Raw genomic sequence first — 72,089 nt, 5'->3', positions numbered from 1 at the left:
TATAATGTACACTGTCATGTAAAAAAATCAGAATGTAGCCTATTCATGTGCCGAAAGCACAAAAACAGGTTGTCTTGAAGATTGTTTTATACGCGTGTGAAACAGATGGTTTTGAAGTTTGATTTTGACACCATAAATTATTCAGAATTTCCTAAAAACAAGTAGAATGTCTACTATAACTACAATATACATCGTCATATAAAAACAATTAAGTTATAATTTCTTTACGTGCTAAAAATAGAAATGTCACTACTAGTGGGGACAAAAGATATGTCCATACTATAGAATTTTCCTCTACATATATAGGAATTTTCTTAGGTGGGGGCATCATTTTTTCCCCTACCATAGGGTCATTTCTATTTTCGGCACTTGGAAAAATTATAGCTTAATTTTTTTGTATGATGACATATATTATAGTTATAATAGATATCCCGTTAATTTTTGAGAAATTATGAATAATTTACACTGCTGAAATCAGAGTTCAAACAGTCAGTTGCACACGTGCCCAATTTTTTTTACACGCGTGGAAAACAAAGAGTTTGAACTCTAATTTCGGCACCGTAAATTTTTTAGAATTTCTTGAAAATTGGCGGGATGCCTACTATAACTATCATATACGTTGTCATACAAAAAAAATTAGACTATAATTTCTCCAAATACCGAAAATAGAAAATTCCCTATGGTAGGGGAAAAAGTGATGCCCCTACCTAAGAAGCTCCCTATATATATAAGAAAATTCTATAGTAGGGACATAGCTTTTGTCCCCACCAATAGGAACGTTTCTCTTTTTAGGACATAAAAAAATTATAACTTAATAAAAATATGGCGGTGTACATTGTAGTTATAGTATTTATCCCACTAGTTTTTAGGAAATTTAGAATAATTTACAATGCCGAAAACAGACTTCAAAACCATTTGTTTCACGAGCGTATAAAACAAGCTTCAAAACAACTCATTTTTGTGTTTTCGGCTCATGAATATGTTATAATATGATTTTTTTTATATGATAGTGTGCAATATAGTTATTTATAACCTCCCACAATATTTTGTGAAATTTTGAAACAGGTTGTTTTGAAGCCTGTTTTATCCGCACGTGAAATAATTTATTTTGAAACATGTTTTGGGCACCGTAAATTATACAGAATTTTCTAAAATACTGGTGGGAGGTCCTTAATAACTACAATATATAGTGTCATATAAAAAAATTAGATTATAATTTTTCAACGTGCCAAAAATAAAAATGTCCCTACTGATGAGGAAAGACATGTCCCCACAATAGAAACTTCCTATATATATAGGAAAATTATACAATAGGGGCATTGTTGAAATTAAATGAGAAAAAATAAGAATACGCAGCATAATAGATCTTTAAAAATTTATGAATATCAACCAAGATCATACATATATAGATATATTAAATGACACATAAATAAATTAGAGATTACCTCTAGTAGCCTATCAAGTGTCCTTGAATTTTTTCTTATAAATCAAAGATCTTCCTATCATTTCTGAAAGCTCACATCTTAGTCTTCCAAGTCAATCCTCTAACACACAAGGACGTGTGTGGGCACGTAGGATTCAAATATTGATTTAGACTCTCTAAATGTACTCAACACCTGAGATCTAAGAGGATTGAGAAGAGAGAGGCTATTAAAATTATAATTTTAGGTTTAGGAAATTCTATCTTTTTTTTTTCTTTGAGAGAGTCTCATAACCAAGAATTAACAACTTCTTAAACTTACGAAAAATATCGCTTCTTTTCAGGTTTATTAAGATAATTAAATAATTTAATTAATTTTTATTTTATTTAAATAAAAACTGATCATTTATAAATAATTTAATTATTTAATTTAAATCATATTTAAAAAGAATAATTAAATATAGTTAGATAAACAAATTAATTTGAAATTCAAAATTCAAATCCTAAAAATAGAAATATCCCTGAGAAAGGTGTCGCTATGTGGATTTCCCTGATTTTCTCATTTGTTTATTTAATTAATATTTAAGATAATATATTTATTCCAAAATAAATGTCATTCAATTCAAATTTGACTTTATCTTAAAACATCAGTTTTATATAAATAAATATCTTATAATAAGATAATAATTAAACTCTCTCAATATTAATCCAAACATGATTAATATTTATTTTAACATAAAGTTTTTCAAAATAAAAAACTATATAGTTAAATAATTAATTAATTCACAAATAATTAATTACCAGTAATAATCACATAATTATTTCCTTAACCCAAAAAATTAATTCATTTGTAATTTAGTCATTCTCTCTACAAATCTTCCTTATGACATCCTTACCCTTGCCAGTGTAGAACATTGGTGACCTGGGGACCATGGCCCTATAATACGAAACTCCAATAAACCAAATTATTAATTAAACTCTTTAATCTAATAATATTATATATTAATTCCATGATCACTCCACTATAAATATGGAATTGCACTCTAAGTATTTATAGAATTATATTTATAGAGTTTTCTCTTGTAGTCCCTTGATATAATCAATCAATGTAATTTTGTGCTCCATTTATTGGTTCGTCAATTAGAGGTGGTCAAAATTATCATTTTACCATTCTAATTACCTTTTGATCCTTAAGTACCATTAATTCACTAGCAAATAGTTAATATATAATTAAATTATAGATTTGAGCTCAATAACTATTTAGTTCCAGAATCAACCCTTAAGGGAACCAATAATAGATTTCTTAGGAAAGTATGGATTCCATTATTGTAAATCGTGTTCCCAACCATTCATGATATTGAATCTCCAAAACAAAAGTCAATAGCCTTATTATATTAAGAGACCTTAATAATGAATCAAAAGATCCAATAAGCACAATACAGAAGTTCATGACTACTCAAGATTTAGACTGATCTACAAATGATCATCTATTATGATAATAATTAAATATTTATGGAAAACGGTAAGTTTATAAAGATAGGTAATGCATAGCGGTTCTGTCATATATAATCACTATTATGTACAGTACATTTACCAATATGTCTATCCACATCAGTAATCTGAATCTAGACTACTTGCATCCCGTATGCTTAGTAAACTGTACTAGTAACTATTCATTAAATATTCCTTACTTTAATATGTTACTGAATATTTTATTAATTGTATATGATCTTAATTCTCTCGTACTAATACAAGATTATATCATCATAAATGAATATATAATTTTCTTGATATTATATATAAATTATTCAAATAATAGTTATAACATTCAAATATAATAAAAATGTACTTTTATTTAAATAAATAAAACTTCTTTATGTAATGCCCTAAACTCCAGGAACCGTTACGGTGAGCATTTTAAATAGTGTTGAACTCGCTAATCGAGTCATTTGGCCATAATCGTGTAACTAAGTATGATTAGCAATTTAGGGTTAAATTTTTTGGTTAAGATACAATGTTTCACTAAAACGTTTACTGTATACATTGGGATCCAAAAATATAATTTTAAGGTTAATTACAACTAAATATTTACAACCAGCCGACCTAAGCGGCAAAATAGGGTTTAACCCTAGTTCCTCTTTCAACCTGTTGGGAAAACTTATACAGGATCTTTATTTATTTTCATGTATATCTAATATTAAACAAATTAATATGAGATAACCTAGAACATGTTTCTAAAATTGAATTCAAAGAGAAACAATGATAAGAATACTTACAGTATTTGCAGCGGAATGAATGAGTCATTCCTTCAGTTTCTCTAGCTCTTGTATCATTTCTGTCGCAAAGTATTATCAAGAAACTGAACCGTTCTTTTATAATCTTCACAGTCTTCCAAAGTATCCTTAGAATCACCATGACTAGAGTGAGAAATTCTCAACACATGAGATAGATACAGAGAGAAGAAGAGAAAATAACAAAGAGGCTTAGAAAATGACTTGTGTTTAAAGAGAATCTAAAACCTATCAGAAAATCTGACTTGTGACTTATGATTTGACTTCTCTCTAAGCACTCATTTTATAGACTCAATTAGGCCATTTAATTTAATTAAAAAATCAATAAAATAATAGCCAATTTGAAGCCCTAGGTCGAAATTATCATGGGCTTTAGGCCCGTGAAATTTCTCATTTGATTATAAGCCCATTGGACCTAAAATCAAGGCCTGCATTATTTTCTATTGATTTAATTAATTAAATAATTATTTAAATCCCTTATCAAATTAATTATTTATAATTTGAACCTTGATTTAAACTTATTTATTAATTTAGATACCAATTTATCTTAATTAATAAATCTGCCCTAATTTCTCTTTTCTTCTAAAAAATACTTTACTCTGTGAAACTATCCAAAATTGACTTGGTCAACTTTGATAATTCTAATTGATAATTAAATTAATTAATTGAGACTATCAAGATGGTTTTATCCAAGGTACAATGGGGACTATGGGCCTATGAAATCAAGCTCCAATAAGTTATCATAAATCTAACAAATAAATTTACTAACTTATTAATTCCTCGTGCCTCCACTATAGACTCGGAATTGCACTCTTGAATTCATAGAACGCGCTATAACAAATATAGATATGCTATTAATTATCCATTGTATAATTGTCATTCAATCCTCTATAAACGGTCTACAATGAGATAGGACTAAAATGTCGTTTTACCCCTCATTGTATTTTATCCTTAAAACACTTAGTTCCTTGTGAATGATATTTCAGTAAACTAATTTAATTATTGAAATGAAATCTCTATCATTTAACACCTTGAACCAAACTAAAAGGAAACCATTGTTTCACTTCTTCATCAGAAGCTATAGATGTTCATATCTATGATTAACACTCCCACTCAATTATACTACCAAGTTCCCAAGATGTAAGTATGGGCTAGTCCGTAGGGTAAGCTAGTAATGAACAAGTCAAAGAACTCAAATAATACAATAAGTTAGAATACTAACCACTCAGAATTGAGATTTAATTGACCTATGGTCAACTATATGATATGACTAGAATAGATAATAATGGTATGTTTACTTATCTTATCAACTATCAATATCAGTCCTGCTCGATGTAACAAATACATCTGATCTTATCTACTTTGCTAATGTTCTGGAAAGAACATAACACTGCAATGTGTAAGTAGATCATATTGTAGATTGGCAAGTCAGTGTAAATCCTGTGCACTAACTAATCTAAGGACTAACTTATTTTGAACATATAATCATATTTATATTCCACTGTGATTACGTCACTATAAATATGATTAGCTATATGCTCGGGATTTAATAGAAGTTTATATTAAACAAAATAATCATGAAAATAAAACATGTGAGCAAAGTGATTGTCCATGTCAAAAAATGATTTCTATTCTTTTATTGATAATAAAATGAGATTACAAAGAAATAGGGTTTTAATTAGGGCATAAAACCCCAACAAACTGCACTAATTGAAACTAATGCCTTGATTCTACTAATCTCATTTTCTTGATATGCTTATCAAATGTAGCGTCTGGTAGCGTCTTTATAAACAGATCTGCAAGATTGTCTTCAGTTGCAATCTTCATAACCTTCACATCTCCCCTGGCCACATATTCTTGAATAATGTGATACTTCCTTTCTATATGCTTATTCTTCTTGTGACTTTGAGGTTTTTTCGAGTTGGCTATTGCTCCCGTATTGTCACAAAACAACACAGGCGGTTTATCCATTTCTGGAATAACACCAAGATCCAAATAGAACTTTATTAGCCAGACTATTTTCTTAGCCGCTTCTGACGTGGCTATGTACTCAGCCTCCATGGTGGAATCTGAGATTGCCGACTGCTTTACACTTCTCCAAATCACAGCTCCACCCCCCAAGAGTAAACACCATTCCAGAAGTAGACTTCCTGTCATCGACATCAGTCTGAAAATCTGAATCGGTGTAGCCTACAGGGTTCAGAACACCGCCCTTGTAGACTAACATATAATTCCTAGTCCGTCTCAAATACTTCAAGATATACTTAACTGCTATCCAATGTTCCGGTCCTGGGATTGACTGATACCTGCTCACTACTCCCACTACATAGCAGATATCTGGTCTAGTACACAACACGGCATAGATTAGACTTCCAACTGTAGATGCGTAAGGAACTTTTCTCATTGCATCTTCCTCTTCAGAAGTCTAGGGAGACTGCTTCTTTGAAAGATGAATTCCATGGCGGGATGGTAGACGCCCTTTCTTGGAATTTGTCATTGAGAAACATTCAAGCACTTTATCTATGTAAGCTGCTTGAGATAGAGCTAAGAGTCTGCTCTTCCTATCCCTAATGATCTGGATACCTAGAACATAACTTGCTTCACCCAAATCCTTCATCTGGAATTGAGTGCTCAACCAATTCCTCACATCTGATAATTTCTTAACATTGTTTCCAATGAGTATGATATCATCTACATAAAGAACCAAGAATACCACTATTTGATTTACCTTCAGTTGGTAAACACAAGGTTCATCAATATTTTGTTCAAAGCCATAGGTTTTGATTATTTCATCAAACCTAAGATTCCAGGAACGAGAAGCTTGCTTAAGTCCATAGATGGACCTATTCAACTTGCAAACTTTTCCTTCTTGTCCACCTACTTTAAATCCTTTTGGTTGATCCATATAAATGACTTCGTCAAGCTTTCCATTAAGAAAAGTTGTCTTGACTTCTATTTTCCAGATCTCATAGTCAAGAGCGGCTGCTATGGATATGAGGATGCGAATGGACTTGAGCATGACTACCGGAGTAAAAGTTTGCTCATAGTCCACGCCTTCTCTTTGGGTATAACCCTTTGCCACTACTCGAGCTTTATAAGTCTTGATATTTTCATCAACACCTTGTTTCTTCTTGTAGATCCACTTGCACCCAATGGCCCTAAATTCGTTGGGTGCTTCTACAAGATCGCAGACAAAATTTGAGCACATGGACTCCATTTCCCGTTTCATGGCTTCGAGCCATAGTTCATTTTCAGGGCTAGCCATTGCCTGTTTGAAGGACAACATATCATCATCACTAGTGTCACCAACAACCATATTGGTTTCACCATCCAAACCATAGCGAACTGGGTTCCTAGAAACCCTCCCACTACGATGAGGCTCCGTGACTGTTTGCTCAGGAACAGTGGTACTATCTTCATTTAAATCAACTTGCGTCGGTTGGACATGAAGAGTGGCAATTTCATCATCAACTTGTGTTGATGACGATGGAACATTGGTTGGAGTCAATTCTTTAACCATCTCCTCTAAAACTACTTTGCTGCGAGGTTTGAAGTTTTGGACATAGTCATTTTCCAGAAAAGTAGCATTTGTAGAAGTAAACATTTTCTTTTCTGAATGACTATAGAAAAGTTCACCCCGAGTAACTTTAGGATAGCCAACAAACATGCAAACTTCAGTTGGCAGTTCTAGCTTTCCTTCCTTTTTCCTCAGGATGTGGGCGGGACACCCCCAGATTCTATAATGGCGTAAACTAGGTTCACGACCATTCCAGCGTTCTAAAGGTGTTTTGGGGATTGATTTAGACGGCATGACATTGAGAATGTTGTTCGCGGTTTCAATTTCATGTCCCCAGAACGAAGTCGGTAGAGTTGAGTAACTAAGCATGCATCTAACCATTTTCAATAAAGTTTTGTTTCGGCGTTCTGCTACACCATTTTGTTGCGGAGTACCTGGGGCAGTAAGTTATGATAAAATTCCAAGTTGAGCTAAATGATCTTGTAACTACATATCCAAATATTCTCCACCCCTATCAGATCGCAAGATCTTTAACGTTTTACCTAATTGGTTCTAAGCCATTGCTAGGATTTCTTGAAACTTTTAAAATGTTTCTGATTTCCCATGCATTAGGTAAAGACATGAGTATCTAGAGTAATCCTTAATGAAAGTGACAAAATATTCAAAACCACCCCTAGCTTGTACATTCAAAGGTCCACAAACATCTGAATGCACAAGACCAAGTGGTTCTTTGGCCCTATCACCCTTTGCAGAGAATGGACACTTAGTTAGTTTGCCTTCTAGATAAGATTCACAGATAGGTAATTCACCTAAGGTGAGTTCCCTCAAAGGCCTGTCCTTTGTAAGTCTTTGAATGCTATCATAGCCAATGTGACCTAGTCTCAAATACATTTACCAATATGTCTATCCACATCAGTAATTTGAATCTAGACTACTTGCATCACGTATGCTCAGTAAACCGTACTAGTAACTATTCATTAAATATTCCTTACTTTAATATGTTACTGACTATTTTATTCATTATATATGATCTTAATTCTCTTGTACTAATACAAGATTATATCCTCATAAATGAATATAGAATTTTCTTGATATTATATATAAATTATTCAAATAATAGTTATAACATTCAAATATAATAAAAATGTACTTTTATTTAAATAAATAAAATGTCTTTATGTAATGCCCTAAACTCTAGGGACCGTTACGGTGAGCATTTTAAACAGTGCTAAACTCGCTAATCGAGTCATTTGGCCATAATCGTGTAACTAAGTATGATTAGCGATTTAGGGTTAAAAATTTTAGTAAAGATACAATGTTTCACTAAAATGTTTACTTTATACATTGGGATCCAAAAATATAATTTAAAGGTTAATTACAACAAAATATTTACAACCAGCTGACCTAAGCGGCAAATAGGGTTTAACCCTAGTTCCTCTTTCAACCCTAGGCCGTGGTGGTTGAGCAGCCACATATGCACACACCATCACCTAAGCTCTCCAACTCAAGGATGGTCCAGCTTTCTTTTGCCTTTACCTGCACCACATAGCACCCGTGAGCCGAAGCTCAGCAAGAAAACTCAATATGCTCATGAATAGTAATATCATGTTACCAAATCACAACAGGCATGCATAGCAATAGTAGCCATATTCATCATGCAAAGAAGTCCAAATAATGATGGTTGTAGGCCCTGGCCTCCTGTATGGATGACTATCAAGTCAATCCTAAACAGATGAATGATTAACACTTGAGGTTCTGATAACCATGTTGGGGCGTGTAGCCCTAATCAAATGAGTGATTTAATACTTGGGGATCCGATAACCATGCTGGGACGTGTAGCCCTAATCAAATGAGTGACTGAGGAGTAAGTCGCTAACATGGGTTCAGCACCCTTAGCCATGTGACGGTGCAGTCACTTGGGCCTTCTGACCCTGGCTCAAATGAGTGACTAATGAGTGAGTCACTAATGTAAACCAAATGAGTGACTAATGAGTGAGTCACTAACATGGGTTCCGCACCCTTAGCCATGTGACGATGCAGTCACTTGGGCCTTCTGACCCTGGCTCTGAGTGACTAGCCATTAGACTAGACAAGCGCTTTTAGTTTTCATCGAACTTGAGGTCGGTCAAGCATTAATGCTCTTGATAAGTCATTCAATGCTTATGTCGATTAGATCAAATATTTTTTGGCTTGCGTTAAACACATTAAAAACGTTCTTGACTCTTAAGCCAATAACATACGACCAGTGCTCAGAACTACTGCCGAACTTGACTAGTAAGTCAAAGCTTCACAGTAATACTGACACCATTGCCGATTCTGACTAATGAGTCAGTGCCATTCACAAGTAAGCAATTAAATTAGGCATATATCATATGTCAAATATCCAAATGTAAGGCATTCAGCATGCTTACTTAACAGTCGCTAGCATAATTATGATCATGCACAAATGTAGAGACCCAAGCTCTGACCAATCTCATATTCAACATTCATGTCATGCCCTAATCACATGTTTCCCATGCATCACATATGGGGTGCAGTTTTCTTACCTCTGGTTTGAGCGAGAAATAACAATTGAACGACCCTTGAGAACGATCGATCCCTTAATCCCTTAGCGGTCACCTAGTCATAACCAAATATGGAACTCCAATTAATGAAATCAACAATAAAAGGTTCTTGACCTAAACCTCACCTCCGGAACCCCAAATCGTACTCAAACAGTTAGTAGATTCAATCCCGAGCCTTAGGAATTGAAACCCCGAGCCAAAAACCCTCAAAAGTGTCCAAAATATGCATCAGGAAAAAACAAGGTAGCGCTACAGTGCTGCCCCCCTAGCGCCCCTGTAACAACCCAAATTCGCTAATAAGGCTTAAGGGCCTTGATTAGTATGCCGGGAAGGCATAAATAGGATTAGAGTGAACACTATTGACTTAAATGTGTGAATATGTGATTAATGATGATTATATGATAATTAATGATAATATGTGATAATATGAATATTTATGTGATATATGTGAGAACCACATTATTATGTGGCTAGGTTCATAGAGCGCAACTCGAGACGATCCTAGGGTCAGATAGCGGGAAAAGTCACAATGGGACTTAAGATATGACTTTGGGCAAGTCAGGGGTATTTTAGGTATCGGGTAGCAATTTGGACTATCGGGTCATGGAAATAAATATATGGAGATATATTTGAGGTTAGGATGTCTAGGCGGGAATATTGGGGGATTTTACCGTTTTGGCCTCGGGGACGGTTCCGGCACCCCGAGCCCTGAGATTAACTTAACAAGTAAGACAAGAGTTAGGAAGCCTTTAGGAAAAAATAAACCGACCTAATCTCTTACTCAGCTAGTCACTCTCACTCTCACTCTCAAGAAAAACAAAGGGAACTAAATTAGAAGCACTCAAGGGAATTGGGGATTGGAGCTGAGGAATTGTTGAAAGTTTGGTGAGATTCAAGAGTAAATCTTGAGGCTTAGCTCAGTGGATAGACCAGGACTGAATCAAGATTAAGGTAAGGGTTTAATCCATCTGTTTTTCTGAAATTCAAACTTAAGCTTCAGCTGGATTATTGAGGGTATTGTTCAATTGATGATTAGGGTGGAATTGAGCAGGGGAAATCCATGGAATCAGCTGAGTTTTGGCTAAGGGAGGAGTTCAATCAAGAAGGTAAGCTTTGTTTGATGAATTGGTGATTTGAGTTTGAGTTTTGACTCGTTGTAACAGGGTTTTTGTGTTCATAGAGTCTCAAGGATTGGAGGTGAAGCTTCTATGGTTTATTGAGCTGAATTTATGTTGAAATTGTGTAGCATGAGTTGGGGATATGTTGGGTGTTGAAGTAGGAAGCTTAGGGGTGGTTTTGGTTGAGGTTTTGGGCTTTAAAATGATGGGTTTTTTGGGCACGAAGGGAAGGGCCGCGGCTCTATTCTAGAGCGCTGCGGCCCTAGGATGAAAAAGGGCCAAGGAGGCTCGGCCATGGGAGGGCGCGGCGGCGGCCAAAGAAAGGGCCGCAGTGCGTGTTTTGTCTAAGATGGCATAGGTTCTGTTTTGAGGCTAGGTCCGCGGCTAAGCTTCAAGGGCCGCAGCCCTTGGTTTCACACATGAGCTTTTAAGGGTTTTAGGCACGGGAAAGTGGTCTAGTATGCTCGGGATTGATTTCACCACCATGCTTGGTGGAATTCGGATTCCCGGGAGTTAGTTTTATAACCGGAAACCTATATTTGAGTATTAATGGAACCATATACTTTGGTTGTGACTAGGTGATAAAGGCTTAGGCTCAGGAACGGATCGTGCTTAAGGGGCGTAGCTCGTAATTCAGTAACCATACAGACTAAAGGTAAGAAAACTACACCCGATTGAATATTTGAACGGGACTAAGGGCTCCCTAATATAAATGATTGAAAGAGTGGTATTATGCCATGTAAATTGTAACCAACGGCCTAAGCGAGCCACGGATAACTTGTGCAATTGGCACGGCTCGGACACTGGTATCCGAGGACAGCTTATTATGCACTGAGCTCGGTTTAAGCGGGCCGGAGTCAGTGGGTTAAACAGAGGGCGCGACCTAAGGTGTCGGCCCTAGCATTTGTGTAAATTGAATACTATATTTGGCTATAGATGAAGTTGTTGGATAATCTAAGTGTGGTGGAAGTTACTTGTACCTTGAAATATGCTTATATGCCATAGATTTGATAATTGAACATGCTTACTAGAACATCTGTTTGAGATTGCTGTATATATTGTATATGTTGTTTTCTTGCTGGGCCTTGGCTCACGGGTGCTGCATGGTGCAGGTAAAGGCAAAGCCAAGGCCAATTAGCCCTGATTGGAGAGCTCTGCAGGGTGAATGTACATGGCAGGTCGCTCAGCCGCCACGGTTGAGCAGATTACAGGAGCAAGAGGATCAGAACCTTGTATTTTTCCTTAGTATGGCTAATATTTACTTTTACCTGTCGAGTTTTGTAAACCAGCTTTTAAGCACTGATCTTTTGGGGATCCCTACTATAAACTGTTTATAACCTTTGAAATATATCTTTTGAGACCAAAATGTCTTTTAACCCTAGAACACCTAAATTAAAAACACATTTTTAAATTGATGACTTGATTAGCAAGTCTTGCACTTTATAAGTACACAGTGTAGTGGTCCTGGCTATCCAGGATGTTACAACTTGGTATCAAAGTGTACCATTTTGCACTTTATAAGTACCAAGGGCAAAATCGTATTTTCCCGCCTATCTCGTTAAGCATAATCAACACCCTCCAATTCCTGTTATTCCCAATGTTCTCAAATGCTAATAAATCATATCACATTACCATTTAATTCCCGGTAATGTTCTAATCCTCAAATTACCCCGAGACTCACCCTGAGTCCCGATATTAACCCCGTTATGACCAGACCGATAACTTGCATTCTGAGATCGTCTCATGTCGAAAAGCTCGAAAAAATCCACATATAATGTGGTCTTACTCACAATTCACCAACATGCATGAAAATACACAATTACGCCCTCAACGGGCTAAATTACCAAAATGCCCTTATAATTAAAAACAGACCCATATGCATGCATTTATCATCATATTATAATATAATTCACATAAACATGCATATGATTATTTAATGGCATAATAAATCAATTATGGCCATCCCGGCCTCCTAATCAAGGTCCTAAACCTTAATAGGAAATTTGGGTCATTATAACTATCCCCTCACAGAAATTCCATCCTCGAAATTTATCTGAACCACCCGGAATATAAATTCCGCATAACTGATTCCATTTTCCTAGGTCATTCCCTCGACCTCACTGTTTCTGTATCATACCTTAACTCAAGGTACAATTTTGTTCTTCAGAACCTTATTATTTTTGTTAAAATCTGATATGGCTACTCCTCAAAGGATAACTTAGCCTCAATCTCCAGATTCTCATAACTCAACGCATGAGTTTCTTCTAACCCATGTCTTCAACGTGGAAATATAAAATACACTGTGTACCGCTGACAGTGCCAAAGATAAGGCCAATCCAAAGTCAAACTGACCGGTCATATCTAGGACTCAAACGATCTCATAATTTAGGGCTCAACTTGCCCTTATCTCCTCACCCCTTTCCATGGTGATACCTTAAGGAAGATACAATCTTCTACTTGGAACTCCATGTTCCTGCTTTTCAATTCAATAAAACTTTCCTGTCTATTCTGAGAAGCGAGTATCCAAGCTCTAACCTTTTCAATAGGATCATTGAGGCTACTATACCAAGCTCAGGATCCAGATATACATCTCACCCATCTCATTCCAATGAATGGGTGATATACATTCTGTAACACCCCAATTTGCTAATAAGGTTTAGGACCTTGATTAGCGTGCCTGGAGGGCAATAAGTGAATTAACATGTTAATATATGAATTTAAATGAATATGTGATTAGAATGCATGTTTAGGTGGAATAAATATGCATGTGGGCCCGTTTGTATGTTAGGGGTAAAATGGTAAATTTAGCCCGCTGAGGGCATAAATGTGATAATTGTATTATATGATTAGTACCACGTGTGAGTGGTGATATTATTGTGATGCACGTGCCGAGACGGTCCTAGGGAGCTAATTAGTTTAAAAGTCACAACGGGATTAAATACCCAGCTCGGGAGGAGCCTAGGGGTATTTTGGGAATTTTATAAATTGAGTTTGAGAATTAATGAGTTATGGTTAATGGTAATTTATTAACTTGGGTGACCATTGGTAACTATTGATAGTAACAATTTTAGGTGAGGAAAATGGTAGATTTGTAAGGAATGTGAAATGTCTAGGATGTCCTTGAGGTTTAGTTAGAAGGGGAATTAGATGGAAGGGCAAAATGGTCTTTTGGCAGAGATTTAGATAACTTCAGCTAAGGGAAAGATCATTCACTTTTTTTTTCACTTAGGCAATTCAGTTTTTGCTGAAAGTAAAGGAGAACTAAGGGAAAAAAGGAAGAAAGGAAGAGAGTTGGGAATTTTGAGACTTAGGAGAAGAATCAAGGTGGTTTGAGGCAATTGAAGCCAAACAGAAATCAAGATTGGTCAGAGGTAAGTTTCATCTCTGAAATCTCTGTGTTTTTGCAAGTTCTTATAGAATTTAGGTTGGAAATTGAAAGATGGTTTGTGGCTAGTTTATCTAAGAATTCAGTTTGAGAAACTAGAGGGTTTAGCTTGAACCTGGAATCAAGGAAGCTTAAGGTTGAATTCTCCACTTGAGGTAAGGATTCTATGCAATTTTGAGGTTTGTTTCTGTTGTGGTTTAAGGAATTTGAAGCATGGTTTAAGTTTTATAAGCTTTGGTTTAAGTTTCTGGTTTACTGGTTTAAACTTCTGATATTTGAAACCAAAGTGTGATTTATGGGAGTAATTATGTGTTTATGCTTGTTGTTGGTGTTTATAGGTTGTTAGATGATTTATTTGAGGTATTGGATTGATTTTGAGGTTTAGGTATGCATTGGGGTTGAATTGGGAGTGTTTTGGCTCGGGGAAAATGTAGGGGAAAACCCAGATTTCAGGGTTCGCGAAGGGGCGCCGCGACCCTATTCTTTTGCGTCGCGGCGCAAGGTTGCAGCAGGGGGCGGATCATTCTGGGTGCCGCGGCGCTAGGCCATTTTGGGCAGGGGAAATTTCCACTTTAGGGTTTTTTCCCAAGAGGCTCGGGGGATGAGTTCACTACTTTGTTTTGGGAAATTAGAGGTCCTAAGAGTATGGGATTGGTCCCGGGAAATGGTTTTGGGTTGGTTAGTATTAAAGAGTGTTTTTATGTGTGTTGTAACTAGGTTTCCGGAGAAGCTCCGGATAGAGAACCGTGCTCGTGATTTCAGTGCATAGAAAGCTCGGGATACAGGTAAGAAAACTGTAGTATCCGTAGAGCAGAGGATGGGCCCATAATGTTATTGCAGGGCATGACCCTAGATTGTATTACATGTTAGGTGTAGCCTTGATTGAGTTACTATATGCTTAAATGTTGTTTGAGTTATGCTATATGTGATTATAGTAGAATGAACGACAAAGGATCCGGGAACGGGAAAGAGCCGAGAACGGCGAAGGGCCGAGAACGGCAGTGGGGTCGGGAACAACACTTAGCACATGGAGTGCTTAATGTTAGGGTGAGATCCCAATGGATACATGGGATATCCTTACGGTGAGAACCGAGACCCCAAGCTTTGGTAACGGTTCTGGGACAGCATGGCCGTATTTGTTTAGTCCGATGGACTATCTGTTTATTTGTGAATTATCTGATATGTTGGTTATATAATATGCATATGTTATGTGCTCTATGAGTTTTCTTGCTGGGCTTTGGCTCACGGGTGCTCTGTGTTGCAGGTAAGGGCAAGGAAAAAGTCAACCAGCCATGAGTATGGAGAGTGTTGGGCGGCGCATACATGTTTGGCCTGCCCGACTACTTTGGTTGGGGGCATTTTGAGAAATGGTTGTATTACACTGTGATTTTGATAGTTAGTTATCTGTAAACCTATTTTGAGTTGTAAATATTTTATAAACCTTATTTTGGGATCCCAAACGTTAGACACTTGGAATTTTCAATGAAATAGGATACTTTCAAAGTTTACAGCCTTAACTTCTTGTTTAATCACACTTTTGTTCTTAAAACCTCATTCAGCGAGTTAATTGCACATTTTAAACTCACTTAGTAACGGCTCAAAGGTAGTAGAGCGTTGCAACTTGGTATCAGAGCGAGCCAAGGTTTATTGGTTCTGGAGATTGACCGAACATGTGCGCTCGCTGCCATTGAAAAGCTTGACTCAGGGTTGATTGGTATGGTTGATTATTATGATTGAATGCCTTGTTTTCCTGTTTAGTTTAAAAGAACATGATGAATGAAATAACATATGTATGATGTCAGGGCATGGCTCGTTGTGTGTTATATGCTATCGGTATGTTATCTAGATTGTTGATCTTGGTTGGTTATTGACATTGGGAGGTGGAATTGGATTTTGTTATCATGCCTGATGAGTGGTGTTACTGATTGCAGGCATATAGTTGTAATGCCTCGGCAATCATCTACACTCCGCGGCAGTCGGGCCGAGGATGACAATCAGGGTCAGAACCCTCCACCTGCCCCACAGAACTGGCAATAGATATTAGCCGAGATGGAGGCTAGATTGCAGAGAATAGAGGAAGAACTTCGTCAGATGAGGCAGCAGGCCCCTTCACAGGTCACAGGGTTACCAATTCAACAGAATGTAGCGCCAGTGCCGATTCAGCCTGTGGTTGAAAACAAGTGGGAACCTTTGTACGAAAGATTCAGAAAGCAACAACCTCCTACCTTTGAGGGTGGATCAGACCCACTGCGAGTCGAGCAGTGGATGAATATGATTTCTTTGATCTTAGATTTCATGAGGGTTGAAGGAAATGAAAGGGTAGCTTGTGCTAACTACATGCTTAGGGAGGATGCCCGCGTCTGGTGGGATGTAGTGAGTCAGCGGAGGAATATTACAACTATGACTTGGGAAGAATTTAAGAGTATCTTTAATGAGAAATACTATAGTGTAGCAGTTCGAGCTGCGAAGGTTGATGAGTTTATCAACCTGACTCAGATATGGTTATCAGTTACTGAGTATGCCCTGAGATTTGACAGACTGGCAAAGTTTGCGCCAGACTTAGTGCCGACGGATGCGGCTAGGAGAGATAGATTCATACGGGGGTTGAATGTGATGATCGCCCGTGATTTGAATATTACCTTAAATCCATAGACTACTACCTATGCTCAAGTGGTGGATAAGGCCCTTACTGCAGAGAGGGCTGAGGATCAGATATGGAAAGACAGCGCCGTTAGGATCGATGCCAGGAGGACGGTGCCTCCTTTTACTGGGTCTTGTCGGGGCAGTGGCCCCAGTGAGCAGAAAAGAAGAGTTCCAAATTCATTTGTTCCTCCTAGTTCTAATAGGAGGGTGCGAGGTTCTATTGGTGGCCGTCAGGGCGGAGGTGACAACTGGAGGAGTTTTCCAGTGTGTCCTCGATGCAGACGACAACATTAGGGTGAATTCTGGATTAGGGCATGTTTTATTTGTGGGAGTGTCAACCATCTGAAGAAAGACTACCCACAAGCTAAGAAAGAGGAGCCAAAGCAAGGAGACAGTCTCGCTCCTGCCAGGGTATTTTCTTTGACTCAGACTGAGGCGGAGGCTAGTCCCTCAGTTGTGACAGGTCAGATCTCTAGCGCTGGTTCTTTTTATATTGCATTGATTGATTCAGGGGCCACCCATTCATTTGTATCTGCTAGGGTGATAGACCAACTTTGTATACCTAGTATTGTGTATGCTATGGGTTTTCAGACTTTGTTACCAACAGGAGAACTGGTAGTCTCTAGGAGATGGGTTAGAGCATTACCAGTAGAGATAGATGGTAGGGAATTGTTTGTTGATTTGGTTGAATTAGACATGGATGATTTTGATATGATATTAAGGATGGATTAGTTAACGAGGTATGGAGCAACGATTGATTGCAAGCGACGAATGGTGACTTTTGAACCAGGAGGCGAGGTACCCTTTGTATTTGTGGGGATAGTGAATGGACCGCGGGTGCCTATGATCTCAGCACTGAAGGCTAGAGACCTGATGCAGGAAGGTTGCATAGGATTCCTAGCAAGTGTTGTAGATACCTCTAGAGTGGTAATAGTGGGACCGAATGAAACCAGATTGATATGTGAGTTTCCAGACTTATTTCCAGCAGATTTGTCGGGATTGCCGCCACAGCGGGAGATCGAGTTTGTCATAGAGTTGGCACCAAGAGCAGAGCCAGTATCTAGGGCACCCTATAGAATGGCTCCGGCAAAGTTAAAGGAGTTGAAGATTCAGTTACAGGAGTTATTGGATTTGGGATTCATCAGACCGAGTTTCTCGCCATGGGGTGCTCCAGTGTTATTTGTTAAAAAGAAGGATGGATCGCTTAGGATGTGCATTGACTACAGGGAGTTGAACAAGTTGACTATTAAGAATAATTATCCACTGCCTAGGATCGATGATTTATTTGACCAGTTACAGGGGAGTACGGTGTTTTCAAAGATTGATCTCCGGTCAGGTTATCATCAGTTGAGGATTAAAGAGGAGGACATACCAAAGACTGCTTTTTGGACAAGGTATGGGCACTATGAATTTCTGGTTATGTCCTTTGGATTAACCAATGCCCCAGCAGCTTTTATGGATATGATGAATAGGATTTTCAAAGATTATCTGGATAAGTTTGTGATTGTATTTATCGATGATATACTAGTGTACTCCCAGTCAGAGACAAAGCATGACCATCATCTGCGCCTGGTATTGCAGCAATTGAGAGAGCATAAGTTATATGCTAAGTTCAGCAAGTGCGAGTTCTGGTTACCACAAGTTACATTTATGGGCCATATTGTCAGTAAGGAGAGGATACTGGTTGACCCAAGTAAGATAGAGGCAGTGAGAGATTGGCCTAGACCGAGCAGTGTTCCTGAGGTCAGAAGTTTCCTTGGGTTGGCAGGATACTACCGACGATTTGTAGAGGGGTTCTCCAGAATTGCTACTTCATTGACAGAATTGACAAGAAAGAAGACCAAGTATGTGTGGACAGATCGGTGTGAGAATAACTTCAAGGAATTGAAGCGGCGATTGATTAATGCACCAGTGTTGAGCCTGCCGACAGACAATGAAAAGTTTGTGGTTTACTGTGACGCTTCCAGACAGGGTTTGGGATGTGTGTTGATGCAAGCTGGGAAAGTAATAGCTTATGCATCAAGGCAATTAAAAGAGTATGAGCAAAGATATCCCACGCATGATCTGGAGTTGGCTGCAGTGGTATTCGCACTTAAGGTTTGGAGACATTACCTGTATGGTGAAAGGTGCGAGATATACACGGATCACAAGAGTTTAAAGTACTTCTTTACCCAGAAAGATTTGAACATGCACCAAAGACGGTGGCTAGAATTGGTAAAGGATTATGATTGTGATATCTTATACCATCTTGGGAAGGCTAATGTAGTGGCTGATGCATTGAGCCGGAAGGGCCCAGGACACTTGTATAGTTTGAGACAGATATCTGACAGATTAGCTGAAGAGATGACCAGAGCAGGTATAGAGTTAGTGGTTGGTAGGTTAGCCAACATTACTCTTCATTCAACGCTCCTTGAGAGGATTAAGGAAGCATAGGGAAGGGATCCCCAGTTGGTTGAACGTAGGGAGAATGTCCTAGCTGGAGCGACTAAGGACTTCTCTATCTCAGCGACGGGTTTATTAAAGTACAAAGGACAGATTTGTGTTCCAATCGATCCAGATATTCGGCGAGAGATCCTGGATGAGTCTCATACTACTCCCTACTCTTTACACCCAGGTACTACGAAGATGTACCAAGATTTGAGAGTTTTGTATTGGTGGACAGGCATGAAGAGGGATGTGGTAGACTATGTGGCTAGGTGCTTAACTTGTCAACAGATTAAAGTTGAACATCAGAGGCCAGCAGGGTTATTGTAGCCTCTAGGGATTCCCGAGTGGAAATGGGAGGATATTACCATGGACTTTGTGGTGGGATTACCAAAGACCGTGGGTCTGCATGACTCGATGTGGGTGATTGTGGACAGGTATACTAAGTCCGCCCACTTTCTACCTGTGAGAACAACTTATACTGTGGAGCAGTATGCTGAGCTATATGTGAAGGAAATTGTTCAACTTCATGGGGCTCCGAGGTTAATAGTATCCGACAAAGACCCCACCTTCACCTCCAAGTTTTGGGAGAGCCTGTAGAAGGCAATGGGCACACAATTACGGTTTAGTACCGCTTATCATCCTCAGAGAGATGGGCAGTCTGAGAGGACGATTCAGATACTGGAGGATATGTTATGAGCCTGTGTGTTGGATTTTGGGGGATCTTGGAGTAAGTATCTCCCTTTGATTGAGTTCTCGTACAATAATAATTATCAGGCGACTATCGGAGTGGCTCTGTATGAGATGTTGTATGAGAGAAAGTGCAGATCACCGATACACTGGGATGAGACTGGTGAGAGAAAATATCTAGGTCCAGAGATGGTTCAGAGGACCAACGAGGCGATTGAAAAGATTAGAGCTCGTATGCTTGCCTCCCAGAGTCGACAAAAGAGTTATTCAGACCTGAGACACAGGAGCGTGGAATTTCAGGTCGGTGATCATGTGTTCCTTAAGGTTTCGCCCCTGAGAGGAGTGAAATGATTCGGTGCTCAGGGCAAGTTGAGCCCCAGGTTTGTTGGGCCCTTCAAGGTTCTAGAACGAGTTGGAGAGGTGGCTTACAGATTAGCGATACCTCCAGCTCTATCAGGGGTTCATAACGTGTTTCACGTATCCATGCTCCGAAAATATGTATCAGATACTACTCATGTGTTGAGCTATGAGAATTTGGAGCTGGATCAGGATTTATCATACGAGGAGAAGCCTGTTCAGATCCTTGACAGAAAGGACAAAGTCTTGCGGAGCAAGACCATCGCCTTGGTTAAAGTGCTGTGGAGGAACAGCAAGATTGAAGAGGCGACGTGGGAACTTGAGTCTGATATGCGGAAGCGGCATCCCGAGTTATTCAGGTAATTTCGAGGACGAAATTTCTATAAGGAGGGGATAATTGTAACACCCCAATTTGCTAATAAGGTTTAAGACCTTGATTAGCGTGCCCGGAGGGCAATAAGTGAATTAACATGTTAATATATGAATTTAAATGAATATGTGATTAGAATGCATGTTTAGGTGGAATAAATATGCATGTGGGCCCCGTTTGTATGTTAGGGGTAAAATGGTAAATTTAGCCCACTGAGGGCATAAATGTGATAATTGTATTATATGATTAGTACCACGTGTGAGTGGTGATATTATTGTGATGCATCTGCCGAGACGGTCCTAGGAAGCTAATTAGTTTAAAAGTCACAACGGGATTAAATACCCGGCTCGGGAGAAGCCTAGGGGTATTTTGGAAATTTTATAAATTGAGTTTGAGAATTAATGAGTTATGGTTAATGGTAATTTAGTAACTTGGGTGACCATTGGTAACTATTGATAGTAACAATTTTAGGTGAGGAAAATGGTAGATTTGTAAGGAATGTGAAATGTCTAGGATGTCCTTGAGGTTTAGTTAGAAGGGGAATTAGATGGAAGGGCAAAATGGTCTTTTGGCAGAGATTTAGATAACTTCAGCTGAGGGAAAGATCATTCACGTTTTTTTTCACTTAGGCAATTCAGTTTTTGCTGAAAGTAAAGGAGAACTAAGGGCAAAAAGGAAGAAAGGAAGGGAGTTGGGAATTTTGAGACTTAGGAGAAGAATCAAGGTGGTTTGAGGCAATTGAAGCCAAACAGAAATCAAGATTGGTCAGAGGTAAGTTTCATCTCTGAAATCTCTGTGTTTTTGCAAGTTCTTATAGAATTTAGGTTGGAAATTGAAAGATGGTTTGTGGCTGGTTTGTCTGAGAATTCAGTTTGAGAAACCAGAGGGTTTAGCTTGAAGCTGGAATCAAGGAAGCTTAAGGTTGAATTCTCCACTTGAGGTAAGGATTCTATGCAATTTTGAGGTTTGTTTCTGTTGTGGTTTAAGGAATTTGAAGCATGGTTTAAGTTTTATAAGCTTTGGTTTAAGTTTCTGGTTTACTGGTTTAAACTTCTGATATTTGAAACCAAAGTGTAATTTATGGGAGTGATTATGTGTTTATGCTTGTTGTTGGTGTTTATAGGTTGTTACATGATTTATTTGAGGAATTGGATTGATTTTGAGGTTTAGGTATGCATTGGGGTTGAATTGGGAGTGTTTTGGCTCGGGGAAAATGCAGCGGAAAACACAGATTTCTGGGTTCGTGAAGGGGCTCCGCAGCCCTGTTCTTTTGCGCAGCGGTGCTAGGTTGTAGCAGGGGGCGGATCATTCTGGGCGCCGCGGCCCTCATTGGTGGGCGCCGCAGCACTAGGCCATTTTGGGCAGGGGAAATTTCCACTTTAGGGTTTTTGCCCAGGGGGCTCGGGGGATGTTTTCACTACTTTGTTTTGGGAAATTGGAGGTCCTAAGAGTATGGGATTGGTCCCAAGAAATGGTTTTGGGTTGGTTAGTATTAAAGAGTGTTTTTATGTGTGTTGTGACTAGGTTTCCTGAGAAGCTCGGGATAGAGAACCATGCTCGTGATTTCGATGCATAGAAAGCTCGGGATACAGGTAAGAAAACTGTAGTACCCGTAGAGCAGAGCATGGGCCCATAATGTTGTTGCAGGGCACGACCCTAGATTGTATTACATGTTAGGGTGTAGCCTTGATTGAGTTACTATATGCTTGAATGTTGTTTAAGTTATGCTATATGAGATTATAGTAGAATGAACGGCGAAGGCCGAGAACAGCAGTGGGGCCGGGAACAACACTTAGCACATGGAGTGCTTAATGTTAGGGTGAGACCCCAATGGATACATGGGATATCCTTACGGTGAGAACCGAGACCCCAGGCTTTGGTAACGGTTCTGGGACGGCATGGCCGTATTTGTTTAGTCCGATGGACTATCTGTTTATTTGTGGATTATCTGATATGTTGGCTATATAATATGCATATGTTATGTGATGTATGAGTTTTCTTGCTGGGCTTCAGCTCACGGGTGCTCTGTGTTGCAAGTAAGGGCAAGGAAAAAGTCAACCAACCATGAGTATGGAGAGCGTGGGGCGGCGGGTACATTTTTGGCTTGCCCGACTGCTTTGATTGGGGTCATTTTGAGAAATGGCTGTATTACACTGTGATTTTGATAGTTAGTTATCTGTAAACCTATTTTGTGTTGTAAATATTTTATAAACCTTATTTTGGGATCCCAAACGTTAGACACTTGGAATTTTCAATGAAATGGGATACTTTCAAAGGTTACAGCCTTAACTTCTTGTGTTAATCACACTTTTGTTCTTAAAACCTCGTTCAGAGAGTTAATTGCACATTTTAAACTCACTTCGTACGGCTCTAAGGTAGTAGGGCGTTACACATTCTCTATCATACCTCATCTCATGGAGTGTCCCTCTCATACTGGATAACTCCTTCTCTGATTTACCATCAGCCTGAGCATAATCAACTGTACTGAATTCAACTATATATTCATCACCTTCTTCAACATTTCCAAGACCTGGAAGTAATAATAGAGTCTTCATCTGATAAGATAGACCTTGAATTCCATGAAGGCGCACCATCTCTCTCACATAGAGATATGAATACTGATTAGCTGTGTTACTTGTCCTTATTGATAAAAATGAATTGACTTTAAATATTGGTCCATAATGACTCGAACCAACTCACGCTAACCCACTAACCTGGGCAGCCCCATCGCGAAACCTATTGCGATGTTTCCTTATTTCCATTATGGAATACTCAAAGGCTACAATAGCCTTACTGGTTCTTGATACTCTGTCTTGACCTACTAACAGGTTAAGAACTTTGCCACGTATTCAGTTACGTCCATCTCTGTGACAGTCAGTATCCTGTGATTCGTAGGGGGAAAGACTGGGTAAAGTTGTGCAATCCCACATCGCCTGGGGAAGGGCAAGTGTGATGATTCTAAGACTGTGTAGGTATGGGACTACACAGTTGAAGAGGGCTTAAATGGATTGATGGGTACTGCCTATATCAACAAGATGCATCTTCTTTTCGGTAGCCCATCACTTGAGAACTCCAAAGTTAAGCGTGCTTGACCTGGAGTAAGCTCAAGATGGGTGACCTCTTGGGAAGTTTTCCCAGGAAGCGTGCGAGAGTGAGGACAAAGCACGCTGGAAAGACTCGTGTTGGTTTGTAAGGCCAGTCGTCATTCCAGGAAGCATCCATAGTGACGTGAGGCGTTACAAATGGTATCAGAGCCTTGACCCAGCCGGAAGTGTGGCTAACAGGGACGTCGAACTCCTAAGGGGGGTGATTGTGACAGTCAGTATCCCGTGATCCGTAAGGGGAAAGACCGGGTAAAGCTGAGCAATACCACATCGCCTGGGGAAGGGCAAGTGTGATGATTCTAAGATTGTGTAGGTATGGGACTACACAGTTGAAGATGGCTTAAATGGATTGATGGGTACTACCTATATCAACAAGATGTATCTTCTTTTCGGTAGCCCATCACTTGAGAACTCCAAAGTTAAGTGTGCTTGACCTGGAGTAATCTCAAGATGGGTGACCTCCTGGGAAGTTTTCCCAGGAAGCGTGCGAGTGAGGACAAAGCACGCTAGAAAGACTTGTGTTGGTTTGTAGGGCCAGTCGTTATTCCAGGAAGCAGCGATAGTGACGTGGGGTGTTACACTCTCCATCCCAGGCCATCAATATAAAACTTTCATATCCCAATACATCTTTCATGATGCCTGGATGAAGAGAATAAGAGAATAGTGTGAGATTCATCCATAATCTTCCAATTAGTTCCAGTGTCCATTAGATTCCAAATTCGATCTCTATACCACAATAAACCCATACCTAACACTGCATAATCCTTAGCTAATCTAGCTAAGACTTTCCCCTCAATTCTCCCATCTGTAGTTCACTTAACATTCTTTCCTTTGATCCTTTCTAAAATAATAATCTCAAGTATACCGCTGGCCACCTAGCCCACCAGAAACTCTACTCTAGTTCTGGTCAAATCCTTTAACCAACATGATGCATAGGCAAATCCTTTTCCCTGTCACTGAGGTGTCATAACAACCTACTAACTGGTTCGGATATGTAAGAAGACTCAAAATTCTTTCCCAAAACACGTATGTAATATCCTGCCTGTCCAAGGAAACTCCTGCCTTTTAAGGCATCCCTTGACCTTGGAAAATCTCTGCAGAGAATATATCACAATACCATTGATCAAGACAATCACAAATCCAATTAAGATAATCCTTGAATACTATGTTCATCTGATTCATAAAAACAACTTGGCATTAACCAAATTCTCAAAACATACTCAGCACTCCCAGTGCTCTTATCTAATATAACATCAATATTTTGCATATTCTTCTCCCTGATCTCTAGCTGGTACTAACCAGATCAAAAATCCACCTTGGAGAATGCCACTTTATCTAATAACTGAGTCCCTTAGGTCTTACAACTTTGCTGAAGCCATTCAAAATAGTGCCCTAGACTTGATTCCGTCCCTAGTACCATTCCAATTACCATTTATCTTTTTTTATGAAAGTAATTCCTAAAAAATCCCTTAGAAACACATCCAGAAGCTCACAGACTAATATAGTCTGTCTTAATCTCACTGGCACAACCTAAGTGGTATTCACCACACTAGCTAAGAGTTCTATGCATCCTCTTGCAATAGATCTCTAGCTCTCAATAAAGATGTCATCAGCATACAGTGCCAGCTACCACAAGGGTCTCCCACTCTCAAACCCAAGAGTTACTATCCTTTCCTTGCAATTTAACATTGCCTCACACTTGGCTAACCAATCAAAATCCAGGATCATACTGAAGTCAGTCATAACCAGCTTTATCAAAACCACTGATAAGTCTTTTCCATCATAACTTAACTCATCTCTTAAATCACCAATACAGTATCACATTCCCATCACAACCTAACCATGTAATATGCATATTATCTCTATGCCTCTCTATATGCAACAAGCAAAGAAATAGCATGGTACCAAAACCAGTCAGCATAATACAAAAATCAGAACTAGAATGCTCACCTGCCACCCATGAGGAACCAGCCTCAGTCTCAGTCTCCGACTCTAACAGCATTGGAACGAACACTCGAGCTGGAGTCGAGCTGTCCACCCCTTTTTGCTCATCCTTCCTTCGCTTTGGGCAATTCTTCTTATGATGCCCCACCATTCCACAAAAGAAACATATTTTTGCTCGGCATTCTCCCAGATGACGCCCCTTACACCGAGTGCATTCTGGGTGGGGTTCCCAATCCTTGATTTTACTTGCTCCAATAAATGGAGGTATCACTGCTTGAGCTCCATGCTATACAACACTCTCCTTTTCATTCTGGTTTCCTGTGCTTTCAACAACAAGAGCCTTCCCTACCACTTGAGCATAGGTAGAGATTTCATGCATTGGGGTGACTCTAATGCCCTGAGCTATACTGAGATTCAATCCTTGAATAAACCTTTCCTTCTGAGCTACATGTAACGACCCAAATTCGCTAATAAGGCTTAAGGGCCTTGATTAGTGTGCCTGGAGGGCATAATGGGAATTATATGTGATTTAATGATTTAAATCATGTTGTATGGCTATTAGAATATTTGAGATGCATGGCTATGTGTATTAGTATGCATGTAGGCCCTGATTAGTTTAGAAAAGGCATAATTGTAATTTTGGCCCGTTGAGGGCATAACTGTATATATATGCGATAATTGTTGAGACCACATTATTATGTGGATATATCTGTGATCTGTGACTTGAGATGATCCTAGTGAGCAGATTAGCGAAAAAGTCATGGCTGGGATTTATACCCGGTTCGGGGTGAGCCTGGGGGTATAAATGGGAATTTAGTGAGTATATTGGAGTCTATTTTGACATCAAGGAATATAATTGGTGATTAATTAAGTATCAGAAAGTAAGCGGGAAATATTAGAGACACTCGAGGAAATTAGCGGGAATTGGGTAAAATGACCAAAATGCCCCTAAGTGGATTGAAGGTTTAAAATTAAAAGGGAGGGCATAATGGTCATTTGGCTTGCAATAGATAAGTATTATGAGGCTTTATACGTAGTGGCAATTGTAGAAAAGGGTAGAAGGCTAAGGAAAGAAAGAAAAAGAAAAAGAGAGAAAACAGAGCAGTTTTTCCAAAGGGTCGGTTTGTGGTTCTCTCACCATTTCTCTTCAATTTTCTTGGAACAAGACTCAGAAGGGAGCTAGGTTAGGTTGAGCAACAAGAGTACTAAGCTAAGCTTGAAGTGCTAGCAAAGGATTAGCAAGAACACATCAATATTTGAGGTAAGTCTTTAGAGTTTTCAGTTTCTGGTTTGGCTTGTTTAAGCTATGGTGTCTAAGCTGAGTTGATGGGAACTTTAGGGGAATTCAAGCCGAGGTTTGAGGAGGAGCAAGCTAAGGAGGTCTAGAAGCTAACTCAAAGTCGAATTTCCATCAAAGGTATAAAATTCTAAGCTTTAAACTTTGAAGTTCTGACTGTTTTGCTGAGTTTCTGAAGTCTATGAGCAACTATGGTGAATTTTAAGATTAAGGATGCATGTGATTGGGTTTTGAGTATTTGGGATGCTTGGGATGAGTGTAGTGTGTTAATAAGTTTGTTTTGAGTTTGGTGAAGGTTTGGAGAAGTTTGGTCAAGTTTGGCTCGAGAAAATCGCAGGAAGGGAAAATGTGATGTTGGCTGTCTGTGACTAGCGCTAGCCTTTGAGCGCTGTAGCGCTAGGCCATGCTTTCTGGGGGATTTTGGTTCTGCTTGTAGCGCTGTAGCGCCCTCCTTAGAGCGTTGTAGCACTGCCTTGTTTCCAGAAAGGGATTTTAGGGTTATTTACAAGGGTTTTTGACCAAGGGTTCGGGGTTCGATTCCACCACCCTGTTTGGTGGAATTGGGACTTCCCGGGGGGCTCGGGATTGGTCCCGAGGCTAGGTTTTGGACTTGAGGTTTGGTGATGACTTTGACCTATGGTTGTGATTAGGTGAGCGCTAGGGCTCGAGTGGGATCGTGCTCAAGGAGTCAAGTGATCAAAGCTAGCGAATCTAAAGGTAAGAAAACTGCACCCGGTTATATGTTTGTGATGGGACTAAGAGCTCCCGATATCTGTATAATGTCAATGATGGTATTACGCCATGGGACATGTGATAGCGGCCTAAGGGTGCTGTACAAAATATTTGCGCACAGGGCGCGGCTTGGCCACTGGTAGCTCGGTTTAAGCGGGCCGGAGTCAATGGGATAACGGAGGGTGCAGCCTGTGGGCGCTAACCCTAGTTATCATTTGTAAATTGATATATGATATGAGTTGATATGTTAATATGTTGAATACTTGGTTATACTGAATGTTTAAATGATTGAGAACATGTTTATGCAATGTGAGATATTGGATTATCTGTTGATTGCTTATGCTCTGTTATTGTGTTTTCTTGTTGGGTCTTGGCTCACGGGTGCTACGTGGTGCAGGTAAAGGCAAAGGCAAGTTAGATCAGTCCTGAGATGGAGAGCTGCGGGGATGAATGTACATAGCCAGCTGTTCGGTCACTTTGGCCGAGGAGTGGATCAGGACAGGGATCGCTGAACTGTCTATTTTGCCTTAGTATGGCAAATATCGTATTTATATCGTGAATCTTTTGTAAATGGTTTTAAACCTATTATTTTGGGATCCCGTGTAAACCGGAAATGTTATATATAAGAAATGTGACTTTTAAGACCAAAATCTTTTAACCCTAGTACATTATAGTTTCAGTAACACGATTTTAACTAAATGACTTGATTAGCAAGTCTAGCACCTTTATAAACACACAGTGTAATGGTCTTGGCTATCCAGGGCGTTACACTACATCTGTGGGTACCTTGTCAAAAGCAAACTTAGACAACCCATCAAATCTGTTAACATACTCGGTTACTGATGCATTGCCCTGAACCAGGTTCATAAACTCGTTCATCTTAGCAGTCTTGACTGCATCACAGTAATATCTCTCATTGATCAGCTGCCTAAATTATTTCCAGTCCATCACAGCTATGTCTCGAGTCTGTAATACTACTTCCCACCATGTCCGGGCATCATCCCGCAATGCAAATGTAGCACACATCACCCTATCATGACCTACCAGCCCCATACTATCGAGGATGGAACTGATCATGCCCATCCATTGCTCAGCTCTTAATGGATCTAGGCCTCCCTCAAAGATTGGAGGGTAATACTCCTAGAATCTTCCACATATAAATTCCCATTTATTCTCAACCCTAGGCTGAGCCAAAACTAGTGCCACTCCTGGCATAGCAAAGGAAGAGGTGTCCCCCGACCGATTCCACTGTTGCTTTAAACACCTAATCTCTTCCTCTTGCCTCTGCAATCTTAATTGCAAATTTGTAAACATTTCCTAAAAATTCAGAGGGGCAGATGAAGAACTCAAACCCTGGCTATAACTCCCAGCCTCGATATAACCACCATCAGGCCTCATTATCTGCCTTGGATACATACCTGCTGACTGAATTTGCAGTCAATAACTTGACCCATTAAACATGGTGAGCATATCAAGAGATTTTCCTATAGGAACAATCTTACCACACTACATTCACAAACTTTCTACAATGGTAGAAACATGCCCATGGCATTGATACATCAATCATAATCCCTGCTCATGAACAGTAATAACATGTTACCGAATCATAACAGGCATGCATAGCAATAGTAGCCCTATTCATGCATGCAAAGAAGTCCAAATAATGATGGTTGTGGGCCATGCCCTCTTGTATGGATGACTATCAAGTCAATCCTAAACAGATGAGTGATTAACACTTGAGGTTCCGATAACCATGTTGGGGCATGTAGCCCTAATCAAATGAGTGATTTAACACTTGGGCCTTCTGACTGAGGAGTAAGTCGCTATCATGGGTTCCGCACCCTTAGCCATGTGACGGTGCAGTCACTTAGGTCTTCTGACCCAGGCTCAGATGAGTGACTAATGAGTGAGTCACTAATGTAAACCAAATGAGTGAATGATGAGTGAGTTACTAACATGGGTTCTGCACCCTTAGCCATGTGACGATGCAGTCACTTGGGCCTTCTGACCCTGGCTTTGAGTGACTAGCCATTAGACTAGACAAGTGCTTTTAGTTTTCATCGAACTTGAGGTCGATCAAGCATTAATGCTAATGATGAGTCATTCAATGCTTATGTCGATTAGATCTAATCTTTTTCGGCTTGCATTAAACACGCTAAAACCATTCTTGACTCTTAAGCCAATAACATACGACCAATGCTCAGAACTACTGCCGAACTTGACTAGTAAGTCAAAGCTTCACAGTAATACTGACACCATTACCGATTCTGACTAATGAGTCAGTGCCATTCACAAGTAAGCAATTAAATTAGACATATATCATATGTCAAATATCCAAATGTAGGGCATTCAACATGCTTAATTAACAGTCGCTAGCATAATTATGATCATGCACAAATGTAGAGACTCAAGCTCTGAACAATCTCATATTCAACATTCATGTCATGCCCTAATCACATGTTTCTCATGCATCACATACTGGGTGCAGTTTTCTTACCTCTGGTTCGAGCGAGAAATAACAATTGAATGACCCTTGAGAACGATCGATCCTTTAATCCCTTAGCGGTCACCTAGTCATAACCAAATATGGAAATCCAATTAATGAAATCAACAATAAAAGGTTCTTGACCTAAACCTCACCCCCCAGAACCCCGAATCGTACTCAAACAATTAGCAGATTCAATCCCGAGCCTTAGGAATTGAAACCCCGAGCCAAAAACCCTCAAAAGTTTCCAAAATATGCATCAGGAAAAACAAGGTAGTGCTACAGCGCTGCCCCCCTAGCGGCCCAGTGCTACAACCAGGGCAGTCTGGCCCTGGACAGTGCTGTAGCACCCTCCCTTGGGCACTATAGCGCTAGGACCAGGCTGAAACAGCCCTGGTTCTTCCTCCTTCGAGTTTTTCATTTCCAACCTGAAAAACATGCTTCTAAACCCCCAAATGAACCCAATTATCTACTCTACATGTCCTAGGCATCATAACCTAACCAGAATTTGCCAAAAACCCCATTTAATTCTCAACTTTCAAACCAAAGTCCCAACTGAAACTTAATAAGAAAAACAGAGCAAGAACCAGAGTTTTAATGGCTAGAAACTCACCTCAATTTCATAATCACACCCTCTTCAATGGTAGAACATAACCCTAGATCATCAAAGCTTGGTTCCCTAGCTTGGTTCATCAAAAGGAGCTTCAAAATTCAAAGAAAGAAGGAGAGAAAATGATGAACGATTGAAGAGAAGGTGATGCTCTATTTTGGTTCAGTTCTAAAGCCTTCTTAGTTCATATATATCTTAAGGTCAAAAGACCAAAATGCCCCCAAGCCTATTTAAAACCCTTAACAGCCACCAAGGGCAAAATCGTACTTTCCCGCCTATCTCGTTAATCATAATTAACACCCTCCAATTCCTGTTATTCCCAATGTTCTCAAATGCTAATAAATCATATCACATTACCATTTAATTCCCAGTAATGTTCTAATCCTCAAATTACCCCGAGACTCACCCCGAGCCCCAATATTAACCCCATTATGACTAGACCGATAGCTTGCATTCTAAATCCTCTCATGCCGAAAAGCTCGAATAAATCCACATATAATGTGGTCTTACTCACAATTCACCAACATTCATGAAAACATACAATTACGCCCTCAACGGGCCAAATTACCAAAATGCCCTTATAATTAAAAATGGACCCATATGCATGCATTTATCATCATATTATAATATAAGGGAAATTTTACTATTTATGCATAATATTGTGTATAATTACTAAATAATACCAGCATTAATTAGTTTTTCAAATTGGTGCTAAACTTTCACCAAGTACCAAAAATACCCCTCTCATCCCCCCCCCCCCCCCCCCCCCCCCACAAACTCTCTCACACTCTCTTCATCTCTCTATTGCTCTCAATATTTTCCTCCTTGAAACCAAAACCCTAACCGAAGGCAAACCTCAAAAAACAAAATCCAGAATCGATCTCTTCCTCTCTCTTTCTCTTCTCCGAAGTCGGCCACCCAACCTCGTCGAGCTCGTCGAACCTGTCGAACCAATGTCGGCAACGAAGCTCTAAACCCATGTCGACAACGAACCTATCAAACCAAGTTTGAACCCATCGAACCCGTCGAACTCGTCAATCGAACCCATATTCTCATTAAGGTAAATTCTTGAACCCATATTCTCATTATTGTTGTTTTGATCCCTTTGAATCTGGTGGTGTGGAATGGGTATGGCAGTTCTTAGGTTTGTCGTTTTTTCTGGAGTTGAACTAGTATCTCGATAGGTTCGATGAAGGTTCGATAGAAGCTCGATTTGATCTATGGCAATATATGAAACTAGCTCGATAGGCTCGATAAGGTAGTTTGAATGGTTCGACGGTGGATCGATAGAAGCTCGATAGGAGCTCAATGGATTTGTGGTATTTGATCAAAAGGGCTCGATAAATTCGATAATGGTTTGATTGTAGGCTCGATGGATCTATGGTATTAGATTACAAGGGCTCGATAGGTTCGATAATGGTTCGATATTAGACTTGATTGTAGCTCGATGGTTATTTATGTAGACAGATTTTGCTTAGCTCGATAGGCTCGACACTGGCTCGATAGTCTCTATAGATTTAGGTTGTTAATATTGCTCGATAGGCTCGATAGTTTCTCGATAATTGGCTGTTCTTGTGCTTGTTCTACTTGCAAATGTTCAGCTATTGTATCGTCATTCACTGAATTGTATCCTAAGTCCTCATTATATTCAGCTACTGGATCGTCATTCACATAGGGGTTGTACTCATACTGGTTGTCCCTCAGGTCACCAATAGGACATCCCAAGGTACTGGCTGCTCCCTCAGGTCCAGGAGTGGAATATGGATCTGCAATGACAATCTTTTTAACATGAGTGACACACAAGGCCAACCTTTCTTTAGATGTTACTCCTAAGAATGCACGGACACCAAGATCACTTACAACATGAATGGGTGTAAACGGTTGGTCGCCGCATGTGTAAGGAACCTCCAATTTCAACCCATACATCTGTTTATCAACTTTAAGTTCCTTGTGCAATATGTCAAGAAGTTGCAACTACATTACAATATCCTCCATCGGTATCACCATGCATTGAAGGTCCTTGAAAATCCACTTATTCCCTTGTAATTTCCAAACACCATTGTAGGATACAAAAACGTAGACAATGGAACCTGTGTTGGAAAAAAAAAACATTGAAATTGTCAAGAAACTGTCAATTTTTCATAAATTCATGAAAAAGAACATTATTGAGCTTTATCAAGCTATAATCGAACGCTATCGAGTTACCATCGAGCCCATAATCGAGCTCTTATCGAGTTATTATCGAGATACCATTTCTTAAACTGAACATAAAACCTAACCAAAACCTTCATCGAACCCTATCAAGCTCCTATCGAGAAAAAAACTACACTAAATATTCTAGGGTCCAATCGAACCCTTATCGAGTTGTCATCGAGCACCATCGAGCCCATAATCTAGCTCTTATCGAGTTAGTATCGAGCTACCATTTCTTAAACCGAACATAAAACCTAACCAAAACCTCCATCGAACCCTATCGAGCTCCTATCGAGCACATATCAAGAAAACAACTACACCAAATATTCTAGGCTCCAATCGAACCATTATCGAGTTGCCATCGAGCACAATCGAGCAACAAAGCCTAAAACTATCGAGCTATAATCGAACTATATCGAGCAACATCGAGCTCATAAAAGAATCTTCTTCTACATACCATCGAGCCTTTATCGAACCGGTATCGAGCTCTTATCGAGCAAAAAAGTTGCAGGAAACCCAGAAAAACACAGATCGCAGAATCTCTCTAAAAAACCCAAAAAACACACCAATATAGGCTCAGACCTGTTCAATACAACCAAAAAATGTAAACAAATAATACCAAACACATAAAATGAACAATCTTATTACCCATGGTTTTTCTCCTCCAAAAACCCTCAAAATGGATGTTGCATTTGATATTGGTGACTTCACAAAGACAATGGAGATGGCTTACAACAATTTCCACAAGAAAATCATACAAATTTGTAGGTGTTAGGGAGGATTTCGTGAGAATGAAAGAGAGAGAGGAAGATAAGGTTTTAGGATTCTTGATATAATAGGAGGGGTATTTTGGGTATGATAGGAATGTGTAGCATCAAATTGAAAAAATTAATAGTGCTATGATTTTTTGGTACTATTAGGCATTGTTAGGTATAAATATTGAAATTTCCCTAATATAATTCACATAAACATACATATGATTATTTAATGACATAATAAATCAATTATGTCCATCCCGACCTCCTGATCAAGGTCCTAAACCTTATTAGGAAATTTGAGTCATTACACTTTACATATTTTTAGGCCATAAATCCTAACATGCATGCCTTTTGTCCTCACCGGTAGGGGCGTTTTTGTTTTAGTGCGTGAAGAAATTATAACCATATTTTTTTATATAACGGTGTACACTGTAGTTATAGTATGCATAAAAAAGACTTCAAAATAATTTATTTCAATTGCGTATAAATTAGGCTTAAAAACAACTTGTTTACGTGTTTTCGGTATATAAATAGATTATAATTCAATTTTTTTATACGACGGTGTAGTTATTTTTAATCCTCCACAAATTTTTAGGAAATTCTAAATAATTTACAGAATGAAAAATAAAAAATAGGTTGTTTCTAAGTTTTATTTATATGCACGTAAAATAAGTTATTATGAAGTTTATTTTCGGTATAATAAATTATTCAAATTTTTTTAAAAACGGTTAAAATATTCTAAATAATTATATTATATAGAGTCGTATAAAAAAAATTATATTATAATTTTTCAAAAAAAAAAAAAAAAAAAAACTTCCCTACCCTTGAGGGCAAAGGACATGCCCTGTTCTAGTCGTGCCGGTATATAATGTAAATGACATTTACACGTCTCTAAATGAGAGAAACTTGCAAGAAACTCACTTAGAATGATTGCAACTAAAATACTACACAATAGAATGTATCTCGGGCCTTGAGTCTAAAACAGAAAGAAAAACAAACATAAGGGACGGAATTGCAAATATTAAAAGAAAACAGTGTCAATAGTTCAACGAATCATAAATCACAATCACAAATAATGACAGGTGTCACTACATTACTGGGTTGATAATAAAATCACAAGAGCCTTATTACCTTTCACGCACTGGATAAGCCTTTCTTCGTGGACCTCTCTCTGTCTTTCTCTCTCTCTTTCAGTTTTGAAACTTCACTCCAAAAGTTTCTTTTATTTTCCGCAATGCCAATAATTTTCCCGGAAATTTTCCAACTCTGAATCCCTTTCTCTGTTTTTTCTTCTTCTTGTGTTTTTTGGGTGCGAGTTTAAAATTAAATGGCTTCCCTTATTCCCCTGTCCTTCTCAGCGATTAGCCAATGTTCTGAGAGAAGAGCCGTGGTATCGTCGCCTCGAAATTTAGCTTCCAATTCTGAGTGGTTCAGATTGCGCACCAGCTTTTCCTGCCATTTTGTAGGTTTTCGAGCTTCAAACTCGACTTCTCGTATGATTATCAATTGCATGTCTTCTACTACAGGTTGGCTTTTCTCTGTCATTACTCATTCGATTTTCTGAAGGTGAATTCATGGTCATGGTCCTTGCTCCATGTTTATTAGTGGCCCAAAAAAAAATTAATAGGAGCAAAAGAAAATTTAATATGCATGTTTGTTGATGTTTTAGTATTACTCGGTTTAGTAAAATTAACCAATTGAGCTCGCTTAATTGATGCTAGGATTGCATTTGAGTTCTTTTAATACCCAAGACTGTTTCTTTTTTTAAAAAAACGGTAATTTTCTTTCAGTTGAGTTCGCTTAATGGAAGATTACTATAATTCGTGAGAATTTATTGAATTTGTTACATCTGTTTTTTAGTGGAAGTTACGACATTGGACTATAAGTTTAGCCTATAGTTGAACTAAATGTTAGTAGAAATATTTTTTTTCAGGACTATTTTTTTTTCTTGTTTGTGGGGAAGTTGTTTTTGTTTTGATAACTCATAACAAAAACTACAGTATAATAATTTTGCAAGATCACTTATCTTATCTTTCTTAGATTTGTATTGGGCAATCATCCCATTCAATACCAATGGAACTTTGGCAGTGAAACAGTAATCAACAAGAATGACAGTTGTGCTTATTGTTTTTTAGGACCCTGCTTTTTGGTTACTATATCCAATATGTTCCCATCCGTTTGAGGAGTATTCATTATCAAGTTGAAAATGGACACATCTTCTTAGTAATGATATATTTGTTTACTTAATGTGCAGACTCACCCACTGTAGCTGACACGAAGTTAAATTTTCTCAAGGCTTACAAACGACCAATCCCAAGTGTCTATAACAGTGTCTTGCAGGAGCTGCTTGTTCAGCAACACTTGATAAAATACAAGAAGTCATACCGTTATGATCCTATCTTTGCTCTTGGTTTTGTGACTGTTTATGATCAGCTTATGGATGGATACCCCAGCGATGATGACCGAGAAGCCATCTTCCAAGCATACATAAAAGCGTTAAATGAGGACCCAGAGAAGTATAGGTATGACTATATAGTTAGATTATTATTCTTAGTAGTATTTTTGGATTGGTACTTCTTTCTTAAGTTTCATTTCAATAATTTAGTTTCAATTTGATATGTATTCTTGCTGTACATCCTTTACTTTAGAAGACTGGGAAACTACACAAATTTCGTCATCTAAGTTTTGTAAATGGAAACAAATAAAAACTGAGAAATGTGATTTGCAATTCAAATGATCTCTCATTCGTAAGAAAAACCTAATGTGCACCTTGGGTTCTTGGAGGAAAATATCAATCTTCAGAAGACACTTGTAGCGCCCTACTACCTTAGAGTCGTTACTAAAGTGAGTTTAAAGATGTGCAATCACTCGCTAATCGAGATTTTAGGACAAAAAGTGTAATTAAATCATAAACAGAGTAGAAACTCTAGAAATAACTCTATTCCATTGAAAATCATAAAAGTTTAACACTTGGGATCCCAAAATACTATTTAGAAATATTTACAACATATAGATACAATCAAGTCGGCTAAACGACAAAATTTAGGTTTTGTTACATTCATCTCCTAAAATCCACTGGCTGTGGTAGCCAAGCAGGCCAAACATGTACACGCCGCCTCATGCCAGCTACACTCATGGTTGGTTGGCTTTCTCCTTGCCCTTACCTGTACCACAGAGCACCCGTGAGCCGAAGCCCAGCAAGAAAACCCACAAACAGATAACATATGCAAAACAAACACTTAGCATATAATAGGCCATTAATAAGCTAAACATACACGGCCAAGCCGCCCCAGGCGTTTTACCAGGCCCTAGGTTCGCGGCCCATGCCGTGAGGATATCCCAGGTATCCTTTAGGGTCTCGCACTCTACGTGCTCAACACTGCTCCCGGCCCCTTGCCGTACTCGGCCATGCACTCAACGTGCCCAACGTCGTTCCTAGCCCTTTGCCGTTCCCAGCCCCTGCCGACCTCGGCCTGCGCCGTTCCCGGCTCTTGCCGAACATTTACACAATAGCATTCATAGCATCATAAGCAAATACTGAACACTAACAAATTCAATCAAAGGGCTACGCCATGCAATTCAAACATATTGAGCTCAGCCCTGCATACAAGCTCTATGGGAACAGGGGTTCTCTTACCTGCGTCCTGAGCTCTCCGTGCACCGATATCCCGAGCACAGTCCTCTAACTTGAGCCTCGCCGAAACCCTAGTCACAACACATTAACAATATCCATCCATCAAGTTCTAGTCCATAAAGTAACTTTGAATCATAATTCTAATCTCTAGAACCTTGAATTCTATCAATCCGGGTGATAAAATCCATCCCGAGCCTTAACCTTTGAGTTCCCAAGCCTAAACACGCATCAATACACAAATTGGCACTAAGAGCCGCGGCCCTACCCACAAGCGTCGCGGCTAGCCTCGAAACAGAGGCTAGCACTTCACTGAAGCACACACGGGCCGCGGTGCACTTGGCCAAGCGCCGTGGTGCGCATCCAACTCCTTGGCCTCCCATGGCCGCGGCATGCCCCTCCTAGGGCCGCGGCCCTCACCTCCAAACCCAGAATTCTTCATCTTCTCCTGCATTTTCTTCAAACCAACTCATCCAATAATCAAACTAACAATTCCAGATAATCATCACAAAGATTCTAGCCCAGTTTCAACATCAAAACCTGCTCCAAAAACTCAACTAACACCCAAGAACAGATCAAATTCTACTCACATGCATATCCTAAGAACATAGCTGAAATTCAAGCATAATTCCCATAGTTAGAGCTTACCCTTGCTGAGTTATGCCTCTGAACTGATTTCCCCAAGTGCCCAGCTTTAGCTCCTTAACTCTAACAGCCCAAAATCCTCAATTCTTGACTAGTTCCACCAAAGCTTCTTGATTGATTTTTCACTAACTTGTTTCCTTGAGTTGCCTTAGAGAAGAAAAGGTGAGAGAGAGTATAGAGTTAACTTCAGCTGAGAATGAGAGGAGAATGTCGGTTTCTAAATCTCCAAAAGCTTCCTAAACTTTGTTTTATTTAACTTGAGCTTTAAGGTTACCTCAAGGCTCGGGGTGCCAAAAACGTCCTGATAGGCCTCCAATCACATACGTGTATACAAGGAAGGGAAAAGGGGCTGCCAGCTCAGTAAGTGGCTAGAATGTTAGTTAGAGGAGTGTTTTTCCTCTGTGTGAGGGTGCACGGGTTTGGGGTAAGCTTGAGTAGTAAATAAAGGGGTAGTAACTAAATGTATTTTCTTATGCTGATATTGTAGTCTGTTTGGACTGAGGAGAGACCTTGGCTCTCGAACTCCAGGAAATTCCATTAATGCAAAGCTGAGTTTATTCATTCTGTTGTCTGTGTTAGTTTGTTTGCTGAATTTACAGGTTGGTCCCTATCATAGTGGTATCAGAGCCTCTACGTTCCATGGCGCCTAAGAAAGACCTTCCGTTGGAAGCCATTGACGAGAAATTGGAGAATTTACAGCTGGGTTTTCGTTCGGAGTTGATGGGGGTGCGATCAGATTTCCAGCATCTGCCTCAGGAATTGGATTCGTTGAAGTCGAATGTGTCGACTATGCAGAAGAAGATCGACTTCCTAGTTGACCATATGACCAAGATGTTTTCGACGTCGGGCCACCACCTCACTGAACCCACAGCCGCCGATAATGATCGCCAAAGGAAAGCAGTGGATGCGGAGGGGTCGTCTTCGTTGGGTCAACTTCCGCCTGAGCTGCGGCCGTCGCAACCACCCCATTCGCGGACGGAGGAACCTTGGGCGGCCACCGACCATTGCCCAGGTCGCGATTATCGCCCCCCTAGAATGGATCTTCCATTGTTTTCAGGGAGTAATCTGGAGGGATGGATTTTTCGAGTTGAACGGTATTTCCTCCTGAACAGATTGACGGAGGCACACATGCTAGAAGCTGCAATTATCAGTCTAGAGGGAGATGCTCTATCATGGTTCCAATGGGAAAATCAGAGGAGACCCATCACTTCCTGGATGGGGTTGAAGACGTTGCTCCTACGTTTCATAACGGTGCCGGTGGGGTCCTCGGCCGAAGAGTGGTTATCCATTACTCAGGATACCACTGTTAGAGAAAATCGTGTGAAGTGGGAGGCTCTGGCATCCCGTGTTTCCGGTGTACCGGAACACATTCTGGAAGGCAGCTTCGTGAAGGGCCTGAAAGAAGATATCAAAGGGGCACTGCATATTTTGCAACCAGTGGGCTTGGCCCAAATCATGGACACGGCCCAACGGGTTGAAGAAACCCATTCCATGTTTCAATCGGGCTACCCTACTCCATTCCCTGGCCCAAAAGTTGCTCCAAGCCCGTTGGCCATACCCAGGCACCCGTTTCCCCCTTTCTCAGCCAAGGGATTTGTCGCTCCGTCTTCTTCGACTTCTCCTGGCGTGGCTCCGGCGAACGCAGCTATGAGCAGACCCATAACCACGGCGACTTGGCCGTTCACCAGGCGTCTCACAGAGGCCGAATATCAGGACAAGAGGGCTCGCGGAATTTGTTTTAAATGTGATAAGAAGTACCACAAGGGGCATGAATGTGAACAGAAAAGCTTGCAAATAATGTTAATTTTGGATGATGAAGAGACACCACTGGGGTTCGACTCACCACCTCTCACACCGGACTCCTCGTCGGAAGAAACCCCAGAAGAAACCTTGGCCACTTTATCGTTGAACTCGCTAGTGGGCATTACATCGGCCCATACGATGAAGTTAGCCGGCAAGATAGGCCTTCAGCAGGTTACTGTGTTGATTGACAGCGGTGCTAAGCATAATTTCATCTCCACGGATGTGGTGAAGGCGGCGAAGATACCGATTTCCGCTACAAACTGTTATGGCGTTCTGTTGGGTACAGGAAGTAAAGTACGAACGGAGGGTATTTGTTCTCAAGTTAATCTCGATTTGGGTACACTGCGAGTAGTCACAGATTTTTTACCGTTGGATTTAGGGGGGGCTGATGTGATTCTCGGCATTCAATGGCTAGAAACCTTTGGCAACATGGAGGTAAATTGGCGGGAAATGACTATGCGATTTCAGGTGGCAGGGACTCGGGTTTCGTTACAAGGAGATCCACAACTGTGTAAGTCACAGATTTCACTCAAGACTATGATTCGGGTGGTGCAGCAAGAGGGGCATGGGTATTGGGTACATTTTGGGCTTTTGTCGACGGAAATGGAGGCACCATTGCAGCAAGTTCCACCCATTATTTCACAGTTGCTGGCCAGATTTGCTTCGGTTTTTGACATGCCAGTGGGACTGCCGCCAAAGCGAGCTAAGGAGCATTCTATTATTTTGCGTGACGGAGCTGGTCCTGTTTCGGTACGCCCATACAGATACGCCCAGGTCCAAAATGACGAAATCGAACGGTTGGTTGCTGAAATGTTGCAGTCAGGAATAGTGCGCCCAAGTATGAGTCCATTTTCAAGTCCGGTCTTGCTCGTTAAAAAGAAAGATGGCAGCTAGCGGTTTTTTGTTGACTACCGAGCCTTGAATCGTGAGACAGTGGCGGATAAATTTCCCATACCAGTAATCGATGAGTTATTGGATGAACTTCATGGTGCGGCTATCTTTTCCAAGTTAGATCTCAAGTCCGGTTACCATCAAATTCGGGTTGCTGAAAATGATGTGCGCAAGACGGCATTCCGCACTCACGAGGGGCATTATGAATTTTTGGTGATGCCTTTTGGCCTAACCAATGCACCCGCCACCTTCCAAGCCCTTATGAATGAGGTATTCCGCGACTTTCTACGCAAGTTCGTTTTAGTATTTTTTGACGATATTTTGGTGTATAGCCCATCTTTGGCAGCGCACAAGGATCATTTGGAGCAGGTTTTACAGCAACTACAGCAGCACCAGTTGTACGCCAATGCAAAAAAATGTCATTTCGGCAAGGCTAGAATTGATTACTTGGGTCATGTGATTACTGCAGAAGGCGTGGAGGCAGATCCTGCTAAAATAGTGGCTATGACGAGCTGGCCAGTCCCAAAAACACTCAAAGAGCTGCGGGGTTTCCTTGGTCTTACGGGCTACTACCGTAAATTTGTGAAGAGATACGGTTCGATAGCTAAGCCCTTGACTGACTAGCTGCGTAAGGAGTCTTTTGGCTGGAACATTGAAGCACGGGAAGCATTTGAACATCTCAAGACAGCCATGTGTTCGTTACCTGTTCTTGCTTTGCCGAATTTCCTTGCCCCTTTTATTGTTGAAACTGACGCTTCAGGTGAAGGATTAGGGGCTGTTTTATCGCAAAATCAGCGCTCCATAGCATATTTCAGTCAGGTTTTGACCCCCACAGCGAAGACCAAATCAGTGTACGAACGTGAGCTCATGGCGATAGTGCTGGCCATTCAGAAATGGCGACCTTATTTGTTTGGCAGGAAGTTTATAGTTCGCACAGATCAACGCAGTCTTAAGTATTTGTTGGAGCAGCGATTGGTAGCTTCGGAACATCAAAAATGGTTGACAAAGCTACTGGGTTATGACTTTGAGATTCAATATCGTCCCGGGCTCGAAAACAAAGCAGCGGATGCACTATCAAGGGTAGATCACTCGGCTGAGTTAGTGGCCATTTCGGTACCTTCAGTCCTCTCCATTCCTGATTTGCAAGCCCATGTTTCAACCGACCCCTTGCTGTCAAAAATTATTCAGGAAGTGCAGATGGGCCTCGCAAATTCTGGATACACTTATAATCATGGCTGCCTGAAATTTAAAGGGAAATTGGTGCTGCCTTCGTCATCACCGTTCATTTTGCTGATTTTACAAGAGTATCACAGCAGCAAAGTTGGGGGCCATTCTGGGGCGTTCAAGACTTTACAGCGGCTAGCGGCTGACTTTCATTGGCTGGGTATGCGGAAATCTGTTCAGGAGTTTGTGGCAAAATGCACAGTTTGCCAGCAACACAAATACTTAGCACAGTCGCCAGCGGGACTTATGCAACCTTTACCGATTCCGGATAGAGTTTGGGAGGATATTTCAACGGACTTCATTGAGGGGCTGCCGCATTCGAATGGGTTCGATTCAATTTTTGTTGTGGTGGATAGGCTCACTAAATATGGGCATTTCATTGCTTTACGTCATCCTTTTTCCGCAACCACGGTCGCCGTTGTTTTTGTGCGAGAAGTAGTGCGCCTCCATGGAATCCCATGATCCATCGTCTCTGACAGAGATAAAGTTTTCTTGAGCATTTTTTGGAAGGAGTTATTTCGTTTACAAGGCACCAGTTTACAGCAAAGTTCGGCATATCACCCACAGTCGGATGGCCAGACGGAAGTTGTTAATCGCTGCCTTGAGACTTATTTGAGGTGCTTTGTTAGTGAGAAACCATCACAGTGGGCGAAATGGCTGTCTTGGGCCGAATACTGGTACAATTCTGCCTTCCATTCAGCAGCTGGAATGACTCCCTTCAAAGCTGTTTATGGCCGTGATCCCCCTCCGCTCTTGCGCTTTGAACCAGCCAGCACAAAGGTCTCGGCGGTAGACCAGTTTTTACAGTCGCGTGATGAGATTTTAGCACTCCTGAAAGTTAACTTACACCGTGCCCAGCAGAAAATGAAAGCTCAGGCTGATAAGAAACGAAGGGATGTTCAGTTCGCGGTAGGTGATTTGGTTTATATTAAACTTCGCCCGTATAGACAGCGTTCCATCGCCAAGAGAAAGAATGAGAAACTCAGTCCTCGCTTCTTCGGGCCGTTTCCTGTAATAGCTCGGGTTGGTGCAGCGGCTTACAAGCTCCAATTGCCTCCGGGGTCTCGCATTCACTCTGTCTTTCATGTGTCCATGCTTCGTGCTGCCTTGGGACCCCAACAAACAGCCACCACTCTTCCCAAAGACCTCTCGCCAGATCTGGAATGGACACTTGAACCAGCCAAGGTCCTGGACGTGCGGCCAGGTACACAAAAACAGCAACCACAAGCCTTGATTCAATGGGTCGGTCTACCTGAGTTTGATGCCACTTGGGAAGATTTTAATGTGCTTCAACAAAACTATCCTGCATTCCACCTTGAGGACAAGGTGAGACTTTGGGCAGGGGGTATTGATAGGCCTCCAATCACATACGTGTATACAAGGAAGGGAAAAGGGGCTGCCAGCTCAGTAAGTGGCTAGAATGTTAGTTAGAGGAGTGTTTTTCCTCTGTGTGAGGGTGCACGGGTTTGGGGTAAGCTTGAGTAGTAAATAAAGGGGTAGTAACTAAATGTATTTTCTTATGCTGATATTGTAGTCTGTTTGGACTGAGGAGAGACCTTGGCTTTCGAACTCCAGGAAATTCCATTAATGCAAAGCTGAGTTTATTCATTCTGTTGTTTGTGTTAGTTTGTTTGCTGAATTTACAGGTTGGTCCCTATCATGTCCCCGAGGGTAAAATGGTAAACTTCCCCAATATTCCCTCCTAGACATTCTATCCTCAAATATATCTCCGAATATTTATTTCCATAACCCGATAACCCCATAACACATCTAATACCCAAAATACCCCTCGACTTGCCCTGAGTCGGATTCTCGACCCCATTGTGACTTTCTGGCTAACTGCTCTCCAGGACTGTCTCGGATTGTGCTACACAGATATATACCACATGCATATTTAATTCAACTAAACATGCATCTTTATCACGTATTCACATAAATTCACATATTAACATATCAAATCATTTATTACCCTCCAGGCACGCTAATCAAGGCCCTAAGCCCTATTAGCAAATTTGGGTCGTTACAACACTGTTGCATATAAGATGAAAAAACATATTCTGGAGCTGCATTTTTAATAATCTGTAGAATACATTTTGGAAGATTCACTTTGCATTTCAGTTTATTAGGTATGTACGAGAAGGATTCTGATAGACTATTAACTAAGAAAACCATGCCAATTATTATAGAGCTGATTCACAGAAGTTGGAAGAGTGGGCTCGGGCTCAGAGTTCAAGTTCATTAGTCGAGTTTTCATCCAAAGAAGGAGAAGTGGAGGAGATATTGAAGGACATTTCAGAAAGAGCAGCCAATGGAAATTTCAGCTACAGTCGGTTCTTTGCTGTTGGACTTTTTCGTCTTCTTGAGTTGTCAAATGCAACTGAACCAACAATATTGGAAAAGGTATGTCCTTTATCCTCGTGTATTTCAAACTCAATGATGTGTTCTAAGTCAAATTGTTAAATAATGCATATTCATTCAATTTAATTACTGCAAACTCTTGGCTGATCGCAGCATAAAAAGTTCAGGCTATAGATTATTGTTTGATAATAGTGAATTGCGGGGAAAGGTGCTGATGTAGTCATTCACCCTTTAGTCGTCTCTTGATTTTTTTTTTAAGCAAGGCACATTTGTTGAAGGTATATTTTTACTTATCTGTTGCTATCCAACTTGAATAGAAAGTTTATTGGGCTTGTAAAGAAAGAAAAGGCATTTGCTCTCTACTAAACCCTTTTTCTGTAAAGACCTGTCTTTTTTCTTTGGAAGAAATTAGTAAGGGTTGATGTGTAGTAGGCTGCAAGTTATTGTGCTTGCAGCAATAAGGTCAACTATTTATTCAGCCAAAATTCCTTTCTTTCTAGATTAGATTGCATCTTTTACTTGCAATGTTTTTCTTATGATCTATAACTGAGCAACTTCAACAGTTTTTAATCTGCTTTGGTGCTATTGATGGTCACTACTATCAAAGATGTGCTAACTTCTAGTAGACCATGTTTCATCATATTTTTGTGTTTCATCCTTTAGGATTGATTCTTTTGCCAGATTCATGGCTTGCCTAGTGAAAACTATCCTTAAATTTTTACTTTCATGTGAACGTGCAAAAATTGTATATTCCTTCCTATCCTTGTCTCGGTTATGACAGACAATTTTGCTTAGCTTTGTTAAATTTGTATAAGAAGGTTATATTCTACTTCTGCTAACTCTTATTTTTCTGTCGGTGCATGCAGCGTATTTGTACATTTGTAAATGGCTTGAGTCTATATGAAAGTTGGCTACAAGCAGAAGAGACTTTAAGATACATGAACTCTTAATTTAAAGTTTTTCAAATTGAATAGTCGTCTGAAATATATCCTTAAACTAGAGTGAAGAGCTAGACATTTTTGTTAAAATTCATTGGCATAGGAAGATAATTTTATTCAAGTTTCAGCATTGACACTTTGGTTGCTGGCTTGCAGCTTTGTACAGCTTTGAACATTAACAAAAGAAGTGTGGACCGGGACCTTGATGTATATCGCAATCTGCTTTCCAAACTGGTTCAGGCAAAGGAGCTGCTAAAGGAATACGTTGCCAGGTATGAACCAATATAACCACCCAGAATTTCGAGTAAAGATTTGATGCATGAACATGATAATTGTCTAGGATTCGGAGTAAAAGATTGAAACTACAGAATCCAAAAGTATCAGCCCTTCATAAATGAAACTATCCCAAATATTAAAGATTTGATTGCTTGAGAGTTATTGAGTAATGGTGATATGTAGCCTTACTGTAAAATCAAATCAAATTTTCATTCTCAAATGACTAGTACTTTCATTTCAAGTGACTTGAAAGTGTTTAGTGCTTTACCGAGTAATCATGATTTTAAGTGCTATTGTTGTGGCTTTCAGGGAGAAGAAGAAAAGAGAAGAAAGGACTGGTCCAACAGCCAATGAAGCCGTTACAAAATGTTTGGGAGATTATCAGTATGCACGCCAGTAATTCAGTGCTGGTAATGAGGGAATTACTTGCTATTTTTCCACGACTTTGAGGTAATGTTGGGAGCTTTCACAGTTTAGGTACCTTTTATCAGCTTTTACGTCAGCAGTTCATATATTGTGAAAACAAGAAACCAGCTAAATCCTATTTTCTTTCTTCATTTCATGTTTATAACACGTATTTCTCATTTGTTTCGGTTATCTTATAGTTTTGTACCGACCCAAATGTATATCAAGTCTATTTCTCAAAATTGCACTTCGCATATTATCGTGCGTTCTCTAAAGAAATCAAAAGATTTACAGTAATGCTCTCTCTTCCCTCCCATTACCGTATTGTTCAATTTTTTTCCTCATTAGCGGGCTAATCCCGTTTGTAGTTAGTTAACAAGGCTCATCCACCAAACTATAATGAGTTCTGTGTCAAAATACATTACCAAAAAAGCTTTATAAACGTATTTGATAAATGTTTCAACACAGGAGTTAAGTAATCAACAAAATAATTAATTATATTATGATAAATACAGAGGGTGAATGACACCTTTCGTACATTTTTTCCATTCTCATGTTCTCGATCATAAGAGTGATAATATATATTTCCCTCCAAAAAAGGAAAAAAAAAAAGCATATTCTTAAATTACAGGACAAACGGTGTTTGTTAAGGGAAGATAAATAGCTCGATATTTCATCAACTGGCTTAACTAAGGTGAGAGATATCAACTCCATCTGGGATCTTAAATGTGTCTGCTGCACCAAACTTCCTATACTCTTCCCCTGTTACAGAGTCATCTCCGTTACTGTCGTCTTCTTCGTCAGCTCCGTGATTTGAAGGTGTTGAAGGATCACTTAAACTTCTAGACTTACAATCCTGTGTAGCAAGCATGTTTACCTGGCCAAGGTGGGAGATTTCTACAACAACGGTATTGTCGTTAACAGGGAGGGGTTGCTTCCATGGTTCCCCGTCAATCCTCATAAAAGTGTGATCAGCACCACCCTTGTGAAACTCAAAGCGGATTCGATGAGCCTATAACCATAAAAAGAATTAATGGAAAAGCTTGTTAGCATGATAAACAACACCGAATGTCCACTCTGAAACTGTGCCAAAAAAAGCCACCATGCATACAAGTTTTGAACTGAGTTTGAAAACTATTATTCCCAATATGGCATATTGATTCGTTCGTCAATTGTTCGTGTATGGTACGAAAAACTAGCATCATATTTCATTTATTACCTGAGCAAGACGAGTTCCATGCCCTTTTGGAGCAAGCAAAACAAGTCCATGCCAAGCATCTCTAAAACCAACGACCTCAATAAGGCCATCATCTACATATGGGGCAGTCAAGTCTCTCTGTAAAATTAAAATACATAAAGGCATTCATCAGATTGAATATTTACTCCGAAGATCAGGTTAGCTACTCGTAAAGAAGAAATGAAAAATTAAAAAAGATGATATGTTTGGACCAACATCTCGAAGTTTCTTGCTGTTAGGTGTCCCCCAAGGATTTAATCCGCCGGAAAAGCTAGGCAAATTGAGGCACACAATTGACCTAATACTGTAATGAGAATAGAGCGTCAGTCAAAGAATGACGGGGCAATAGTAGTTAAAAGAGTTTTGCTATACATCCCATTGAAACTTTTAAACAATCTGAATTCATATTGGCTCTTCAAAATTTTATTTATTTTTTTTAAAAGAAAGTTTATTAAAAACGCTAAAAAATTCTGTCAGCCATTCAAAACAACTCAACTTGTCTTAAAAGTTCAATCGTGCTGAAAAAGATTTCTGCAGTTAAAAAATGAAAAGAACTACACAAGTTACATGGGACATGACATTTCAAATTAGCGGTGAAGAAATATAATAACATCCTTAAAATAATTACAAAAGCAATAAAAAAAACTTAAAACTAGATTATAGTAAAGGGGAGAACACAACATACAAAGATTTAGAAGAGCACAATGTAGAAAAAGTGTACCTATATTGTCCTATATCGTTCATTCTGACATTGTATTAATAAGTTTCAAAAAGCTATTTGAACTCTAATATGATGCACTAGATAACAACTAACAAGACTCACTTTGAATTGGTCACTGACAAAGCAACTTCTTAAGATGAAGACTTTAAAGTCATTATTTATAACAAGAGGAAACATGCATGGAGTAATTATTGAAAGATGGGTGGGCAAGACAAGAAAAATCTCAAACTGACACCTGATAATAGAAAATTTAATATGGTGCACTAGTAGTTAATTACAATATCAAGCACAAAACTTGGAATATCATAAATCAATTCAATTATGAGTAAAATGTGCAGAAAAATTACCTCTGAGGAATGGTAAGCTCTTCCCATCTACCTTGTCTTTTCATTATGCTCACCTTTGCTAATTGGGCAATGTTCCTGCATTAAAAAAGTTCATTTCTATAAACAATAATTTATGTGGTATGCATGAGAATGTAAAGGGGAATAAACCATGGCAATCCTGGTTATGTTGGAAATCTAAATACTCACCGGGAAGAGTGATGGAAAAGAGAAGCGAAAAGCCAGCCTTGACTGCCCACAATCTTTGCATAAGTACTCTGTTTTGGGGGTTAAAAGGACTTAGTAAGTAGAACACAGAACTTTTCAAGCATGCTTTAGACTTCGTGAATTAGCAATATGAGAAAGTGCTAAAAATTACAGAAATAGAAATAAGCTCCAACTACTTCCTCTAAAACACCAGAAAAAAAAAAGCACTAGCTAAGATCATATTTTACACATTTCTATGACAAAGCTAATTAATATTCAGCAAAAATTGTGGATAAATTTTATCATTACATATTACTTTGAAATCAGTGTACCAGAAGTACCTGATTAATTAACTGATTCTTAAACTTCTCAGGATGCAACTTCCGCTCAGAATGAAATGCATATGATACTTGAGCATCCATTCCTGTAGACAAGAGATAAGAAAGACTATCCATTTATATAGGATACAAGCAAATGGTGATTAACACAAACTTAGCACTTTACATTTAAGCTAAAGAACCCGTGAGTAATAAAATAATTTAGAACAAATTAAAACATTGGAATTACCAATTGGTATGTTTCATTTGAGATTTAAAAATCAAACCATAGTTAAATATTAAAATGTCTCTTAAAGTCATATTGCTTAGAAGAATGAAAATCTAATAACATTCAAGTCAGCATTCTTACCCATGCTGAAGTAGTTCCAAAATCCACCACGAAATGTGTGGTAACCCTCCTGACAAGCAGTTCAAAGCTTTCATGCATAAGAAACTGAAGTATCCAGCTCAAGGACTATAAGAGGGATTCAAACTAGCCAGATATTTAGACGTAAATTTTCCAAATTATACTTTATTACTTAGAAACAGATTAAAAATAAACTAGAGCCCTCAGGTAATTGAAACAATAAGAGTCAAACATATGATATCCTTGATATGATTTAAGTGTAATAGCAAATTTCTTTTTTATATGAGCAAGCACGCTATAAGATGATTCTATATATATAGCAAGAAATATAATCTACAATTGGCATATTCACCTTGTTTAGCTCATCTGTATCAGAGACACGTTGAAATGCATGTAGAGAATGTGGTAGTTCAAGAGGAGCAATAGGGTCACATGGACCTTCTTTTGGAGCCCGCATCCTCATTATAATATGCCAGCTATTCACAATCAAATAGGGAACAACAATTAGTACCTACAACCGAGAACGACAGAAGATTTCATAGAAAAAAAAAAGTGCTAAAGAAAGTAACAACTGCTCTGACCTGTCGATTTTCATTTCCTTAGCATCCATTACTTGACGCAAAAATGACTTTACCGCATTTTCATCTGTCCCAGGATTTTTCTTCCCCTGTAGCACCAATTAATATGGCTACTGATTAAACTGAAGTTCATAACACGGTAAATGAAAATAGTTTCTGTATTCAGTAGCTTAAATAAAGTATGAATTTTTTTTTTCAGTAAATGTGAATATCAACACTTTTTCAGGGGTTTTAACATTAAAAGATTCAGCTCAACATCAAACATATCATCAAGAAGTGGCTTATGAGTCAAAACAAGATGAAAGGATATGCCACAACGATATATATATATATATGTATATATATCTGAATCGGTAAAGAAAGCTTTAACAGGTATAATGAACAAGTAGAAGTGATTTGAAATGTTCATGTTCTTCCTACCCAGCCAAATGCAAATGGAAGATTGTTTCCTGTTCCTAAGGGCACTGTTGCAATTGCTGGTGGATGAGATAACTTGAGATCAGAAACAACTCCAAGAAGCCACCCTGCGGTTCCATCACCACCTGCAACCTGAAGAGAGCAAAATACATGTCAACTCTCCAATTACAAATTTAAAAAGAGTCATCATATTCTATATAATATTATATCATCATTAAGGGTAAGACTAAAATTTTTAAAAAAAACTCACAATTAATCTCAAGTTCTCCTGGATATGAGTGGCAAACTTATCTCCTTCCCTCTGCAACTTTGCAAGATTAACATAAATTCGGCGCAAAATCTTATCCGGACCTTCTTCCCCCAAATCAAAAACCTGAAGAAAATTAGCATCTTCCAAATCAGCATCACACACACACACAAACACAATTTATATATAAAGGGTATATAAATATACCTGGTTTTCGTTGAGAAGAGACCTATAGGTCACAAGAAGATCACCACCAAGTTGGCCTCCACTTTTGGAGTTGATGAAAATGATGACCGGACACTTGGGTTCATCTTCAGGAGAAATATGATCCTTTGGTTCATTGGGTAATAGTATGTAATTTGGAATCTTAAACTCCTTCAAGAAGTTGGTATCGGTATCGGAATCGGTATTAGAATCTGCCATTAGATTCTTCGCCTACAAAGGTAAAAAGGTATTAGAATCTGCCATTAGAATCGGTATTAGAATCTATTTTGACATTTAATTTGAGGAAATTGATTATTAATCAAATTATATTTAATCAACACATAAGAACCTTATTAGAACATCAAAATAGTTGACTTTCAGAGCTACACAAATAAAAGCTTTGACTTTTAAAAACATGGCGTTGGTATTATCAAAACACACACACACAAAAAAACAATCCAATAACCTTCTCTTTCTTCAAGTATTTTACCTTTTCAAGAAGAAATAACAAATAAAGAAATGTAAACTCAGATTGCCATTTACCATTTTTCTTGAGCATTTTCCCACCAACCAAACAATAAGATAAGAAAGAGACCACCACAAATCACAATCATGAATAACACGTGAATTCAAATTACCTCGATTACAAATGCAGCTGGGAAAAAAACGTGTGATCTTCAGAGAGCTAGAAATCTAGAGAGAGAATAAAAGTGTGGACAAACACGAATTTTCAGATCCATATATATATATATATATATAAAGAGTGAAAGAGGGTATAAATCGGAAGGCGTTTAGAGGGGGAGGCGTTGGCTGTTCATCTATTTACGAAACCCAAACCCATGTTAGAAAATTGATGACGTGGCTGATTTATTTAAATCATTTTTATATAATTTTTTTTTTGTCTGTGTGTGCTTCGGTGGCTACAAAGATTAAATATTCAATTTTTGGTACAAAAGAGTGCTCTGCCCTGGTATTATGACTGAAGAGAAATAAAAAAACAATTGTATTAGTTGTTGGTTTTGTTTTGGTAGTCCCAAGCACGTGTTTGTTTATCTTCTTTCATTACTTCAATTTGAAATTTTTAACAATGGAAAAAATGGATTACAACACCCACTATCCTTCTTTTTTTTTTTCTTTTCTTGATTAGAATAGATGGAGCCCACCCCACAGTTTTAAGATGTGATTTGTAAATAATAAACATAAGTACTTAGTAATGCAATTTGAAATTCCACATCCTACGTCAGATCACACCAGGCAGGGTTTTGGAGGGAAGGGCCATTTGTAATTGATGTAAGTGGACTTTTTTTGTTTATATATTATTTGTGTTCAATCATTTTCAGGGACGACGGCCAAAGAGATATATATATATTTATAGGAAAATTCTTATGTCCGGTTTAATTTTAAGTCCTATTATTAGTGGGTTGTGTTCTCGATCCGTGAATAATTTTTAGTGTGATTTTTCTATGATCGTGTATATTGTAGTTTTTTAAAGTATCTTGTAAATTTTCAGAAAATTCTGAATAGTTTACAGTACCGAAAACTACGTTTAAACATATTGTTGCACGCATTACTAATTTTTTTTATGCCCGTGGAAAAAAACATGTTTGAATCTAGTTTTTGATACTGTAAACTATTCGGAATTTTCTGAAAATTTACAGAATGCTCTAAATAACTACAATATACACTGCATAAAAAAATCGCGCCGAAAACTATTCACGAGTCGAGAAACACTGAGAGTCCTACTAGTAAAGTTTAAAGTGAAGCCTCTATAAAAGAATTATCACATATATCTATATATAGATATCTATAATATTATTCATATTGGTTTAGGTTATGCTAACTTATATATAACCAAACCATGTTTAAGGAGAGAAGAAGTAGTAGATCAGAATGGCAACAATTTGGTGTGTCTTGTGTCTTACCATTTGGAACGTTAGTCAGCAGTATCTTCAGCCAATGGTTTATGTAAAAATGCAAATGACGATTGTCAAAAACATTATCCCTTTGCTTTTCCGGGAAAACTAGGTTGACATGTATGTAGTTTCAAATCTTTTATGACTTTTTAAAATTATTAATTTAGACTTTTATCGGGAACTAGAACTATTACACCTTAACTATTTTATTTGGTTGTTTCAATGTCGGTTTAGGCCTCTCTTACTTAATAAATACCATACTACTTGTTGTCTCCATTTTCACTGAGTTTCACGTGGCACATTTTAAGATGAATTAAGATTTCACGTAAGATGATTAAGGTCATGTGTGGCTAAGCTTCTGTAAGCTCTTTTTTAACTTCTAGAATTAAAAAAAAAAAGAGTAATAATATGTGCGCCCAAATATTATACACGGTGACGTGTCACTGCTTTTTAAAACAGTAGTTCTAATTTTAATAAATGTGATTAGCTAGACTAAACTAACACATTACTGTATGTAATGTTTGAGTGTATATCTTGGATGCACATATCATTACTCTAAAAAAAATCATTTTTGAAGTGTTTGGAGAAAAATTATTTTAGAAGTCCTTTTGAGAGAAGCTGAGAGACCCTAGCTTCTCCCAACATGATTTTTAAGAAGTTATTTTCTAAATTAAAATAATTTTTATAATTCATAATTTACTCATAAAAAATCTTTTTTTTATCAATATCCAAATACTTTGAAAATAACTTTTCTTTAAAAAAAATATTTATGTAATAGTTCTCCAAACATAAAAAATAAGCCACAACTTTAATTTATCTTATACTTTTAGTTATAAGCAAAATTAAAAGTTTAGCCAAACATGGGCTAAGTCTCCCGGAGCCTACTCTGGGCTCCACGGGAGATAAACCCATCCTTTTACCACAATTCACCGTCACCATAGGAGTATGTCCTCCTAGAAGCATCATTTCCTGATGACCATGTTCCAGAATGATGCTCCAAGTCTCAATACAAGACCGTCTCCTCCCTTCACTTCCTCTCGAGGTCTGCAAGGACCTTCCTCCGAATATGGAGAATGATAGTCAGGAGTCAAACACAATGGCCTTGGACAACAAGCAACTTTCTGACATGTGAAAATGTGCAGCTACATAGATTGTGGTGTCGATCATGTACAAGCGACAAACATGATGTCTCACGACGCCGCCTGACATGTGAAAATGTGCAGCTACCCTTGTGGCACTATCAGGAGCGTGTTTTCCAATAAAGTAGTGCTTGGAATTCCTTGTGTTAACCGAGATTTTCGGCAACTATCTTAAGGAAGGATGTTTACTGATAATAATAATGAAAATGGAAGATTGACACAGGATTTTTACGTGGTTGGGGCGTTAACTAGCCTTAGTCCACGAGTCTGTATATAAGTCTGTATTAGAGCTAGGATAAGCTTTTACAATGGAGTTGTTTCACTGTATTTGAGCAGAGTTTTTGCCTTCTCTCTCTTTCTACGTTGCATTACAACTCATATTTATAGGTCGAGGGGGACATCAGGTTTGGGCCGGGCCCGACCCGGACCCATCTGGGGAATGTATACAAGGGGCCTTCCTAGTGGAGGCCCACGCTAAAAAGATATACAGTACACCAAACCCGAACCAGCTCAGGCCCAAGTAGTTGCCCTGAGGCGCAAGCATTCTCCCGACAAAACGACACTTTGGCTCTGACCACTCCGAATCACGAGGCCGATTCAGGGGACAAGACCGGTCAGAATACTTGGCTGCGCAGTCCTGACACGCCAGCAGATAATCCCAAGGTGACCCTTTCTGCAGGTGAAAAGTGGGGGGACAATGCCCACGCGAAATGAGGCGGTTTCAGTGTCCTGGACGCCTGACCCGTAGCCTGGGGATGAAACGGCCCAGGTTCGTTTACCTTTGGCCCGCTTCGTTTACTTCGGGCCCGGACCATTCCGGGCCCGGGACAGGGACGCGATGGCCGCGATGGTCCGGGGCACTCCGGACAGTGCCGGGACCGTTCAAGCTGAACATGAACCCGGAGGAACGTCCCGGACCCTTCTACACAGGCCTAGTCCGTAGTCCTCGGACCAGGCCCAAATACCGAACCGGTCCCTCTGACCGCGGGCCGGGGCGAGGGCCCAAAACTCTGACAGGAAAATGGGGATAACATTTACCCCCCAAGCCTTCACCCGGGCTAGCCGGGGGGAGGGTTGCACCACCCTCGCGGTTCTTGCCGAGTTGCCTCCCCAATTTCTGCCAGGGCCAGGAGGCTCGCGGGAAGGCCGTGGCTGGGGCAGGTTACCCAGCCCGGACCATTTGATGTACCCCGGGGACGTTTACCCTTGGCCTGCTTCAAGACTAGCGACACACGTGTCGCCACGTGACTGTTGCAAGGGCCTCGAAGAGTCGCCTAGGCCTCCCAAAGTCTGCTAGGCCTGGGTTAGGGTGTCAGCGCACGTCACGAGGCGTCCCATCCGCACGGGGAGAGTCATCATTAATTTCCTTGGAATGGGGTGGACCGTAGGATGGGGCGTCCTTTGACATCCACCACTCCTGGACCGTCGGATTGGAGGTGCTGAGGATCCAGACCAAAAAAGAGCTCATAAATGTCCTCTGCACGATCCTCGGCCGTTGGATGAAGAGGCACCTGACCGTTGGATCGGGGGCCAGGATTTGGGGGCTGATATAAAGACTCGGACTACAAACATTCGGCACTTTTCCACTTCCGACCCAGCTTAAGAAAAAGAAAAACCAGAACGCTCGCCAGAGCTTTGCATGTCCAACTTCGCCGACGAAATACTTCGCCGTTTACTAGTTCTGCGTCACCGCCTGTTTCCCAGGGCCTCAAACTTCGTTCTGCAACCTGACAGCGCTTCTCGGGTTCGCCCCGCCGACAAACTGCTGCACCGGCTGTGCCACTTCAGGAACGAGGTCCTGCCGTCCTTGCGATCAGACAACCGCCAGCTTCAGCCGTCGACACCACACAGTAAGTATCTTCTGATTCTATTGTCAACTAGAGCTGTAAATACGGGCCGGGCTTTTGAGCACGGCACGAAACCGGCACGAGCCCGGGAGGCACGAGCACGACACGGCACGAAAAAATATGGGCTTGGGCCAGGCACGGCACGAAAAAATATGGGCTCGGGCCAGGCACGGCACGACACGGGCTTAGCACGGCACGGCACGACAAGCCCGAAGGCACGACACGAAAGCACGAACAAACTAGCCCGAAAGCACGACACGATAAAAAACCCGATATTTTGGCATTAATAATCATAATAAATTTTTATTTGTCAATAATTAATAAATTAAAATGATAATATATGTCTTATTTTTTTCAATGTTTATATTTTTATAATTATATTAATTTATTTTAAGATTTGTTAGATAAATTTTTAGCATTTATTAGTAGGTATTAAAATTCTAATAATTATCTTTGATATAATTTTGTGTAAAATATTGTTAAAAAGTATATAAAAATATCTAAAATTATAATTTAAACAAAGAAATGTATTTGGTTTGGTGGTAAGTCCATTGATGGTGAAAGAGGAGGTGGAGGGTTCAATTCTCCATCCTCACATATTTTGGCAAAAAAAAAAGTGGGCCTAAAAGTGGGCCCAAATTTGGGCCCGAATATAGAAAGTGGGCCTAAAAGTGGGCCCGAATATAGAAAGTGGGCCGGCCCGAATAAGGAAAGTGGGCCGGCCCGACACGGCACGAGCACGGCACGACATGGGCCAGGCCCATGGGCCGTGCTGGGCCTACTCTTTCAAAAATGGGCCGGCACGAGCACGGCACGAATTGAATATGGGCCGGGCCCAGCCCGGCCCGAATTTACCGGAGGCACGAAAAATGTGGGCCGGGCGGCCCACATTTACAGCTCTATTGTCAACTTTGTGAATCTAGGCTTTCTAGACGCATGCACCTAGGCTCCGTGCTTTAGAATTTGCTAGGAAGGCTGCCCAGGTGGGCGGCACCGCTTCGGACGATCCCTGGACAAGGGATGGACCGTAGTAGCCTTTCCTCCCGATCAGGGTCCCGGGGCTTTTTGGGGTCCCGGGCCTGATCCGTCGGGACTCCGAGCAGTCCTTAGGACACTCCCTGTACCTCAACCGACTCTTTTGGGTTTAGGTACTGACTGCTTGGTCTTTCTTTCTTTGTTCCCAGATCGTCAATCATGGCCACGGGCGTCACACTTCACTCCGACGAGGAGGTTAATAGGGCTCCTGTAGTCATTCCCGGCTCCACGACGCCCAAAGGCAACAGGTGGGAGATGGACGTAACGCCCAACCTGTTCCGGAACTACCGGATGATGCAGCTCCTGGAGACGGGGCTGGGCATCGAATCGACTCCGGGCCTATTCCACAATCGTATGGCCAGGTTAGAGGAGCGGGCGCATACGTCCGTGGATGGATTCGGGGCCTGGAGTGCCGGCCACATCAGCGCGGGAGCTACGCTCCCGCTTCATGATTATTTCGTGCGGTTCCTTACGTACGTGGGGATCGCACTGTTCCAACTACTGCCACAGGCATATCGCCTGCTTGCCGGGTGGAAGGTGTTTTGTGTCGCGAGAGAGATCGCGGAGCCTACCCCGGCGGAAATCCTGTACTTCTACAAGCTGGTGCCGCAGGTCAGCGCCAAAGACAAGAGCCTGGACGGCTTTTACAGGCTGCAGCCGCGGAGTGGCTATCCGGCTCCTACCAGCACCTGGAAGCACCCCCCGGATGTCAGGCATTACTGGTTTATGACATCCGGGTTCCTTATTGACAAGAATCCCACGCTGTTGCTAGACTTCCAGCGAGTGGGTAAGTATTTCCCCGGACCCTCTATTTCACTCCTCTTTCGCTTTCCATCTCTCATCGTATCTTCCGGGTCGCAGGTCCCTTCATGCAAACCCCCCTCACCGCCTCCCTCCTGGAAAGGAGGAGGTTCTACGCCAAGCTGACCGCGGAGGAGCTGGACGTAGGGGGCTATGTCAACGACAAAAACCTCCGGCTAGTAGGGTTACTCGCGGCCACCCAGACCATTGTTGCCCCTAGCCTCCGGGGCATCCCGTTTGAGAAGAACGCCGAGGCCCGGGAGCGGCTAGCCCTTGACCACATCGCTGAGGTGGTGAGAGCGGCGCGGGCCACCGCAGCCCAGCGTAAGAAGAATCTGCTTCCGGTGGAAGAGGCCACCTCGGAAGAGCTGGAAGAGCTTTTCGAAGATGCCCTACCAAACGTTGGGACTCCCGAGGCTAGTGTATCGGGGCGAGGTAACTCCCCTTTAGTCTTAATTTATGCCCCTCAAGTTGGGGACTTAGCTAGGGATAGGCTAGAGCCGCCGGGCCCCGCGTTTGGGGCTGATGGGGAGATGAGGCCTTCATCTCCCATCCCTGTAGGATCAGAAACCCTAATGTTCCTGTCCGGGTTCCTCCAGTACGGGGGGTTTCTAATCCCGGACGACGTAGGAGACCGGATACACTTGTTTGCTTTAAGGGAATTGAGTCTCGCCCGGGGCCTAGACGAGGGTTTGTCCCGGGCTATACTTTCTCCTTTCTGTTGTGCTTTCCCGTTCGGCTTATCATACTAACTTCGTTTTCCTGTATTTTTGCAGAGGATTCCAACATGTCTGACCCGGCTAGCGAGATGAGGAGGCTCATCAAGGAAAGGTCAACCTTGAGGGCGGCCAGGAGGTCGAATGTCGTGGCCGGCGCGGAGCTCCCCCCAACCAGTGAAAAACCCGGGACAACGCCCGGCCCAGGCGAGGAACTGGCCGTGGTACCATTCCGGGCTGTGGAGCTGGCCGCAGACGGTCTCCCGGACCAGCCCCCGGTAATTGATTTGGAAGCAGGCGAAGCCGCAAGCCAGAGCTCTGGGAAGAGAGGCCCCGGAGATGATGCCCGGGAGGGCAGACTCGGGAAGAGGCCTCGGACGACGTTGTCAGAGACGGCCGAGGAGTCACACGGGGAGAGTAGGCTAACCGCGAAGGAGATCCCTTCTCCACCCGTCCTTCCCTTCCGCCCAACCCTTCTCGAGGAGGGGGAGTCCGCTCTGCGGGACGAGCAGTCCCGGCTGGTCAACCGGACCTGGGAGAGCGGCCGATGCTGGAGAGACGATGCTTACAAGGCCCTGACGATCCATCGTCAGGCCGAGTTTTCGGATCGTCCCGCCGAGTTCAGCGCTCCTCAGCCGATCGTGGATCGGCTAGCTGCTGAGATGGGCTTCCACCCTAAGCTGGGCCAGGACATTGCCCCCATGGCCGCTGATCTGCTCAATCAGGTCGGGAGCACTATGTCTAACCTCCAGCTGAAGAGGTACGCCACGATAGCCAATCCGGACGGGCTGTTCATCTCTCAGGCTCTCCGCCACCAGGCTACCGCGGTAATTTTCAACTCATGTCCTTTAGTCATTCGTTGGTGGTGACTTCTTTTTCTAACTTTCGTTTGCTCTAGGTTGCCTTGTTATCTCAAAGGAGTGCCGATTTGATGGCCGAGCTTGCCCTCAAGATGGAGACGGCCAAGCTGGAAATAAAGACGGCCGTGAACCAGAGGGAGGCCGTCAAGGAAAATCTCAGCAAGGAGACGGCTCGCCTCCAAGAAGAGTTGGCCCGCGCGAAGGCGGAGCGCGAGGAAATTAGCCGTGCCAAGACCGGGGTGGAAGAGGAGTTGTCCCGGACGACAAAGGTTGCTGACGAAAGGGCGACTCTCTTGGAGACGGCTGCGGCACAGTCCATCCTGGACAAGGAGGAGATCAGGATCCTGAAAGCCCGTGTCCTTGAGCTGGGTGACTCCCTTCTTCAGGAGAAGGCGGCACACGAAACCACCCGTCGGGAGAAGGAGGAGGCCGACAACTTAGTGGATGTCACCTTTAACGAGGCCATTTATATGGCCTGGTGCAAGGACAAGAACATGAACCTCCTGATCTTCCCCGATCCCGACTCGAAGCGTGCCGAGTACGAGGCCAAGGAGAGGGAGGATGCGGACCTCCGGGCGGACGCACTGTAGGTCCTTGTCTCGGCCTTGTGTTATTTGTTAATGTGTTTAACTTGTAATTAAATTTTAAACACTGCTTTTTCCTTTGGTTTTCAAGAGATTTTTCCTTTCACCGTTCAATAAGTTGTAGTCGCGACTAACTGATTGCGGGGGGTTTTGTCCTGGTTCCAACGGCCGGGACTGGACTCCACGACTAGCCTCCGCGCTGCTCGGGGCACTTGGGTCTTTGTTTGCCCCGGAGCCCCTAGGGTCGGTCGGATGCTTTTGCACTCCGAACCCGAAGACCAGTTTCTTCGGGTCGGACGCTGTTCGCCCGGGGCGGGACATGCCCTGGTCCGATCCTTTTAATTCTATACCCCTGGACATCATTCGTCCGGGGTGGGACCAGCCTTGGGTTCGGTCCTCTTTTATTTATACACCCGGACGTCGTTCGTCCGGGGTGGGACCGGCCTTGGGCTCGGTCCTCTTATTTTTACTCCCGGACATCGTTCGTCCGGGGTGGGACCGGCCTTTGGCTCGGTCCTCTTTTATTTATACCCCCGGACGTCGTTCGTCCGGGGTGGGACCGGCCTTTGGCTCGGTCCTCTTTTATTTATACCCCCGGATGTCGTTCGTCCGGGGTGGGACCGGCCTTGGGCTCGGTCCTCTTATTTTAACTCCCGGACATCGTTCGTCCGGGGTGGGACCGGCCTTTGGCTCGGTCCTCTTTTATTTATACCCCCGGACGTCGTTTGTCCGGGGTGGGACCGGCCTTTGTCTCGGTCCTCTTTTATTTATACCCCCGGACGTCGTTCGTCCGGGGTGGGACCGGCCTTTGGCTCGGTCCTCTTTTATTTATACCCCCGGACGTCGTTCGTCCGGGGTGGGACCGGCCTTTGGCTCGGTCCTCTTTTATTTATACCCCCGGACGTCGTTCGTCCGGGGTGGGACCGGCCTTTGGCTCGGTCCTCTTATTTTTACTCCCGAACATCGTTCGTCCGGGGTGGGACCGGCCTTTGGCTCGGTCCTCTTTTATTTATACCCCCGGACGTCGTTCGTCCGGGGTGGGACCGGCCTTTGGCTCGGTCCTCTTTTATTTATACCCCCGGACGTCGTTCGTCCGGGGTGGGACCGGCCTTTGGCTCGGTCCTCTTTTATTTATACCCTCGGACGTCGTTCGTCCGGGGTGGGACCGGCCTTTGGCTCAGTTCCCTTTATTTTTATACTCGCGGACATCGTTCGTCCGGGGTGGGACCGGCCTTGGGCTCGGTCCCCTTTTTTATTTTTGCGCCTGGGATGACACCCCCCGCAAGTGAGCGGAGACTGGTCTGGGGTCACTTGAGATAATAGCCCTGAGGCACACATTTTCATGGAAATAATAGCCCTTTATGACGTTTTGCACACGTCATTTTCATTGTTCGAAAAAAGGGAATTAGCCCTGAGGCGTACATGTTACAGCGTAAACATTAAACTGGGACGAGCCCTTGGGCTACTGGTAGTATTTACGGAGGTGTTCTGCGTTCCAGGCTCGCGGAACCTCGGAACCATCGAGCCGCTTCAAGCGGTATGTTCCGGGGCAGATCTCTTGCTGGATCTCATACGGCCCTTCCCAATTGGGGCCTAGAACCCCTACCCCCGGATCCTGAGTGGCAGGGAAGACCCTCCGCAGGACCAGATCGCCGGTTTCGAACTTACGGCTCTTGACTCTGGGGTTGAAGTGCCGAGCGATCTTGCCCTGGTACATCTTTAACTGTACTTGCGACTCTTCCCGGATCTCCTCGATAAGGTCCAGAGATTCTTGGAGTAAGGCGTGGTTCTGGGTGGGATCATACGTGTCGCGACGATGGGACGGGATGGTCGTTTCAATTGGGATGACGGCTTCGCATCCGTACGTCATTGAGTATGGGGTATGCCCGGTTGACGTCCGTTCGGTTGTCCGGTAGGCCCACAACACGCGGGGGAGCTCTTCGGGCCACTTACTCTTACAGGCCCGAGGGATCTTCGCGTACCTCTGTTGGGGGGGCCCGAGGGATCTTCGCGTACCTCTGGCATTGCTCACACTTGCGGACGTAGTCTATGCAGTCTCTTTTCATGGTGGGCCAGAAGTATCCTTGGCGCAGAATCTTCTTGGACAAACTGGGTCCGGCTGTGTGATCTCCGCAAAAGCCTTCGTGGACCTCATGCATGATGGCGCCCAGCTCAGTCCCGGACACGCACCTGAGGTAAGGCATAGATAGTCCCCGGCGATAAAGTTTCCCATCCATCATGACGTATCGGTGGGCCTGGTACAGGAGCTTCCTGGCCGCGGCTCGCTCGTTCGGAACCTCCCCAGTGGACAGGTAGCGGATCAGCGGCCCCATCCATGAATTGGAGTGATCGACGGCATGGACGGTCAGAGTCCCGATGCTTGGGACGGGGAGATGGTTGACGGGGACCAGCCCGGCCAACTCGGCCTCTGCGTCGGTTGCTAGCTTCGCTAATGTGTCCGCGAAGACGTTCTTCTCCCGGGGTATCTGGCGGATGGAATGCGCCGCGAACGCTTGGAGCATCTCCCTCATTTGGGTTACGTATGCCGCCATTCGCTCTCCCTTGGTCTGATACTCCCCCGAAATCTGTCTGACTACCAGTTGAGAATCGCTGTATATTTCGAGGTTCGCTGCCCCTACTTCTCAAGCCAGACGCAAGCCGGCTATGATGGCCTCATGCTCCGCCTCGTTGTTCGACGCTTTGAATTGGAAACGGAGGGCGTTTTGTAGTTGGTGCCCCTGCGGGGATACCAGGATGATCCCGGCGCCGGCCCCGTTCTCGTTCGATGCTCCGTCCACGAAGACTTTCCAAACGGGAGAAGTGCAGGCCGCGGGGGTAATCTCTTCTGGGGCTATCCCGGAACATTCGACGATGAAGTCGGCCAGGGCCTGTCCCTTAATGGACACCCGGGGTACGTAAGATATATCAAATTGGCTCAGCTCCATGGCCCATTTCAGGAGTCTCCCCGACGCCTCAGGTTTCTGCAACACCTGCCGCAGGGGGTGGTTGGTTAAGACCTTTATCGTGTGGGCCTGGAAGTAAGGTCGAAGCTTCCGGGATGTCGTCAGCAGGCAGAAAGTCAGCTTTTCGATTAGTGGGTATCTAGATTCGGCGTCTAGTAATCGCTTGCTCACGTAGTACACCGGTAGTTGAGTCATTTCCTCTTCGCGCACCAACGCGGCGCTGATGGCGTGCTCGGTTACGGCCAGGTATAAGTACAAAGGTTCTCCTTCGACTGGCTTCGCCAGGATGGGGGCCTTGGCCAAGTGCTCTTTCAGCTTCTGGAAGGCTTCTTCGCACTCGGTTGACCATTCGAACCGCTGGTTTCCCCGGAGGACGTTGAAAAAAGGGACGCACTTGTCCGTGGCCTTGGAGACAAAACGGCTCAGGGCGGCCACTCATCCTGTCAGGCTTTGAACGTCCTTGTGCTTCCGGGGAGAGGCCATGCTGATCAGGGCCTTGATCTTCTCGGGGTTGGATTCAATTCCTCGGGAACTCACTATAAAGCCCAGGAACTTCCCGGATGCGACGCCGAAGGTGCACTTCTTAGGGTTCAGCTTCATCCCGTACTTCCGGATAACCGCGAAAGCCTCCGCCAAATCGTTCGAATGTTCCCGCGACGTCTTGGACTTGACCAGCATATCGTCGATGTATACTTCCATGCTTCGCCCCAGCTGGGCCCTAAACATTCGATTGACGAGCCTCTGGTAAGTTGCTCCGGCATTCTTGAGTCCGAAAGGCATGACGACATAGCAGTAGATGCCCTTGTCAGTTTGGAAACTGGTGTGCTCCTGATCTTCCACGTGCATGGAGATCTGGTTGTAGCCCGAGTAGGCGTCCATGAAACTCAAGGTCTCGTAACCGGACGTAGCATCCACCATTTGGTCTATCCGGGGGAGCGGGAAACAGTCCTTCGGACACGCTTTGTTGAGGTCCGTGAAGTCGATGCAGGTCCTCCAGGTCCCGTTAGGCTTCGGCACCAAGACCGGGTTGGCCAGCCATACGGGGTACACGGCTTCGCGGATGAAGTTAATGGAAGACAGCTTCTCTACCTCCAGTTTGAGGGCCTCGGCCCTTTCCATCCCCAGAGGTCTGCGCTTCTGGCGGACCGGGGTCGCGTTTGGGTCAATACTCAACGCGTGGCATATGACATTGCGGTCGATCCCGGTCATATCGGAGTGGGACCATGCCAGAAGATCCTGGTTTTCCTTGACTTGAGCGATAATGGCGGCCCGAATGTCTTCCGGCAGGCTCTTTCCCACTTGGATGACCCTGGCAAGGTCAGACTCGCTGATGCATACCTCTTCTATTTCGTCCATTGGCTCAAGGGCGTGCTCCTCTCCCAACCGTGGGTCCAGATCGTCCTCATCCCGGACCATATAAACGGGACGGGCAGAGATATGGTAACACTTCCGCGCGCTTTTCTGGTCTCCGCGGACCGTCCCAACCTCTCCGTTGCTGCACGGGAACTTCATGCATAGATGGCGGATGGAGGTGATGGCCCCGAACTCGACCAGGGCGGGCCGGCCAAAGATGACGTTGTAAGCGGTCGGGCAATCCACCACCACAAAGGTGCAGAACTTAAACGACTGCTGCAACGCGTCCCCCAGAGTTACAGGCAGCTGGACCTTTCCCATGGGGAGGAGCGCCTCTCCGTTGAAGCCGTAGATTTGGGTCGGGCACGACGCCATATCAGCCTCCGTCAGGCCGATGGCGGCAAAGGCGGATTTGAACAATAAGTTGACGGAGCTTCCGTCATCTACCAACACTCGGGACACCATCTTGTTGGCAATTTGAGCATCTATGACCAGTGGGTCGTGGTGCGGGAAATGGACGTTACGGGCGTCGTCTTCAGTGAACGTGATGGGGAGGTTCATCAATTTGGGGCGCTGAGCAGGGGCCTGGACGAGGGCGCAAACTTCTTGGTCATGGTCCAGCTCGCTCAGATAGCGCTTTTGATCATTCTTCGAAGGTCCTCCTAGGTGGGGTCCGCCTGATATGGTCGACACGTGCCCGTCCACTCGAGGGGGCGCTGCCCCGGAAGGATAGGGCATTCCAGGACCGGGGGCCTGCGTGACGACGGCCCCCTGAGGGGCCTGGGCCGGGAGCCCCGGGGCATACCCCCCCTGGGGTGGGAATGCACGAGTCGTTGCCGACGCCGCAAACTGCGCGGGGTTTGCTGTCATGCCCGGGACGCTTATGGGCATCCTTACCCACTGATGGAGGTGGCCCAACTTGATGAGGTTTTCAATTTCATCTTTGAGCTGCCGACACTCGTCGGTGGTGTGGCCCACATCTTTGTGATAGGCGCACCGTTTGCTGGTGTCTCTGGGATTCCTCCCCCCCTAAACATGGGGCTAGGTTTCCGGTAGTGGACCGCTCTTTCTGTAGCCAGGTAGATGTTTTCCCGGGTATCCACCAAGTTAGTGTATTCTGAATACTGGGGCTCATAGCCCCTCTTCCCTTTTTTGGCCAACTCTGGCCGGTTCTGGCCTTTGCCGGCCCGCTTACCCCGGGAGGGATTCACGCTCGCCTCGGTTACTCCGGTCTGTGATTGTTGGGCCACGACGGGGGCCATACTGTGCCCTGCTGGCGCGACGCCATACCCGGAGAAATGCGTTGATTGGGCCGGGGCGTATCCCGAAGCGGCAGGACCGTACACCGTAGGCGTGTAACAAACGCCGGGCGCGACAACCGCCCCCGGGACAATGGGGGGCGTTGCGTAGGACTGTGCGGGGAAATGTCCCGCACCTCCTGGAATCGTCTGAGGGACTGGATGAGGAGCCGAGGGCCATCCAAAGGCCTGGATCTGAGCCTCCTCCCAGTTGATGAATCCTTGGGCCCTCCTAATAAACTCTTCTAGAGTGGCGGCTTTATTGCGCTGCATGTCGTCCCAGAGCGGGGACCCGCCCCGGATTCCAGACTGTAGTGCCACCAGGCGCTGTCCGTCATCGACCTTTGTCTTGGAGGCTTCTTCAGTGAAGCGCTGGATGTAGGCCCTCAATGTTTCCGCGGGCATTTGCTTAATATTGGCGAGGGCACTGATTTGCATGTCCATCCTCATGGCGGCCACGAATTGCTTTCGGAAAGTCGACTGTAGCCCGGACCATGTTTGAATGGAACCCGGTTTAAGCCTTTTCCACCACTCTTCGGCGGGACCGCCCAATGTGATGGAGAAGCAGAGGCACTTGCCGTCGTCGCTGACATGAGCCACGGTCATGAGTCGGTTGTACCGGGACAGATGATCCCTAGGATCCGTGCTTCCAGTGTAGGCGGCAAGACTTGGCATCTTGAACCCCTTGGGCAATACGGCGTCCAGGATATGTCTTGCACACGGTTCCTTGTCCTCTTCGTCAGAGTCAGTGTCCGCGCCTTCCTGCTTGCGGACCAAGCGGTCGGTGACCTTTTTTAATGCTGCCATTTGCTCCATGAGCTGCCTGACCGCGCTGTCCTCCAGGGGGATTCTCTCGTTCCGCCTGTCGTTTATGTCGTTCCTAAGGTCGCCATTTCGAGGAAGGATTTTTTGCTTGCGGGCCCGCTCTTTCCGGGCATTTAGTCCGTCACGCAGATCTACCCGGGAAGTGTCGTCCCTGGAGCTGAGAGCGTTACGATCCTCGCGGCGGGATCGTTCCCGATGGTTCTTGTTGACCGAGGCACTCGGGTGTAAAGACTTTTCCCTCCCGTTCGCCCTTGGGGCGGGCCGGGGCTGACCGTCCTGCGGCCGTACCCCCTGCGGATCGAAAGGGTGGCCTCGTCCTGGGACAGGGCGCACCTTCTCTTTCCTGGGTAACGGCCGTGAACGTGCCCCGGCTTTATTGACGGCACACATGATGTCTCACGACGCCGCCTGACATGTGAAAATGTGCAGCTACCCTTGTGGCACTGTCAGGAGCGTGTTTTCCAATAAAGTAGTGCTTGGAATTCCTTGTGTTAACCGAGATTTTCGGCAACTATCTTAAGGAAGGATGTTTACTGATAATAATAATGAAAATGGAAGATTGACACAGGATTTTTACGTGGTTGGGGCGTTAACTAGCCTTAGTCCACGAGTCTGTATATAAGTCTGTATTAGAGCTAGGATAAGCTTTTACAATGGAGTTGTTTCACTGTATTTGAGCAGAGTTTTTGCCTTCTCTCTCTTTCTACGTTGCATTACAACTCATATTTATAGGTCGAGGGGGACATCAGGTTTGGGCCGGGCCCGACCCGGACCCATCTGGGGAATGTATACAAGGGGCCTTCCTAGTGGAGGCCCACACTAAAAAGATATACAGTACACCAAACCCGAACCAGCTCAGGCCCAAGTAGTTGCCCTGAGGCGCAAGCATTCTCCCGACAAAACGGCACTTTGGCTCTGACCACTCCGAATCACGAGGCCGATTCAAGGGACAAGACCGGTCAGAATACTTGGCTGCGCAGTCCTGACACGCCAGCAGATAATCCCAAGGTGACCCTTTCTGCAGGTGAAAAGTGGGGGGACAATGCCCACGCGAAATGAGGCGGTTTCAGTGTCCTGGACGCCTGACCCGTAGCCTGGGGATAAAACGGCCCAGGTTCGTTTACCTTTGGCCCGCTTCGTTTACTTCGGGCCCGGACCATTCCGGGCCCGGGACAGGGACGCGATGGCCGCTATGGTCCGGGGCACTCTGGACAGTGCCGGGACCGTTCAAGCTGAACATGAACCCGGAGGAACGTCCCGGACCCTTCTACACAGGCCCAGTTCGTAGTCCTCGGACCAGGCCCAAATACCGAACCGGTCCCTCTGACCGCGGGCCGGGGCGAGGGCCCAAAACTCTGATAGGACAATGGGGATAACACCTTGTATTGAGTCCACTAAGATACGCAGGAGCCCACCAACTCATTTATTGGTAGAATGTCATTTACTTTGTATTTAAACCCTCATTAAGAGAAAATACATATAATTAACTCACAGCTTTAGGAGAATAATTGCCCCAACCATCTATAAATAGAGATAGGACACACTTTGTAAAGGATCTGATCTCGATTTCATATTTCAGAACAAGCCTATACGCTGCTTGAGAACCTCAAAAGAACTTGAGCATTCCAAGTTCTTAGAATCCTAATACAAGTGACTCATGAACTAGGGTTGATTCATAATCTGAACCACGTAAAAATTTGTGTTTTAATTTTCATTTCTTTAAGGTTTAGTTTAATTTGTAGTTAGCAAAAAAACTAGTCAATATTTTGGTGCTTTCATTGAGAGCTTGAAGAAAGCTAAGAGTTACAACAATGGTGAACATCACCACTGTGAGAGGAGAACCAAGCCGACCACCTCCAATAGTTGTTTCGAAGGTGGCTAATAACGAAGGCTACGACTCAGACGATGGAGATGACTATGACAATGACTACTCACAATCATATATATATATATAATATTAGGTAAGTAGTAACTTGCAAGGCACGAAGACACATTTTGCTTAATTTATATTTAATTTTATTTTGTTGAAAAATAGGTTTTTTTTTACTAAAAGAGAAGTTAATATTTTTAATGTCAAAAAATAAGTTAATATTTTTAATTAATTAAAAATATAATGTTCATATAATTCAATAAAAGTAAATAATATTTTTAATAATAAATATTAAATAATTATAAATATATAATTTATTAATTAATATAAATTTTTATTTGACAAATAATTAATATAAATGTTTAATATTTTTCAAATATATATATATACAAATGTTTAAATAAATTACTATAAAATAATTATATTTATCAAAAATGACTACCAAAAATTGATTCGGTACAAAACCATTTGAGAACTTTGCTAATAAGTGATAAAATTTTGTACAGCTAAAAAATAATATGTTTTTATATAAAATAAATAATACAATTACTATTGCTATTTGAAACAACCTAATAACAGTTGGGTGAAAAAAATTTAATTACAGTTATCTATTACTAATAATAAAAAATACAATTAATTAAAATTTCCATTTTGAAACAAACATATTTTAAATAATGACTTCTATCATAGTTTGAAATTTAAATTTGAAAATAGTTACTGATGAAAAAATATATAATATAATTATCGAATAAAAAAAGTAATTTAAATAGCTGTCAAATTAAAGTGAAATATACTAATATCTAAAAGCTATTATTGTAGTTTCCTTTTTTTTTTTTAAAAAAAAAACTATCATCGGAAAAATAATGAAATAGCAATTAAATATTGCAATGCTTTAAAACATACTAAAAATAAAATAACAAAGAACTAATTAATAATAATTTTCGAGAAGATGAAACTTAATTAGAACACAATTTAAATTGAACATATATGAGATACATTCACGAAATTTCTGGATTCGACAGTATGAAAACAATTACAAATATCAAACTTATGCACACATACAAATCTGAAAGAAGATCCTTAGTTAATTCAAAGAAACAATTGAAAAAATTACTTAGCTTAAAAAAAGGAAACAAATTACCAAATATAAAGTTTTTTTTTAAGGAAAATCGAAAAGATCTAGCCCCAAAACAAGTAAAACTACAAAAAAAAAAAACAACAACAACAAAGAAAAAGTGAGGAAATAATAAGAAGAATCCCATCTTGACTACTCCAACAGAGAACACACTCCTCTTTCACCTCAAAATCATAGGATTTAATAAGAAGAAATAGCAATTTGATTAATGAAAATCGGTATTATATTATCTTTGTAATACTGTAGAAGCAAATATTAGAATTGCATTGCTTATATGGAAATATACTTACATTGACTCAAATAACTTTACCACCAGAGAAAAACACCATCCGAACAAAATGCCTCAAATCTAATAATAATTAAATATGAAAGGATATCAAACTTACTTACAGAGTATATTGATTGTGATGAGAGGAGATGTATTAAGATTATATTAGAATATCACAAAATCTCATATTTTTTAAATATGGAAATTTTGTGTATATCTTTATGATTTAGTCAATGGTATAATAGTCATAATTCTAGTTTGTATACATATTTGTAGCCATGAATTTAGCTTGAATATTATATATATATATATATATTATCTAAGGTGAATGAATAAAATCAAGTAAACCCAATTTTAACATAGTACCAGAGCTCTAGCAGCCTAGCAAGCCCTTACCCGTTTTTTTTCTACGGTTCCTTCAGCCACCATAATCGACCTCTATCTACGATTTCTACAGCCACCATAATCGATCTCCCCGTTCACCACCCTCATCGACCATCAACAAGCCAACTAGTTCACCTTCATCACTCGTTCACCACCCTCACCCGTTACCTATATATATATAAATTAGCAGCCCCATATACAAACCAGCCGTAAGCCACCACCAATATTTCTCTCTTTCTAACCACCTCTCTATTTTTTTTTTCTTTCTTTCCTTGACAGTATATAAATATATTTATATATCTATATTTCTATTCTTTACCTGTGTATTTGTATATATAGATCTGTTAGGGAATTCACCTTCCTCATACCAGCTTCTTCTACAAACACAAAAGCAACAAACCAATAGACACAACATACACAAATTCCAATAGAAAAATCAGCAAGAAAAAACAATAAAATGAACACCAAGAATTATAGAGGTTCAGCCCAAATAACTTGAGCCTACATCCTCTTTGAACTCCTCTTGGGATGTTCTTCTCTGCACTAAGAAACAGCAATGAAGATTACAACTTGTCACCACTAGAGAACTTCTACACTTGATGGATTACAATGCCTTGAACCCAAACAAAACCCCAAGTACACTTGACCATGTACAAAGAAATCTCTCACCCAAGACCTAAGTGTTTCTCTCTCAAGCTCTCTCTCTTTCTCTCTCTGAAAAAGCTCCTATTTTACAAAATGAAATTTGTTCTCATCTCACACTTAACAACTGAGATAATAAGACTTATTTATAGGGGTTTTACAACTATCATCTAACTTTAAAAATACTAGAAATAAATGCAGACTCATCTGGAGAAATAGTAGACAAGACTGGAAGAAAAACGTAACTTTGCTGATGTGTATTGATGTTTAATGCAGACCAAAAATTCTAACAAATTTCCACCTTGGTCTTCATTAAACATGGATTGCAGAGATAAACATAACTTCCCAAGGATCCCAGTTCAGCCATCAACTATCATCCATGATCAATTCCGAGCAAGCTTAGGCAGTAGTTAAACTTGCTCAATGGCAATATCTTAGTTCCAGCATCAGCGGGGTTCTCTTCTGTGGGGACTTTTTCGACATTGATTACACCTTCAGTGACCTTGTCACGAATAAAGTGACACTTGATCTCCATATGCTTAGTCCGGTCATGAAACACTGGATTCTTACACAAATGTATGGCACTTTGACTATCTGAAAAAATTGTAGCTTTTCCTTTGAACACTTGTAGCTCTTTTAAAAGACCTTGAATCCAAATACCTTCTTTGATTGCTTCAGTAGCAGCCATGTCCTCAGCTTCAGTAGTTGAAAGTGCAATTACAGATTGTAGTTGAGACTTCCAACTCACACAATTCCCACTTACTAGAAAGTAATAGGTTGTGGTAGACTTTCTAGTGTCTTGGTCTCCAGCATAATCCGAGTCTACAAACCTACTGATTTCCACCTGATTAAGATGCCGCTTGTACACTAACCCATGTCTAGTAGTATTAATCAAATAACGCAACAACCACTTCATAGCATCCCAATGAATTCTTCCGGGATTTTCCATGTATCTACTTAGAGCACTAATCGAGTGTGATAAATCAGGTCTAGTGCAAATCATTAGATACATTATAGCTCCAACAGCATTAGAATAAGGTACCTTGGCCATATCTTCCCTTTTAAACTCAGTTTTAGGACAATCACTATTTGTAAGCTGATATTGACTTGTCAATGGCTGTTTAACAGCTTTAGCACCCTTCATAGAAAACCTTTTTAGAACCTTTTCAACATAAGGCTTTTGACTGATGAAGATGGTATGTTGATCCCTATTTCTCTTGATCTCCATACCTAAAATCTTTATAGCCATGCCCAAATCCTTCATTTCAAATTCTGTTTTGAGAAGAGCCTTCAATTTATTCAGCTTGTCCCTTTTGTCACTAATCAGCAACATATCATCCACATGCAACAGTAGATACTCAACATCTTTGAATTGTTGTCCTTTGAAGTAGAGGCAAGAATCATAGTAGCTTCTTTGAAAACCATGCTTTATCATGAACCCATCAAAACGTTTATACCACTGCCGAGGAGATTGATTGAGGCCATACAACGATCTCTTGAGCAAACAAACTTTATCTTGGCCTTTGAACATCTCAAACCCAATTGGTTGCTCCATGTAAATAGTCTCTTCTAAGTCACCATGCAAAAAAACAGTTTTTACATCCATCTGGTCAAGTTCCAGATTGAACTGGGCAACCAAAGATAACATGATTCTTATGGTTTTATATTTAATGACTGGTGAGAAAATCTCTGTAAAATCCACTCCTTCCTTTTGAGTGAAGCCCTTAGCAACCAACCTTGCTTTGTATCTCACTGGTTCCTGATC

General features: G+C 41.8%; 2 protein-coding genes across 4 annotated transcripts; one reads left to right on the top strand and one right to left on the bottom strand.

Moving 5' to 3' along the window:
• The first annotated feature begins 35,064 nt into the window (after positions 1 to 35,064).
• Positions 35,065 to 46,370, top strand: LOC133817680 (protein THYLAKOID FORMATION1, chloroplastic). The gene is made up of 5 exons (XM_062250261.1): positions 35,065 to 35,428; positions 36,157 to 36,424; positions 44,283 to 44,496; positions 45,549 to 45,664; positions 45,978 to 46,370. Exons 1-5 carry the CDS (start codon positions 35,230 to 35,232, stop codon positions 46,066 to 46,068), a joined length of 888 nt encoding a protein of 295 aa, XP_062106245.1. The 5' UTR covers positions 35,065 to 35,229; the 3' UTR covers positions 46,069 to 46,370.
• Positions 46,371 to 46,544: 174 nt separating this feature from the next.
• LOC133817679 (diacylglycerol kinase 5-like) lies at positions 46,545 to 51,491 on the bottom strand. Of its 3 annotated transcripts, none has more exons than XM_062250259.1 (13): positions 51,330 to 51,491; positions 50,695 to 50,922; positions 50,491 to 50,613; positions 50,244 to 50,372; positions 49,827 to 49,912; positions 49,598 to 49,721; positions 49,249 to 49,297; positions 48,903 to 48,985; positions 48,565 to 48,632; positions 48,379 to 48,453; positions 47,527 to 47,614; positions 47,293 to 47,409; positions 46,545 to 47,085 (listed from the first exon to the last, which is right to left on the bottom strand). In XM_062250259.1, exons 2-13 carry the CDS (start codon positions 50,908 to 50,910, stop codon positions 46,759 to 46,761), a joined length of 1,485 nt encoding a protein of 494 aa, XP_062106243.1. In that variant the 5' UTR covers positions 50,911 to 50,922; positions 51,330 to 51,491; the 3' UTR covers positions 46,545 to 46,758. The 3 variants fall into 3 exon arrangements, with proteins under 3 accessions (XP_062106243.1, XP_062106242.1, XP_062106244.1); XM_062250258.1 differs by lacking the exon at positions 51,330 to 51,491 and adding an exon at positions 51,235 to 51,252; XM_062250260.1 differs by lacking the exon at positions 51,330 to 51,491 and adding an exon at positions 51,041 to 51,171.
• Positions 51,492 to 72,089: the final 20,598 nt, after the last annotated feature.

Source organism: Humulus lupulus, chromosome 2 (assembly GCF_963169125.1).
Source record: "Humulus lupulus chromosome 2, drHumLupu1.1, whole genome shotgun sequence".
NCBI lineage: Eukaryota > Viridiplantae > Streptophyta > Magnoliopsida > Rosales > Cannabaceae > Humulus > Humulus lupulus.
This window is presented reverse-complemented; position numbering and strand designations above follow the sequence as displayed.

Bases quoted from the DNA above. Each gene is read 5' to 3' on its own strand.
- LOC133817680 (XM_062250261.1), top strand. From the start codon at position 35,230: ATGGCTTCCCTTATTCCCCTGTCCTTCTCAGCGATTAGCCAATGTTCT. The intron at 36,425-44,282 runs GTATGACTATAT...CAATTATTATAG, and splicing joins GAGGACCCAGAGAAGTATAG to AGCTGATTCACAGAAGTTGG. The intron at 44,497-45,548 runs GTATGTCCTTTA...GCTGGCTTGCAG, and splicing joins AACCAACAATATTGGAAAAG to CTTTGTACAGCTTTGAACAT.
- LOC133817679 (XM_062250258.1), bottom strand. The intron at 49,913-50,243 runs GTAGGAAGAACA...TTGGTGCTACAG, and splicing joins TTCCATTTGCATTTGGCTGG to GGGAAGAAAAATCCTGGGAC. The intron at 48,986-49,248 runs GTAAGAATGCTG...TCTTGTCTACAG, and splicing joins TTGGAACTACTTCAGCATGG to GAATGGATGCTCAAGTATCA.